The following is a 72,089-nucleotide window of genomic DNA, read 5'->3' on the forward strand; positions in this document are numbered from 1 at the left end:
GTAGTAGGAGTAGGAGTAGAATGAGAGACACACCAACATTAGTTGAGTGAATAACTTCTGCAGGATCAGAAGTTGGCGTGATGACATGAATAGAAGTTGTATCATTAGGCATATCTTTTATCATACTATCAGTAGTAGGAAATTCATCTAGAAAGGATCCCAAGGATGGGTGTATTGAAGGATACATGTTAAGTTGTAATGGAAATACAGTCTCTGTGAAAATCACATCGTCTCTATTGACCAAAAATTTGTGCCTTTCCAAATCATACGTCACATAACCTTTGGTGATACTAGAATATCCCATGAAAACAGCGTTTACTGCCCTGCTTGCAAACTTGTCAGTTCTTAGCATAACAAAGGCATCTAATTGTCCTTAAATAAGTGGCAGATGGTTTCTTCCCAAATAGCAACTCATAAGGTGACTTTCCAGCAAGTGTTTGTGATGGCAATCTGTTGATCATATATGTTGTAGCTAAAACACAATGTCCTCAGAAATGTAGTAGAATATGGCCTTGAAAACTAATTGCCCTTGCAACCTCTAGAAGGTGTATGTGCTTTCTCTCAGCTACACCATTTTGCTGAGGTGTATAAGCATATATTCTTTGATGAACTATACCTTATGACGTAAACAAATCTTATATTGATAAGATGACAAACTCAGCATAATTTTTAGATTTAATAGTCTGTACTAATCCATTAAATTGAGTTTGTATCAACTTGAAGAAAGATTTAAGACTAGTTATCACATCATCTTTTAGTTTTAAAAAGAATATCCAGGTCACACGAGAAAAGTCATCCACAATTGTAAGAAAAAATTTATTTCCATCAAATATTGGTGTGTTATAAGGTCTCCATACATCTAGGTGTAACAACTGAAAGGCTATAATAGACTTTCTACTGCTCATAGAAAATATTACATGTCTAGCTAGTGGACAAACATTATAATTTTATATAATGAATTTACAATCCTCTAACTTGTACCCAAGTAATTTTTTCATAGACCCTTCAGATGCATGTGCCAAGCTTTTATCCTGAAGTAGTAGATCCTCCTTGGTTGCTTGCACACTGAGTCCTTGTGCAGCTAGTTGCTCATTATGTCCAGAACTAGTAGAAGCTTTAGGAACTAGTAGGTAAAGGCCATCCTTTTCTCTACAAATCCCCTTCACTGTCCCAGGACATCTCCTGTAACAGGCAAAAATCATGGTAGAAAGAAACAAAACAGTGGAGATCCCTGGTTACCTTAGAAACAGATAACAAGTTATACTCAAAATCAGGGACATATAATACATCTTGCACTTCCTCCGCTTCTGTGAGTTTGCAGCTACCAATATGTATCACAATTGTGACATCTCCACTAGGTAGATGTGCTTTTCTACCTTTCATTGAACTAACTATCTTAATGTTAGTTAACATGTCTAAGCTGGCTACCATATGATTGGTTGCTCATGTGTCAATTATCCACTTTTCCTTTTCTATCCTAGTCATGAAAGAGTGAGATGTACATGCCATGTTGGCCATAGTCTCCTTAGGTAGATCTTTGTTGAGCATCTTCATGATGTGATCATATTGATCAGCAGTAACTTAAGGTTCCCTTGGCAGATCCCCTGCAGTCATCTTATTTGGAATCTCATTCCTGTCAGTACCACCAGCTGGTATGTTTGGGTTACAATTCTCAACATGAACATTATAGGCTGTATTGGCATTCCCTTTCTTCTTGTGTTTAAAATGTGCAGGATAACTAATTAGTTTGTAGCAACCTTTCATTGTGTGGCCTTTCATCTTGCAGTAATCACATTGCAAATTCCAATTTCTTTTAGGCTTCTAGTAATTCCCTCCTCTTCCAGCCAATAAGGCTGTTAAATCAGTTCTTTCTCCAATCATTAAAGCATTAGCTACTAATCTCTGGCTCTCCCTCTCAACGAGCGTAGAGTAAGCTTTGTTTTGGTGTTGGCCTAGTTATGAGAATCTCGCTTTGCGCTTGTTCATAACTCTCATTATGTACCATTAGAAACTGTGAAATGAATTCAACAAATGTCTTAGATCTAGAACAACCACATGGTGGAGGAACCATACTATCAAATTCATCCCACAGATTTCTATGTTTCGGAAAATAGACTGACACACTGTTAGTTCCTTGGGTAATAGTTGCAATTGCCATGTATAATTGATACACACGCGAAGTATTAACTATATCAAGTCGTTCCCTCAAATCTTCCCAGATTGTTCTTGCATCTTTCGCATAAAAAATCCCCGTGATTAACTCCATTTACACAAAGCTCATTATCCACGCTAGGACTATAGCATTGCACTGATCCCGCTGATGGCCTACCTCTTTGTCAAAATTCTCATTTTTAGAGTTCCGTCAACTAGCCCTAGCTAGTTCCGCCCTAGAAGCTGGATTTGCATTGGTCAACTCCAGGTAGAGTAATTTTTGAGTTTATTCACTGAATTGATATGATCAGAGCTTCGGTCATGTCTGATGGGTGAAGAAATATGGCGCGATTATGATCTAGGTCAGTTTTTGTCACCATTGTAGAATCATTTACATCAACAGATTATCAACCTCTGAAATGTAGTGAATTCAACACAAATCGACTTCGATCGATGAATCGGACTCGCAATTGCAGTCAAAGCTCTGATACCATGATGATTTCTACAGATTAGAGGCAATGCCAAGCCCTAACTCTATCGTGTAGCTCATGCAAAGAAGTAGATAACATAAATGTAGAGAGAGAATCTTTGTATTGAGAATGAATTATAGGTTACACTATAAAATGAGAACACAACTATATAAAGAAAGATATGATACACTTCTAACCGCCTAACTAACTATACACATGTGAATTAATTAAGTAGCCACTAATTGTCTACATTTATGTTTACAACTATAGCCCCTTCGTGTATTGATAATAGGTGAATTTAACTATATTCTGGCCCTAAATAACCGCCTTCTTGCATAGTTTTGATAATAAAAGTGATAACAAAATGCTCTTATTAGTGCTTTTCATGACTTGCAGGTTATATATGACTAGGAAAGGCTAGGGAGTACTTTTGGAGTCAAAAATTGAAGAAAGAGAGGCCATCCGTGAAATATCCCAAGTGAACCATGCAAAAACAGGCTGAAGAATCAGAGAAATGATTCTGCCGCGGTTCCACCGCGACCGCGGCAGAACCGTGGTGAAGACTGCTCGCGGACAGAAGGAGATTCAAAGGAGCTGTTTGGCCGCGGTTCCACCGCGACCGCGGCAGAACCGCGGCAGGCGCGAGAAAGTACAGGGACTAAAGTGCAAAAGACGGAATTTTTAGCCCAAAACCCTATTTTAAACATTAGACTTCGCCAAAAGGAGGCATGTATTGATTTTTAGAGTTTCTTAGGAAGGAAAACCATTGTGAGAGATCACCCAAAACATCTTTCTTCTTTTCTTTGATTTTTATTGCTAGTTTATGATGAATCTTATCTTAGTTTGTTTACCCATAGTTATGAGTAGCTAAATCCTTTGTCTAAGGTTTTGATGGAACCTATTGGGGGATGAACTTCTTGTTTATGTGAATACAAATTGCTAGTTTCAATCTTTATTTGTTCAACTATGTTCTTGCTGTAGTTAATTGACAGGATCCTCAATTAGCTGTGCCTATTTAGTGTGCATAACTCGGGAGAGAGTGCATATTTAGGTTATTGTTGAACAACACTACTCCCAAAGTATAAGAGGGATCTATAACTGCGGGTTTAAAGGCAGGATTAGGGATAACGAAGCCTTGAGTGCAATCTGAAGTGAACTGTGTTAATTAAAGTTAGCTAGTGTATCTCGGGAGAGTGCATTGAGTATATTACTGTGATTACTCGGGAGAGATTTGCGGTAAGATGAGCGTTCATGATTGATAGAGGTGTGTTGGTAAATTTATATGAAGCATAAACAGAAGGGATTCCATTATTAGGGGAAGTCATTACTTTAGCGTTTTCTCATTATTGTTTACAACCTTAGCATCCTTAAATTGCAGTTGTTTATTTACTTGCAATTTTGGTTATTAAAGACACCATCAACTGTGATTCAACGTTTGAGAAATTGGTTCTCAAGAGTTTAGTGGGTTTAAAGATAGTGATTGATAGGTTAACTCTCTGTGGATTCGACCCTGGGCGTAATACTCGGGTTATATTTGCAACGTCCGCAGAGTCTTTTTTAGAGGGCATAGTTGGGCGTGATCAAATTTTCGCGCCGTTGCTGGGGACTTAACAGAATTATCAATTACCATCGATAGAAATACAAAAATTCTTAGGGAAGTCAGTTTACTTTACACCAAATTTTTGATTGAAATTTTTGACGGTTGTTGACGGGGTTGCTCAGGTGTATGCCGAGAAACTCTACGAGGACTGGAGAACTACTTGAAGGACTCTCAGACTCCGAGAAAACATTCCGGATATTGAACCGTACCAATAAAAGACTTCAACAACCTCATCAAACACACAAACTCGAAATTGACATGGGTGACGCAGACAACGCCAACGGAAACGTCATAGATATGGCACCTCCTGTGCCTGAGGCTGCACTATATGACTGGGCACAACCCACAACTAACAATCTGGCCACTGCCATTATTGTGCCCGCGATACAAGCTTAATCTTTCCAGATCACGAACAACATGCTGCACTTGTTGCAAAACAAGGGACTATTTTCTGGGACACCAGCCGAAGATCCTCAGCAGCACTTGAAGAACTTCCTGTCGATTTGCAAAACTCAAAGGTAACCCAACGTAACTCCGGAAGCAATCAGGTTGCTATTATTTCCATTCTCGGTGACAGGAGCTGCTCAAGTCTGGCTAAACTCACTCCCCATAAACTTTATAGAAACTTGGGATGAGTTAGTCAAGCAATTTCACATCAAGTTCCACCCGTCCAACAAAACAGCTCAACAAATTGATGAGATCGTGAGTTTTAAACAGAAACCAATGGAGACACTGCATGAGACATGGAGCCAATTTAAAGGAATGTTGGTTATATGTCCACACCATGGTATTCCAGATCAGATGTTGGGACAACGGTTTTACATGGGACTGTCAGATAGCATGAAGAATATTGTAGATGCCTCAGCTGATGGGGAATTTTTGAGCAAAACTTGGAGAGAAGGTCAGAGTCTGCTTGACAAAATGGCTCAAAATTCGGGGTGGATGACGAGGAATGCACCCATCACTCCAGTAGTGCACTCAGTGCCTTTTGACCCATCAAATTCTATGGCTGAAAATGTGGCGACGCTCTTGACACAGATGAGCATACTCACCAAAAAGGTGGAGGAATCAGGGCAGAAACAGCAAGTGCACATTGTAGATACTACCAATGGGGGCTTGTGCACATCTTGCATCAGTCAGCCAATGGGTAATCCTTGGAATGCAGAACATGATCATCATCAGCAGCACCCTGAAGACATGAACTATGTGTCAAACTATGGAGGCCATAGACAGGGCAATCAGAACTGGGGTCAGCAAACTCAGCAGCCATACAGACCACCTCAGCCACAGTACAATGCTGGAAACATGGGAGGTATGAAACCCCCCAACAATATGGCACCTTATCCAAGGTTACAGGGGTACAACAATCAACAGTAAGGGTACCCCCCACCTCAGCAACAGCAGGGTGGAAGGCAAGAAGAAGGGTTCACTAGACTTGAAGCAATGATGCAGCAGGTTATTGGATCCAATGCAAAAGTAAATGAAAGAGCATATGCACATGACGCATCGATTAAAAATATTGAAGTGCAATTGGGCCAAATTTCAATGTCTCTGAACATTCATCCTCAGGGGACGCTACCTGCAGATACCCAAATTAATCCTAAAGATTAGGGCCTGAAGCAGCTGATGGCGGTGAGTCTCCATAATGGCAGGGATCTTGATGTAGAGCAGGAGAGAGCTCGTGACAATATACAGGCTGAGACACTCATTCAGGTACTCATTGAGCTATATGATTCCACAAGGCTGACAGATGTGACAATCCATCCTGCTCAGGAAGAAAATAATACTCAGCAGGAGACCGAGAAAGTTGCTGAAGCAGTTGAAGAGCCGGTAGTAGAGATAGTAGCTGAAAAAGAAAAGTCCCAAGTGATTGGGAAGAAAAGACCTCCTGCTCCATTTCCATAGAGGTTGGCCAAGCATCAAAAGGAGAAGCAGTACAAAAAGTTCTTTGAGATGCTCAAGCAAATTCAGGTTAATATTCCATTGATTGAAGCTTTAAAGGAGATGCCTGGATACGCAAAAATGATGAAAGACTTAATGTCCCGGAAATTTGACTTCCAAGACTTGGCCACAGGGAGAGCTCTTATTGATTGTGAGACCGGGGAACTTAAGATGAGGCTCAATGACGAAGAGATTATATTCAATATGCAGAAATCTATGAGGCGATCAAGTGAGTTCGCCAATTACTCTCTCATTGATGTCGTGGATGTAATCGTACAGTCTGATGATGAAGTGTTGACGGTTGAGGATCCCCTCGTTGCATGTTTGACGAATTTAGAGGAAGTGAATGGTGAGGACTTGGCGGAATGGGTGTTGGCACTGGAAGGTAGAGGGTCTTGGGAAAGAAATCTAGAGTTTGAGCCCCTACACTTGGAAAAGAGGGAGACTCCTCCAGCTAAGCCATCCATTGAAGAACCACCGAAGTTGGAACTAAAGCCATTGCCAGCCCACCTCAGGTATGAATTTCTGGGACCTGACTCCACTCTACCTGTTATTATCTCATCTGGTTTGTTAGATGTGCAGGTCCAACAGCTTCTACAGGTATTGAAGGAGTGCAAAACTGTCATTGGGTGGACCATGGCAGACATCAAGGGGATCAGCCCCGCTTACTGCATGCATAAGATTTTGCTGGAAGAGGGGCACAAACCTTCCAGGGAACATCAGAGGAGGCTGAACCCAAATATGAAGGAAGTGGTGAAGAAGGAGGTGATAAAGTGGTTACATGCGGGAATTATTTTCCCAATCTCTGACAGCAGTTGGGTTAGCCCAGTTCAATGTGTGCCTAAGAAGGGTCGCATGACGGTTGTGAAGAATGACAACAATGAACTAATCTCAACGAGAACCGTCATAGGCTGGAGAATTTGCATGGATTATCGAAAGTTGAATCTAGCCACCCGGAAAGACCACTTCCCACTTCCCTTCATCGATCAAATGCTAGATAGATTGGCAGGGAGGTCACACTTTTGTTTTCTGGATGGGTACTCAGGGTACAATCAGATTTCCATTGCACCTGAGGACCGAGAGAAGACCTCCTTCACATGCCCTTATGGCATTTATGCCTTTAGGAGGATGCCCTTTGGCCTATGCAATGCACCCGCCACATTCCAACGGTGCATGATGGCCATATTCACTGACATGGTTTAGGATATAATGGAGGTGTTCATGGATGACTTCTCAGTGGTGGGAAGTTCATTTGATGAGTGCCTGGTGAATCTGACGCATGTGCTGAAACGGTGCATCGAGACTAATCTAGTGCTGAACTGGGAGAAGTGCCATTTCATGGTACAAGAAGGCATAGTCTTGGGGCACCGGGTGTCAAGCAAGGGATAAAAGTAGATCGAGCAAAGGTTGATGTAATAGCAAAGCTGCCTCCACCAACTTCAGTCAAAACAATCAGAAATTTTCTTGGACATACCAGTTTCTACCGGCGGTTCATAAAAGACTTCTCCAAAATCACCAAACCTCTCTGTAAGTTATTAGAGAAAGATCACCCGTTTGTATTTTTTGATGATTGCAGGGTAGTGTTTGAGGAGTTGAAGCAGAGGCTGGTCACAACACCCATCATTGTTGCCCCCAACTGGGAGCAACCATTCGAACTAATGTGTGACGCTAGTGACTACGCAGTGGGGGCAGTACTAAACCAGCGGAAGGACAAATTGATGCACCCAATCTACTGTGCTAGCAGAATACTGAGTTGAGCCCAGTTGAACTATACGGTGTCTGAAAAGGAGATGCTAGCTGTGGTGTTCACATTCGTCAAGTTCCGATCCTACCTGATAAGATCAAAGGTAATCGTCTACACTGACCATGCTGCTCTCAGGTACTTAATAGAAAAGAAAGACTCTAAGCCACGCCTGATTCGTTGGGTGTTGCTGCTGCAAGAGTTCGATCTTGAAATACATGACTGCAAAGGCACTGAGAATCAAGTCGTTAATCACCTATCACGACTTGAGGGAGCTGAAAATGCAATTGAATTTAAGGAAATTCTGGAAACTTTTCCGGACGAGCAACTGCTCACCACCACTCATCAGGAAGCGCCATGGTATGCAGACTTGGCCAATTACCTGGCCAGTGGTATAGTTCATCACGACCTTTCATCGGTCCAGAGGAAACGATTTTTTCGTGAAAGCCGCTTGTACTATTTGGATGAGCCCTATCTCTTTCGAATATGCCTGGATAACATGATCCGGAGATGCGTCTCCGAGATAGAACAATCTTCTATTTTGCAGGCTTGTCATGCATCGACTTATGGTGGACACTTTGGAGGGATCAGGACAGCATCAAAGGTGCTAGAAGCCGGATTTTTCTGGCCGATTGTGTTTAAAGATGCTCACTCATGGGTGAAGGGTTGTAATGAACGTCAACGTACCGGGAACATTTCCCGGCGCCACAAGATGCCCATGAACCCAATTCAGGAGATAGAAGTGTTCGACGTCTGGGGGATTGATTTCATGGGTCCCTTCGTCAGCTCCTATGGCAATAAGTACATCCTTGTTGCTGTAGACTATGTGTCCAAGTAGGTGGAACCTGTAGCGTTGCCCACCAATGATGCGAAAGTGGTGGTGGGGTTTCTAAAGAAGAACATATTCACCCGCTTTGGGACACCACGTGCGATTATCAGTGACGGAGGCACTCACTTCTGCAATAGAGCCTTCGAGAAGTTGCTTATAAAATACGATGTGCGCCACAAGGTGGCTACTCCATACCACCCGCAGACTAGTGGACAGGTTGAGGTATCCAACAGGGAAATCAAGAGTGTGTTAACGAAAACTGTGAACGCCACAAGAACTGATTGGGTAAGGAAGCTAGATGATGCACTCTGGGCCTACAGAACAGCTTTCAAGACACCAATTGGTATGTCACCATACAAGTTAGTGTTTGGGAAGGCCTGTCACCTACCTGTAGAACTTGAGCATAAAGCATGGTGGGCACTGAAATAACTAAACTTAGACATGGAAGCTGCGGGCACGTCAAGAGTCACAGAATCTCATGAGCTCGAGGAGTTCAGGTATCTTGCTTTTGAGAGCACAAGGTTGTACAAAGAGAGAATGAAGAGGCTACACGATCAGAACATTGTTGAGCGAAATTTCAAACCTGGGGACATGGTATTGCTATACAACTCAAGACTGAGGTTGTTCCCGGGTAAGCTGAAGTCACGATGGTCTGGACCATTTCAAGTAGTTGAAGTTTTCCAGTCAGGAGCGGTTGACGTTGCCACTGAGAATGACTCTCGTACATTTAGAGTCAATGGTCAGAGATTGAAGTTGTATGTGGGTATGAGCGAGCCCAAGGAAGGGTCTGAACTGTAGTTGACTGAACCACGGAGGTCGAGCGAGCCTTAACTGCACTCATCTGGGTCGTGCCGCGACGTTAAATCAGGCGCTGCATGGGAGGCAACCCATGAAATTGTTGTAAGTGTAACTCTTCTTAAAAAAAAAGGGCGTCAGAATCAGAGATGGGCTCAGACCGCGGTTCCACCGCGGTCAAACCGCGGTCCTGACCTTTATCTGAACCCAGGCCATCGCGGTTGCACCGCGACCGCGGTAAAACCGCGGTCAAGAGGGCCATCTGAACTTGGTCTACCGCGGTCCTACCGCGACCGCGGCAAAACCGCGGCAGACGCAGACGGGGTCCAGGTAAGTTTGTTTTAATTTTTTTTTCCTTTTCCCCTTTACCCAAAATACCCCCCACCTACCATTAAACCCTCCCCCACCTGCCCAAAACCACCAAAACCCCCCACTCCTTTCTCTCTAATTTCTCTCTAACCTCTCTCTATCTTCTCTCTTCTCCTCTCATCTTTATAAAACTTCATTATCATCCTTCCCTACTTTCCACCTTCACCACCCACTTTCCCTCAACCAAACAAGTAAGTTTCTCTTTCTCTCTCTCTATTTCATCTTCTAACTTAGTGTAAATTTGGTCTAAACTTATTTAGTTAAACCCTAGGTAGGAATAGTATAGATTTCCTTTCAATTTTTGCTTCTTCTCTTTTTTTTATTGTTGTATTTGCTTCTTGTGGATTTATTTGGTGCTAAAATGGTTGGGTCTTTCTTCTACTTCGATTGTGGGGGTTGTTTAGATGCTTTGGAGGCCTAGAAATAATTTTTGCGGTGTAGTTTGGTGGTGGGACCTTTTTGGCCGGAAATTTGGGGCTTGTGGTGCTATTTTGAAGCATTTTGTGCCTACCCTAGGTTGTGGTGGTATTGTATTTGGTGAATGGTGGTGTTATTTTTAACATGACCCACTTGAAGGAGTAAGTGTGGGGTGTTGTATGCTTGTGGGGCCATTGTGGAGATTGTAACTTTGAACACATCACGAGTTGAGGGTTTGGCATAGTGTCTAAATGGAATAAATGGGAGATATTATTTGGTGCCATCGGGTAGTGAAGTCTGAGTAACCATTCGGCTGGCACATGTAGGATATATTTGATGGTTCTTCTGTATTCTTTGCAGGTCATATGGCTCGTAAGAAGCAAAAAAGATCGGCAGGCACGTCCCAACAACCTACTTATGATGCCTCTAGGTTCGAATCCGTAGTGGCAGAGGACGACTTTCATGCCAAGGCCTCAAAGAGCTTCATCCCTGAAATACCGATTGACAGGGCAGCCCTCCGTGTAGAAAAGGAGGAGATGTATGAGGAAATCCGGCGGAGGGAAATGGAGTTCTTATTTGATGAACCTGAAACGGTGAACAAGATTCTTGTACGGGAGTTCTACGCGAACTACCCAGCTCATATGCAGCGGGAGGTGACTGTGTGAGGCACATGGGTAGATGCCTCAGTTGAAACTATTCGACAGGTATTGCGGCTGCCCCGGTTTACTGGTGATGTCGACTATTACCAGGACGCCCCAGGTGTCACTTGGGATACTATGACTGATGTACTCTGCGCAGGGGGGCAACCAATATGGATACGTGACCACATCACCCTGAACTCCAATTCGTTCACCCATTTGGCTAAGTATTGGCTCACTGTCATTTGCAGCCGGTTCTTGCCCTCAGGCAATACGACTGATGTGAACTTCCAAAGAGCCCTTTTGCCGCTGTGCTTCGTCACAAAGAAAGATTTTGATGTGGCAAGGCTTATTGGTGACGAAATGATCATACGGTCCCCGCTGAGGTCAAAAGGATTCTACTTTCCCTCCCTGGTGACTACATTGTGCCTACGGAAGAATGTCCCCGCAAATCCTACTGATGGAGAGTTGCTCCCTAAAGCAACATTCAATGTTTCGAGCATTAGAGTGGGCAGGGGTGCACGCACCACTATTGAGATCGATGATGATGATGATGACCCGGTTCCCATGGCACCATCCAGGAGATCCTATGACTGTGCCGGACACTCTCGGCACCCCCATGCTGGGGCTGGCTTATCCAGATCACAGTCCACCCATCCTATGTTGCGTTCTATGGAGGAAGAGGTCGCCGATCTTCGCACCTCGGTGGAGGGCCTACACACGCGTATGGATGCCATGTCTCAGCGTCAGGCCAGGTCTGAGAGCCGATTCATGTCCTGGTTCCGTGCTTTGGGGAGAGCTTGCCATGTGGACCCCAGCACAGTCTCCGACTCTGATTGAGTCTCAGGGAAGTCTTCTTACCCTTCTGCTCTACACCCTCTTGATATGACATGGGGACATGCCATAACTTTAAGTGTGGGGTGGGAGACTTGCTTTAGTGATATGTGTACTGTACATAGACATTGTGTGTGTTGTAGCATGAAATTGATGTTGTTGTATACAATTGACTGTACTTATATGAGGAGTCTGACTTGGCCCAACGACGGACACTTGTCGACGGGTCTCTTGAGGGTCCAAATTGGATATATAAAAAAACAAAGGTAGAGGACTCTTCCTGAGGACGGACCACTTGGACAAGTACTTTTGAGGGAAGTAGTCCATGAAGATTTTTTTTCTTTTTATTTATTTATTTTTTCCTTTTTAGGTAGTGTAGTAAGTCCCCCTTGGTTTTTCTTTTGGCCACGGTTCTTTTCCAAGGGTTTTTCTTGAACCGGGTTAGGTAGATTTTCCTTTTGTAGTTAGGACTAAGATGGGTAAAGGCTAGAATGCTACCCTGGATGTACATACCTGCAAACAACTAAAATGAACTTGAGAGTGTGACGTCTAGGCTCAGTTGTGGACTTGTAAATCTATGCCTTAATTTTACACAACTTGCTTTGCTTGAACGCTCATATGAGTGTGTTGATAAACTGATTCAGAACGAGTTACATGCTAAGTGTGTGTGAGATTTTACTTGCATTCTGTGCTTGCATGCGATACCTAGAACTTGCCCTGTGTGTTTGCAAAGCGAAATAAAAGTTGTTTGGTTTTAGAGATGATTGAGGCATTTCTTTGTGTAAGCCTATATATAATGGTGAATCCACCTGTCTATATTGTCATAGTTAACCCTTTTGATCCTGAAACCTGTTCTTTGATAACCCTATAATGACCTATATCCCTGTGTTTGAATAGCTGATTGTTTGAACCTATACCTCCGAGAAGCACTTGAATCACTAAGGAACATACAAAAGTCAAAGTGTGGGGTGGTAGGGAGTTAGCGAAAAAAGGGGAATCGGGAATGAATCATTTGAATAGTGCACTGGCATTTAAAAAAAAAACAAGAAGCCAGTTGCACCTAAAGAAAAGTAGGGGTCACCTGTGAAACAAAAATGTGGAGGAATGATTAGGCTGAGCAGGGAAATTGAGATAAAATGAAGTGTGTATTAAAAGTGCTTAAGGAGGTTAGTCACTACATCCAAATGTATCCTACCCGGCTCTTAGCCTACATTACAACCAAATAAAGACCTCTTGATCTTTGACTAAAACAGCTCGATTAGTAGAGTACTACACTATGGGCAAGCTTATGGTGTGTCTGTGTGGCATGTGAATGTTCTTTGCTGAAAGTGAGGGAATTCTTTCTATCTTCGGTTCCTTGTGTTTGAATTTTATGCATGTGAAACTTCTCTCAGACTTTTGATGTGAGGGAATGTGACTCAGGAAGGAAAAGTAAATCTTCACCTCTGTTAGAGTAACTAGAGTGAGCGCAAGTGTGTCATGACAGTAGAGTCTGCATCTGGGGTATGACCGGCACATTGCTTAGGTTGTTCCGTCAAAATGGCGGGTGTGACATACTTGGGGTAATGCATCAAACGGTTAGGCTTAGAAGTGTGGTTTAGCTTGCTCGAGGACGAGCAAAGGTTTAAGTGTGGGGTGTTGATAATAGGTGAATTTAACTATATTCAGGCCCTAAATAACCGCCTTCTTGCATAGTTTTGATAATAAAAGTGATAACAAAATGCTCTTATTAGTGCTTTTCATGACTTGCAGGTTATATATGACTAGGGAAGGCTAGGGAGTACTTTTGGAGTCAAAAATTGAAGAAAGAGAGGCCATCCGTGAAATATCCCAAGTGAACCACGCAAAAATAGGCTGAAGAAGCAGAGAAATGATTCTGCCGCGGTTCCACCGCGACCGCGGCAGAACCGCGGTGAAGACTGCTCGCGGACATAAGGAGATTCAGAGGAGCTGTTTGGCCGTGGTCCCACCGCGACCGCGGCAGAACCGCGGCAGGCGCGAGAAAGTACATGGACTAAAGTGCAAAACACGGGATTTTTAGCTCAAAACTCTATTTTAAACATTAGACTTCGCCAAAAGGAGGCATGTATTGATTTTTAGAGTTTCTTAGGAAGGAAAACCATTGTGAGAGATCACCCAAAACATCTTTCTTCTTTTCTTTGATTTTTATTGCTAGTTTATGATGAATCTTATCTTAGTTTGTTTACCCATAGTTATGAGTAGCTAAATCCTTTGTCTAAGGTTTTGATGGAACCCATTGGAGGATGAACTTCTTGTTTATGTGAACACAAATTGCTAGTTTCAATCTTTATTTGTTCAACTATGTTCTTGTTGTAGTTAATTTACAGGATCCTCAATTAGCTGTGCCTATTTAGTGTGTATAACTCGGGAGAGAGTGCATATTTAGGTTATTGTTGAACAACACTACTCCCAAAGTATAAGAGGGATCTATAACTGCGGATTTAAAGGCGGGATTAGGGATAACGAAGCCTTGAGTGCAATCTGAAGTGAACTGTGTTAATTAAAGCTAGCTAGTGTATCTCGGGAGAGTGCATTGAGTATATTACTGTGATTACTCAGGAGAGATTTGCAGTAAGATGAGCGTTCATGATTGATAGAAGTGTGTTGGTAAATTTGTATGAAGCATAAACAGAAGGGATTCCATCATTAGGGGAAGTCATTACCTTAGCGTTTTCTCATTATTGTTTACAACCTTAGCATCCTTAAATTGCAGTTGTTTATTTACTTGCAATTTTGGTTATTAAAGACACCATCAACTGTGATTCAACGTTGGGAAATTGGTTCTCAAGAGTTTAGTGGGTTTAAAGATAGTGATTGATAGGTTAACTCTCTGTGGATTCGACCCTGGGCGTAATACTCGGGTTATATTTGCAACGTCCGCAGAGTCCTTTTTAGAGGGCATAGTTGGGCGTGATCATGTATGCATTTCAAGTTATTCCGATTTCATTAGATTAAGGGCTGCACCCCAAAGGGTATAGTGTAGACAGTCTACCCTAATACAAATATTAGTTGCGGTTTCCATGACTCGACCCCTGACCTATAAATATATTCTAAGAGTTGCATACTAAGCACTTGAATTAGTCGAAAGTTGCTTCAAAGATAAGTATTATCAAAAAAGAAAAAAGGAACATGCCCACTTATACGAGTGGATTTATCATCTAGCGTAGTGATTTTGGATAATTCACATAATTAACAGTTTAACACTAATAACTAATTTGGAATCGAGGTAGTGATCACTGGCCGACCGATAATCAGTTTAATTAGTATGAATAAGTCAATAAAGACTAAGATCTTAAATTGGAGTGTCATTGTGCTGCTTCACTTTTACAGATGCAATTCATATGTATTTAAAATTCAATTATAAACTTTAAATAATTACATCTTTAAAATAATATGATTAGCCCCAGAGGGGAGTTAGGTGATTAGAGAATGCGGAGTTTTTGAATAAAGTAATTACAATAAAAATTAAAGGTTTTCGCCCCATTTTTGTAGTTTAGAAGCTAAGATAAAACTATGGAAGAAAAATACATAAAGAGTCACCAACATTAATTATTCATAATTTGTATCTCAATTACATTTACACAATATGAGCAATACATCATTAACTTTGATGCAAATTGTTTAATTAAACACATATTTTCCTACCAATAAAGGTAATGGTATATCAACCTTGCTGATATATAGCCGTTCCATGTACTCTCAGCGAACTAATCTAGCAATGGCATGCTGGAAATAGGTGAAAAAATAAGAGTAAACTTCAAGATATAAAAATAAATGAAATTTAACAAGGAAAATTAAGACTAAGGTGAAAGCAATCAAAGAAAAAAAATGATATAAACTTAAGGGTGTGTTTTGGCAGGACGAAAGTCATTTTTCAGGAAAATGATTTATTATCCAGATGTATTTTTGTTGAATAATAAAAATATTTTCTGAAAAAAAACTATGTACTTATTAAATATTGGTAAAAATATTAGCAAACCCGATAGTGTTTGATAAAATTTTGATATTTAATTTTACGTGATTCTAACCTAGATAATCTCTGTTACTGTATTTTTTATATTTTTCTTTTTGGTTCTTGACAATTAGTATCAATTTATCATAATTAGCATGAGAAGGGGACACCCAATTTCCTAATGAAATTCAAACTCGTGGTAATTCAATTAATATATATATATATATATATATATATATATAGCTTCTCTGTTAATGGGCCATACGACCTCAGAAGCCCTATGTATCCAGACCCAAGCAGGTACGAGATACTGGGTGAGAAGCTAAAAAACAGTAATGATTTTAGTGTCCGAATTGAGATTACAAATTAAATAAATTTTGTATATTCTAATGAATTTTAATTATAAAAAATGGAATAAAATTTATTATACTAGTACTATTTATGCAATTTTTAATTATCTAAATTTCATGTTAAAATGTTTAAGAAATTAATGTCTGTATTCACGAGATAAAAAGTTTAAAAAAAATTAACTTTCTTATTCTGAACTCATATATTTTTTTTGAAACAGACTAAATAAGTACGTACCTCAAGAACAAAGCGGGGATCGTCTCGTTGTCCTGCTGTAGTACCCGGGTTCTCGCCCGATTTCCCAGTTTCGGATTTTTTAGTTTCATCATCTAATATTGGGAAGGGATCATAGCGTTGTTTGGCAGGAACTCCGGTCCAATCTACTAAAATTTTAACGAATTCCTCTGTAATATCTCCTCCTTTTGTTTCTTCTTTGAGAAAATAATAAAGATCTGCATCTCTTTCCTTTTCGTTAATGCCATAAATATGTTTATGTTTATCATTCAATTTAACCTGTTAATTCAAGTAGAACATCACATTAGTGTTCAGACAAAAAACAATCCACTTTTAGTCCCAGTAATATCGACAAAGTATCATTTTTGGTCCTTGTGATGTCTAGTAAATTAAGCATATCTAACATTTAATTAATTGAATTGTGCACTGTTGATCCGTATGCTTGTGAATCTTCACAAACTTAACGAATTATTAACTTTGAAATCAATTCATTATAAATGTGTTATGTTAAATTTATATTGCTAATTCATATTTAATAATTGGAGGGTAATATAGTCCTAAAAGTAATCTAAATATAACAATTTTTTTTTAATGTAAAACGGACTAAAAGCACACATTTTAACTAATCAAAGATTAAATGTGTTAAATCATATATCAAATGACCAAAACGAAATTACAACTAAGGGGGCAAAAGTGCTATTATCCATATATTATACTTCACGGATGGCAAGAGATCCAAACTTACAAATTAGAGATAATAACACTTTTGGTCCCTTGGTTATTCGTAAATTTTGATTTTGGTCGGGTCACATATGAGTCAACATATTTAACTTTTAATTAGTTAAAATATATATTTGTTAACCTTTATATAGGAAATATGTTATATGTAAATTATTTTTAAAATTGTATTACCCTCAAGTATGAAGTAATGTATGATTACACGAGTTCCAGACTTACAAATTAATCAAAACCAAGACATATTCAAGCTAATCCTGTCATTGTTAATTTTTGTAATGGAGGCAATATAAGATTTTGATATGGTGTCCATCTCATTCAAATGATTTGGTAGCCAATTTTGTTGACTTGGTTTGTTTTGATAGCCAACCTTGTTGAATTAGTATAATTTGGTAGCCAATTTTATTGACTTGGTTTAGTTTGGTAACGTAGCCAACCTTGTTGAAATTGTGAAAAGGATGTGCAAATTGTCAAATATTGTAGGCTTTAGAGAGTGAGGTTTTGGCTATAAAAGGAGAGTTTTAACTCTCATTTCTACACACCAAAATCTCAGACAATACATTTGAGTGAGAGAGAGAGCAAGGTATTCCACAGACTATAAGAAAATAGTCTGTGAAGAAAAATAGAGTGTGAGAGATATTGTAGTGAGGTGGAAAAAACAAAAGAGTGTTCTTTCTTTTGAGGGTGTAGTGGTCTTAGGAGTATTTGTACTCGTTACTGTACAGTGTAAAATTCCTCGCTATAGTGATATCAATTGCTCTTCTTGGTCGTGGGTTTTTCCCTTATTCAGAAGAGTTTTCACGTAAAATCTTGGTGTCATTATTGCTGCATTTCTATTCTTGTTGATTTAACTATAACTTAGTGTTCTGTGTTTATCACTAATACCGTGAATATTATTTTTACGAGGTTTATTCCCAACAAGTGGTATAAGAGCCAAGGTTCTGTCTGAGTATGCTCTGTGGTTGCAGCACAGTCTGAACTTCCACATCAGAAAAGAATTACTTTGGTCTCATAATAAATTGTATTTGTATTTGTGATAAACGATGGAAGCCAACACTAGTAGAATAGTTACTTTGAATGACACAAACTATGCCATTTTGGAAGGGCAAAATGGAAGATTTGCTCTATGTCAAAAAATTTCATCAACTTGTCTTCGCCACTATAAAGCTTGATAATAAATCAGATGAAGGGTGAAAGCTTGATAATAATCTCATATTGTTTTGAACCATATTTTTGGGGAGACACATGCTCGGACCCTATGGGAGCACCTTGAAAGTTTGTATGCTCGGAAAACTGAAAACAACAAGATGTTTCTAATAAAACAGATGTTGGGTTTAAAATACCATGATGGTTCTGCGATAACAGATCATCTGAATAATTTATAGGGGATCATGAACCAGTTATCTGCTATGAGCATTAAATTTGATGAAGAAATTCAAGGCTTGTTTCTACTTGGTTCCCTACCAGATTCTTGGGAAATTCTTAGAACTTCATTATCAAATTCTTCTCCGGATGGTGTGATCTCTATGGATCTTGCCAAGAGCAGCCTTTTAAATGAAGAGATGAGAAGAAAATCTCAAGGTTCCTCCTCATCAGATGTCTTGGTGATTGATTCTAGGGGGAGAAGTAAGAATCAGGGTTCTCAAAATAGAGAACATAATAGAAGCAAATCCAGAAGCAGACTCAAAGATATTGAATGCTATCATTGCGGGAAGAAAGAGCACACAAAGAAGTTCTACCGGATTTTGAAAAAGGATAATAAAGACAAGGAAGAACAGAAAGAAGATGACAATCGTGTGGCCACCGTCACTATAGAAGATCTTGTTACCGTCCTTGATATGGATCTGATAAATATTGCTTGTGATGAGTCAAGCTGGGTTGTAGACAGTGGTGCCGCATCTCATGTAACATCAAGGAAGGAATTTTTTCCATCCTATACTCAGGGTGACTTTGGAACTTTGAGTATGGATAATGAGACTGTATCTAGGGTGGCTGGTGTTGGAACGATTTGTTTAGAAACTAGTATTGGAACTAAACTAGTTTTAAACAATGTAAAGCATGCACCTGATGTTTGTTTGCACTTAATCTCTGTTGGTATTTTGGATGATGAGGGATATGTCAGTACCAATGGTGCTGGAAAGTGGAAGCTCATTAAAGGTTCCATGATTGTGGCTCGTGGGGAAAAGCGTCATGGTCTATACTGGACTACGGTCTCTACCTATGTTGATATGGTGAATGTCGTTGAGAGCAATAACTCTTCAAAGTTATGGCATAAGAGGCTTAACCACATTAGCGAGAAATGACTAAATGTTCTGGCCGAGAAGAAATTGTTGTCAAATTTTGAAAGTGCAAAATTAGAAAAATGTGAGCACTGCTTGGCTGGAAAACAAAAGAGAGTTTCTTTTTAGTCTCATCCTCCTTCAAGAAAGACAGAGCTGCTTGAGTTGGTGCATTCAGATTTATGTGGTCCAATGAAGACAAAGACTTTAGATGGTGCACTTTATTTTGCTACCTTTATTGATAATTGCTCAAGGAAACTTTGGGTCTACATCTTGAAGACTAAAGACCAAGTGTTGGGTGTCTTTAAGCATTTTCAGGCTTTAGTTGAAAGAGAAACTGGAAAGAAGCTGAAGTGTATTCGTACTGATAACGGTGGTAAATATTGTGGACCGTTTGATGAATACTGCAAGCAACAGGGTATCAGACACCAGAAGACTCCTCCTAAGACTCCTCAGCTTAATGGTTTAGCAGAAATGATGAACAGGACCTTGATGGAAAAAGTCAGATGTTTGCTTTCTGAAGCAAAGTTGCCTAATTCCTTTTGGGGTGAGGCTTTGTTGACCGCTGCACATGTTATTAATCTATCCTCTGCAGTTGCTTTGTAAAGCGATGTTCCAAATAGAGTTTGGTATGGCAAGGATTTTTCTTATGACCACTTGAAAGTGTTTGGTTGCAAAGCTGTTGTACATGTGCCTAAAGATGAGAGGTCAAAATTAACTGCTAAGATAAGGCAGTGCATCTTCATTGGTTATGGCCTTGATGAGTTCGGTTACAAGCTATATGATCCAATTGAGAAGAAGGTCGTGAGAAGTCGTGATGTTATTTTTGTGGAGGATCAAACCATTGAAGATATTAACAAAGTGGAGAAGCTAAAATCTCCAAGTTCTGAAGGTTTAGGCAATCTTGATCAACTTCCTCATACAAATGCGGATGACGTTGGTGGGCTCAATGATGATGGTGATGCCCAGAACCATAATCCAGATCAGCATATTGATGGTGATGGTGATAACAATGCTAATGTTGATGAGGTAAATGTTCCTACTCACGAAGTTGTGGACGAGCTAGATATTCCACTCAGGAGGTCCTCTAGACCTCGTACTCCTTCCTCCCGTTATTTATCTAGTGAGTATGTATTACTCACTGATGAGGGAGAACCTGAATGTTATGCAGAGGCTATAGAAGATGAGCACAAGGATCAATAAATTGAAGCCATGCAAGATGAGATGAAATCTCTGCATGAGAACCATACTTATGAGTTGGTGAAATTGCCTAAGGGCATGAGGGCTTTGAAGAACAAGTGGGTGTTCAAAGTTAAAGCTGAAGAACATAGTTTGAAGCCCAGATACAAAGATAGATTGGTTGTCAAGGGATTTGGTCAAAGGAAACCTATTGACTTTGACGAAATATTTTCTCCTATCGTGAAAATGTCCTCCATTCGGACAGTTCTTGGTTTGACTGCCAGTTTTGATTTGGAGATTGAGCGGATTCTTCACGGTGACTTAGAAAAGGAGATTTATATGGAACAACCTGAAGGCTTCAAGGCAAAAGGTAAAGAAAATCTTGTATGCAAACTTAAGAAGAGTCTATATGGATTGAAGTAAGCTCCCAGACAGTGGTACAAGATGTTTGAGTCTGTTATGGGGGAGCCAGGCTACAAGAAGACTTCTTCAGATCATTGTGTGTCTGTACAAAGATTTTCTGATGATGATTTTATCATCCTCTTGCTATATGTGGATGATATGTTGATTGTGGGCAGGAATGCTTCCAAGATTGACGAGTTGAAGAAACAGTTGAATAAGTCTTTTGTAATGAAAGACTTGGGTCATACTAAGCAGATTTTGGGCATGAGAATTACTCATTCGAGAAAAGAAAGAAAGCTTTACTTGTCACATGAGAAGTACATAGAACGTGTACTGGAGCGCTTCAATATGAAAAGTGCTAAGTTGGTTCGCACACCCCTTCCTGATCACCTGAAGTTGAGCAAGAAGATGTGTCCTACAACAATGGAGGAAAAAGAGAGAATGGCCAAGATTCCTTATTCCTCTGCCGTCGGAAGTTTGATGTATGCAATGGTATGCACTCGACCAGATATTGCTCATGCAGTTGGTGTTGTTAGCAGATTCCTTGAAAATCTTAGAAAGGAACATTGGGAAGCATTCAAGTGGATACTCAGGTACCTAAGAGGTACTGTAGGAGATTGCTTGTGTTTTGGAGGATCTGATTCAATCTTGAAGGGCTACACGGATGCTGATATGGCAGGTGATCTTAATAATCGTAAATCTACTATGGGATACATGTTCACATTTTTAGGGGGAGCTATCTCATGGCAGTCGAAGTTGCAGAAGTGTGTCGTACTGTCTACAACTAAAGCGGAGTATATTGCGGCTACTGAAGCAGGCAAAGAGATGCTATGGCTCAAGAGATTTCTTCAAGAACTTGGATTGCAACAGATGAAGTATGTTGTCTATTGCGGTAGTCATAGTGCAATAGACCTAAGGAAAAACTCCATGTACCATGCGAGAACAAAACACATCGACGTCAAATATCATTGGATTCGTGAGCAAGTGGAGAACGAATCACTTCAGGTCAAAAATATTCACGCAAGTGAAAATCCTACTGATATGTTGACCAAGGTGGTACCAAGAGACAAGTTCGAGCTATGCAAAGAACTTGTCGGCATGCACTCAGACTAGAAGACAGTGCTACCTCCTCTAGATGAATGAGACTGGAGGGGAGATTGATATGGTGTCCATCTCATTCAAATGATTTGGTAGCCAATTTTGTTGACTTGGTTTGGTTTGGTAGCCAACCTTGTTGAATTAGTATAATTTGGTAGCCAATTTTATTAACTTGGTTTGGTTTGGTAGCCAACCTTGTTGAAATTGTAAAAAGGGTGTGCAAATTGTCAAATATTGTAGGCATTAGAAAGCGAAGTTTTGGCTATAAAAGGAGAGTTTTAACTCTCATTTCTACACACGAAAATCTCAGACAATACATCTGAGTGAGAGAGAGCAAGATATTCCATAGACTATAAGAAAATAGTCTGTGAAGAAAAACAGAGTGTGAGAGATATTGTAGTGAGGTGGAAAAAGCAAAAGAGTGTTCTTTCTTTTGAGGGTGTAGTGGTCTTAGGAGTATTTGTACTCGTTACTACACAGTGTAAATCCTCGCTATAGTGATATCAGTTGCTCTTCTTGGCCGTGGTTTTTTCCTTTATTCAGAAGAGTTTCCATGTAAAATCTTGGTGTCATTATTGCTGCATTTCTATTCTTGCTGATTTAACTATAATTTAGTGTTCCGCGTTTATCACTAATACCGTGAATATTATTTTTACGGGATTTATTCCCAACAGATTTTTCATTATTCAAACTACATGAAACACGTAGTAGTTTGTGTTAAGTTATATACATAGTCAGTGTAACCAAAGGATATTTACAAGTAAACTTCTTTGAAGTGTAAAATTTATAATCTTGAAAATAAGATAGATTACTTGTTATAACATGTAAATATAACCCGATAATGTAATTTTCTTTACACTAACATTGTGTATAACCTAAACTCAATTAATTTTAAATAGACCTTTGTATTTAACGTCATTTAAACCTTCAACAAAAGTCAAGAAATTAACAAAAGCGTCCTTCGAATTAAATAACTTCATGAATATGAAAGTAGAGTTTACCTTGTCGAAAAGTGGAAATTCAGCAGTATTAAGAATTTCTTGTTTTCCCCCTCCATATCCTGATTTGCCTGTTTCTTTCTTATCATAAAGAAACCCTAGAACCGCAAAACCTACAAAAAGGATGACAAACATATTTCAGACCACAATAGAAATAGAAAATTATTAGGAAAAATTTTCAAAAAGGTATTTCTTGCAGTAGAATATAGTTGTGTTTTGTATTGAAAGTTAGTTTAGCTTTTTGGAGCTTTTTAAGAAAAGGATAGGTTTTTCATTGGAAAAAATTTTCTTACATGGTATGGTCGTCATTGAAAAATCAAAATCAAAATCAAAATAAATTTAAGCAAATAATAATTATAATTACGTCTCAATCTCAAACTAGCCCGTGAAAACATCCTCTTGCAGAAATGCAGGGTAAGACTACGTACGGTAGACCTTTGTGGTCCGGTCCTTCCCCGGACCCCACGCATAACGGGAGCTTAGTGCACCCGGCTGCCCTTTTCATTCCAATACTTAATAACTTGTTATTCTTTGATATTAAAGGTTCCTTTCTAAAATAAAACTTCTAAGAATACTAAAAAGATTCTTCATAAATAATGAACTTAATATAAGTGTCCGCTGTGATCAAATCTTAATCCTAATTAGTTGGTATCATTAAATAATTTTCTGCACCCAAATTACACCAAATAATATGAATTTATCATTGTTTAAGTGGTCTAATAGGCTGAGAATATGTACTAATTAATTATGACTAAGTTTTAAAAGTATATGTGCAATCACATATCATGAATCTATTGATTTGATGTAAACATTGAACACAAGCAAAAATTTTACCAGACGACCTACATAAAAATTTTGCTTTCATCAACTGTGTTAAAGACAACTTTACTTCGTTCCTTTTAAAAAATTCAATCATCAAGATTCTGTTATGTTGAGGAAGAGGAAACCCCGAAAATAAAGAAGATAAAGAACATCAAATTTTAACGTGGAAACCCTTCAAATCGAAGATAAAAATCACGGGATCACAAAGATCCAAAAAGCTCCACTATAACAATAACAGGGTTACAAAAGTTCTATGAATTGGCTAAACAACAAGTGCCAAACACGGAGCAACAATAGCAACAATTAATCAATTGAAGAAAGAGGAGAATCCACAAAAATGAAGTTGTTGTTCGAGGCTTGAAATTAGATGCTACGGGCCTCATATCCAATCTTCACCGTTCAAATCAAAGACAAAGATGTTACGAATACCCAGTCAAAATATAAACTTGATCCAACGACTAACGAATTAGAAAAAGTAATTTGAAGTTGGCTGGTCGGAATAAAAATCTTCAGCAAAACAAGCACTTTTCTTCTGTCCTCTCTTGATGAAAGTTCTCTCAAAAACCACTCTTATGTGCTTAAATATTTCAGAGACTTGTACCGATGAGCATGAAATGATTCTCCAAGGTTGTCCTATTCATAGATCATGAGTGGTGCTTTCTCTTAAAGCCAAAACCCACTCAAAATAGGAATAAACATTGGATCCAATTCCGAATAGGCATGGAAACCAAAAGAGAACATGATTAGGCCATTGGGTGTCTGGACAATACGGGCATGTGCCCAATAAACTCCCCCTTCTGCCAAGAGGCCAAATATGTCTTCAAGTAGAGGAACTATTGACATGCTTCATGCCTGCCAATTTTCTGAAAAATTCATGTTTATCTGCAAGCTTAACGACGAAGTCCTCAGGCTGCTCCATATAAATCTCCTCATCTAAATTACCATGAAGAAAAGCAGTCTTGACATCCATCTACTCAACCTCTAAATCTAGACTTGCGACTACGTCTAGAACCATAAGAATAGAAAATATCTCCACAACAAGGGAGAAAATTTCATCAAAGTCAACTCATTTCTTCTGGCCAAAACCTTTAACAACTAACCTCGCCTTGTATCTAGGTGCAGAGGTATGGTTATTTTGCTTTATTCTGAATATCCATTTGTTAAATAAAGCTCTCTTACTTTTCGGCAATTTCACTAACTCATATGTGTTATTCTCATGGAGTGACTTCATCTCATCTTTCATGGCTTCGATCTACTGATATTTGTGAGTATCTTGCATGGCTTCATCATAGCTCTCAGGTTCTCCCATGTCAGTCAAAAGTAGATACTCATCAGGAGGATAACACATGGATTTTTGTTTCTCCCTTGTATATCTTCTAAGAGAGGATTCAGGAGCATTTGAAGTAGTTACCTGAGCAGGAATTGGTTGTTGATCAACCACAACTTCATCAACTGGAGCATCTATAATATCTACACCATGATGATCATTTTGATCTCGATCACTATCTTCATTATTGTCTTGGGTTTCTTCATGTGCAATAGGCGCCTTAGCAATAGAAACTAGATCAATATCAACTAAGCTCTCATTACTCTGAGAATCTATCTTCTCAGCTTTGTCAATATCTTTAATAGTCTGGTTTTCAAAGAATATTGCATCACGATTTCTAATACGTTTATTGTCAACTAGATCGTGAAAACGATATCCAAACTCATCTTGACCATAACCGATAAAGATGCACTGCTTAGTTTGACATCCAGTTTTGATCTCTCATCTTTAGGAACATGCACACAAGCTTTATACCCAAAAACTTTCAGGTGATCATAAGAAACATCTTTGGCAAACCAAACTCTGTCTGGGATATCATCATCCAAAGAAACAACAGGAGATAAATTGATAACATAGGCAACGTTTTGACTTTACTTTAAAAGGACCACACAAATCAGAGTGTACTAGCTTTAATAAATCAAACTTTCTTGAGGGAGATGGCTATGAAAGAAAACCCTTTTCTATATGCCAGCTAAACAATGGATACACCTTTTCAGCTTTGCTTGTTTCAATCCAGAAAGCAAACTTTTCTTAGCCAAACACATAATTCCCCTCTCGTTCATATGACTCAATCTTCTGTGCCACACTTCTGATAAAGTTTCACTTTCCACCAGATTTATGGAGTCATTAAGAATAGAGCCCTGTGTCACATATAAATGACCAGACTTGACTCCTCGAGCCACTACTAACGAGCCCTTGGTGAGCTTCCATTGGCCATTAAAGAGGGCATTATGGTAACCTTCATCGTCTAATCTTCCTGTCGAGATCAAATTGAAAGGAAAGTCTGGAGCATGCTTGGCATCTTGAAGAACTAACATTGAACCATTATTAGTTTTCAAACAAATTGTGCTAACATCAAACACCTTAACTTCACTGGCATTGCCCATCTTTAACACTCCAGAATCAACAGAAGTATAAGATGAGAAAAAGTCTTTTCTTGGTGTGACACGTGAGGTAGATGCATAATCTACTATCCAGCTTGTCTCATAGGATACCAAATTGATGATGTTTTATCATAAGAAAAAAGAAGATCATCTCGAACAATAGCAGCAACATTGTTCTCGCTATTTTCAACTTTATTTCCTTCTCCAATATCTTGCAACCACTTGTGGCAAAACCTTTTGATGTGTCTTTTCTTGACACAATGGTTGCATGTAATATTATGGTATTTGGACCTTGACTTACTTCTACTATTAAATCTATTCTTCGAGCCTCTTGTTCTATTTCTCCCCCGGTCGTTTGTAACCATGATATCTGCTTGTGAGGACGAACCCTGAGATTTTCTCTTTACTTCCTCGTTCAACACACCAGTTTTGGCATATTCCATGGTCACCTTACCTCCAGGAGATGAATTTTTCAAAGAAACAGGAAGAGTTTCCCAAGAGTCTGGCAGAGTATTAAGAAGCCAAAGTCCTTGTATCTCATCATCAAAATTAACTTCCATTCTAGAAAGTTGATCAAGGACGCCCTGAAAATCATTTATGTGATCAAGGATTGGGTTGCCTTCCTTGTATTTAAAGGTCATCAATTGCTTTAGAAGGAACAACTTGTTGTTCCCAGTTTTTGAAGCATAAAGAGTCTCTAGCTTTTCCCACAATGATCTCGCATATGTCTCGTTCACAATATGGTTGCGAACATTATCTTCAACCCATTGTCATATATATCCACATACTTGTTAGTGCTCGAACTCCCAATCTTCATCAGATATACTCTCGGGTTTATGAGTTGCAAAAATGGGAGATGCATCTTCTTCACGAATAACAAATCTTTCATCTTGATTCTCCAAACATTATAATTTATCACATTTAAACATTCCATCTTGCTCATAATCACCTCCATTCCGTAACAACCCAGATAAATAACCAAGGTTGTGATACCACTGTTATGTCGAGGAAGAGGAAAATCCGAAAATAAATAAGATAAAGAATACCAAATTTTAACGTGGAAATCCCTTCAACCACGGGATCACAAAGATCCAAAAAGATCCACTATAGCAATAAGAGGGTTACAAAAGTTTTTCAAATTGGCTATACAACAAGTGTCAAACGCAGAGCAATAATAGCAATAAGAGCAACAACTAATCAATTGAAGAAAGAGGAGAATTCACAAAAATGAAGCTTCTGTTCGAGGCTCGAAATCAGATGCTACAAACACCCAAATCTGATCTCCACCATTCAAATCAAAGAACAAGATGTTACAAATATTTATTCAAAATATCAGCCCGATCCAACGGCTAACAAATTAGAAAATGTGATTTAAAGTTGGTTGGTCGGAATAAAAATCTGCAACAAAACAAACACTTTTCTTATCTCTTCTCTCTTGATGAAAACTCTCTCAAAAACCACTCTTATGTGCTTAAGTCTTTCAGAGACTTGTACCAATGAGCATGGAATAATTCTCCAAGGTTGTCTTATTTATAGATCATGAGTGGTGTTTTCTCTTAAAGCCAAAACTCACTCAAAATAGGAATAAATACCGAATCCAATTCCGAATAGGAATGAAAACCAAAAGAGAATAGGATTAGGCCATTGGGCCTTTGGCTGGACAACATGGGCATGTGCCCCACAGATTCTACATGCAGGGGTGGATCTACAGTGTAAATTGGGGTTCACGTGAACCCATGGTCTTCCCAGCAAATCAGTTTTTCCATGTATATAATTTAAAGAAAGGGTCTAATATTAACTTTGGGAACCCATGCTCTATAAAGCTAAGTGGTTCACTGGTTGTCCGGTTGTTTTACTTTCCCAACAACAAGGGATCGAATCCCTCTTGGGATTTTCTCATCCTGCTGTTCTCTATTTGTTTTTTTGTTTGTTTTTTTCATTTGTTTCCCCCCCCTAAAATCTATTAGTCTTCCTACTCCCAGTTTATGCTAACCTCGATCTTAATTGTAATCTCTCAATTAATTTTCTCTTTACCCTTTTTGCTTTTTACTGAATATTAAATTACACAATAACTTGTTTGAATATTTTTGTTTCAATAAAATTATTGGACTTTTGTCTATAATATTTTATTACAACATATAGTTTATTTTGTAAGTAGTTCACATATATAGAATTAGTCATATGTTAAGATTTTTTTGTGTTTCTTTTTGCACTTAAATTTGCACAAGTTTTAAATTTTACGGTATTAAATTGTTATTAGCATTTTGTTTTGAATTTTTATAGTAAGAACTGAATGGTTTAAGAAGTGTATAAGTTATCTTTTTAAATAATATTTTAAATTGACAATAAGTCATAAAACACTAAATGTTCCGATATCAATTGACATTGTTGACCAAAAAGAAAAAGGAAAAAAAAATTAACACTATTTACAAGTATCAAATTTGGTTAATGCCGGTAGTGCACCCACGAACTTAAAAATCTGGATCCCCTCTGTCCACATGTCTATGTTTTGTGATTCCATCTATTCTCAGAAACGATTTTACTCTTCTTTGGCGAGCTCAATTTGCATGCATATATTCTGTCTTACTTTTACTTATACTAAAACTTTTTATTTTCTAGAGTGTTTTCATATAATTTATGTTTTTGGATGACACCTTCACTAGTTTCATTAATCGACACCATATCATCTCAAATAAGCATATATACACCACGAGACCTCATTACACATATACTATTGATTAACACATTCATAACTAACGTAAACAAATACCAACACTCAATGCAGATCCTTGGTGTAACTCTTCTATGTCTCCTATCGTCGTTTTCACACTTGCGAAACTCCTATGTGCATATCTTTTCTGATATTTATATTAATCGTTGATTTAATACACTTTTAATATAGTATAGTTGGTTTTGAATCAACACAAATATTAGATGTGTTAGGTTGAAGTTCTAACGATGACAATAAAAAGGTTATATGAATTGACTAACCTCTAAATCTGCTTTATGACAGGAATAAGAAAATGCATCCTCAAAGATTGATAAAGCATGGAGTCAGATATGGGTGGCAATTTAAGTCCAAACCGATTAACCCGCCCAATGTTGAACTTAGTCCATTCTGACCCAGCACATCTCGACTCATTCAAAATTGGGCTGATTTTGTAACCCAAATTGATACATGAGTAACTTTTCTAATTAAAATATCTTTAAAATAATTCTTTTTGTTTGATATGTTATATATGACCATAAAAAAAGAAAAAGAAGTCTTATTTAATAATTAAATAATTCATAAGAAAACAACACACATTAAGTAAAGCTTGGTAAGAGTTGCACGAGTTGGGTATGAGATAAATTTTAACCATCTTGACCCAGCATATCTCTGTCAAAATAACTTTTGGACGGGTGATAGACCGGTCCATTTATTGATTCAACCCTTTTTGATCCGACCAAAATCAGCCCAACTCACCCATTTGACACCCCTAGAGTTAGCCACTAAAAGGAACAAAAACCAATGGAAATATGAAGAGCATATACCAAAACTATGAAGGAAGCAAGCCAAATATTATAGAATTTTCTCATTATTTCCAGAGCTTTATATAGAGAAGAGGAAGATACGGAGTACATATAAAAGTAATAGTAAGAATAACATTGTAAAGGGTCGATTAGTTAATTTGTAAGTAATTGAGAAAAGTACAAATTTGACAAAGAATATAAGTTTGTAAATTAAAATAAAATAGACGACTAACCTTTAGGTTTGTTGTCTTTGTACCGGTTATGTAGATTATTGAGAAGCTTGATCTCCGACTTTGCATCATCAGAACTGAAATCAGTATATACAAAATATCAATTAAAAGGAATAATGGGAGCATAACACATGAATGCATCAATATTACACACACACCCTTATTATTGTTAATATTAACTTAAGGCCTAAGAAAATAGAATAGATAGGCTTTTTTCGCTTGTTCGTCAAGCTTTCGAGCAGCTCTTTCAACTGCCGCCTAATCCCCCAACATGCTCAAGTACCGAGAGCCGTCCAGGGACTGGACGGCCGGAGGGAGCTTGCTTATAGAAAGAAGATAGGCCGGTCAAAGAAAAACAAGGTACTGTAGGACCCCATAAACTTTAAATTCTGGATCTATCTCGCTATGCATAAAATAAATAATGAGAGAACAAATATATGCACTGTTTTACTTCTTATTTATTTTGAAAATTGAAGATCGGTGATTTAATTTCCGGGACTATGATAAAAACTAGACAGATATCCATTATGGTTCAAAAAGGGTTAATTTCACTCGGTTTTTATATTTTTGCACCAAAGTCACTAAATAATTTTTTGTAATAAAAATATCACTCAACTTTACCTAAATATCATAGAAAATCACAAGGAAGAAACAAAGGAGAATATCCTATATGTTAATTGGGCAAAGTTGAGTGAATTATTGGTTACAAGAAAAATTAGTTCAATGACTTTCCTGATTTCTAATCCTCAAACACCATTTTAGAGAATTTATTTTTCATTTAAAGGCCAATGAAAGCTCGTGAAATAGACAAAAACCTGAGAAAATAGAAAATATTTTGCAGTGGTCAGTTATTTTAAGGAATTTACAAAAAGAATAGTTACAGGGGCCAAAATGTACTGTTACTTACTTCAAGGGTGAAATTCACATAATGCAGAAAATTATACATAGTTATTTGATAGAGAAGAAGAAGATATACCCTTGCTCAGGAATATTAACAATTAGCAGAACCTTCCCACTGTATTTGCGGAGGGAGATATATTTCTTTTCTCTCTGAAAAAGATTACAAACAATAAATCACTTGTTTACTCAAAAGGTACAAAAGGGAGAGGATATTTGTTAGATTATTACAATATAAATATAATTCTGAAATAATTTCAACTATTTTGGCTCAAAATTTACAGCTTGTTTGGATGTTTGTTATGTATCATTTCATAATGTATCATATAGTGTTGTATTGTACTGTATCGTTTTGATGTATACAATGTTTACATGATGTCACATACCAACAATATAAAAAATAAACTTGTAATATTATAAAGAAAAAAATAAGGTACAAGGTAGAATTATTATATGAAAAGGTAGGTACATAGGGTAAAGGATATAATAACATTGTTTAATAATAAGGAAGAGCAAGATGAGAAAAAAAATAAGGTAACAATGCGACCACACCAAATCAGTCATTCCTCAAAACAAATATTGTATTTAAAATAACAATACGATACAATACAATTGGTAACAACCATCCAAACAAGCTGTTAGCGGATATGCAAATCTTGAATTTATTTGAAATAACAAAAGGATTTAAGAGAATAAAGAGATAACTAATGTATTAAAAAGAAGAAAAAAAAGAAGGAGATCAAGAAAGCAAAGAGAGTAAAACAGAAAATATTACAACAATAATAATTGTGTCCCGATCGTAAACAAGTTATGTTCGGCTATATGAATCATCACTAATCATATTTCTCCATCAAAAATAATTTCAGGACAAAATTATTAGAAGATTATAGCACAAAAAATTCGGATAAAGAACTCTTAAAAAGCATAGGACCTAAAGTAAACATACTAACATGATTAAAACATATGTCCAATTAATTGGTATCGCCTGTATAAATAAAAAATGTTAGAACTGGAAAATAAAATACGATATAAAATTTGATAAAGAGGATAATGTTAAATGAGGGGTATAGTATGACATTGATTTAGTTTAGGTTGAAAGAGAAAACATATAAGAAGAACAAATGAGAAAGAAACAAGAATTATATTGTAAATTCAAATTCATTAACAACAATGAAAGAAATTCAAGTTCTTACGATGTCATGTGCTTCGAAACGATATACATTTTTTTCTCCACCAGCTTGAGCCTTAATTGTATTCAAAGATGGAGAAAATGAATTAGCAACTCTTGAAAATTTTGGTAATGAAAAATTAGAGAAACCATCACCCTGAAAATATGAAGATTTGGAAAACTTAACATGAGAAATATTGTATGATAAATGTAAATAAGAATCCCTAGAGGATGAAGAAACAATCAGTGAAGAAGGAGAGTATTTTGAGTTTGTTCTTAGTTTGACAAATGATTTAGTACTCAAAGGTGTTGATGCAAAAACCATAGAAGCCATTTTTATTTTGTTTTTGAGAGGGGTTTTGGTTGGATGAAGGGAGGGGAAGAAAGGGGTTTCTAGATCTCTAGATATATGGATTTCAACAATGAGTTTTATACGTACATACATGCATAGGGTGCTAAAGCCTTCGTGGACAGCGTTATACGGTACTTATGTCGACCAGGGACGGAGCTAGCTAGCCCTTCGAATACGGGTTCGGTTGAACCCGATAACTCTTGTCCAAATTCCATATTTGTCTTAAAAAATTATTGAATTATGCACAAATTATTAATTTAGAACTCAGTAACTTAAAAGAATTAGAATACTGAACCCATAAGTTTTAAATTCTGATTTTCCCTCTGATATTGACGAGAGATAACATATACTCGATTAAATATTCGAGTTGTAGGAGAGCTGGTTTGGACACTACCGTTTTAAAATAGTAAAGTTACATGAATACGTAGGATGCCCAAATCGTGATAGGCAGAGCCTGGGGCGAAGCTATGTGTGATCAAGAGTAGTCAACTGAATACTCTTTGCCAAAAAATTATATTATATATTGGATAAAATATTACTTGTTATTAATAAAAAAAATAAACTTTAAATACCCTTGCATAGCCCGCGATTAAATTTGAACATCCTTATTGAATTTTTTGGCTTCGCCGCTAGACGGAATCATCGGTACTCGAATTGATAAAAGGTAACAAATACTCAATTGAATAATTAAGGTGCGACCTAAGCTGATCTAGACACCACTTTAATATATACAAAAAGTTAAAAAAAAAAAAAAAAAAAAAAAAAAAACTACATGAATATGTAGGGTACAAGTGATTCTCATTGATTGTGAGCTGGCTTTATTTATTCTTGACTTGGTATAAACAAGAATTTTTCTGATGTAAGGGACCGAGGAGCAATGTGTTTCTTGTGATCCAAAAGTCTAATTTACGTACAGAATTGTAAAAGTTTGACAAAAAGAAATACTTAAATAATTGCTATACAAGGAAACATTAAGCTCCCAGGTTCGAGGGCACAATCCTTTTTATTTAATTAAAACAACATTCTTTTTTTCCTCAATCTAATAGTAGAAGCCATTAGAAGTGAAAGGAAATATGAGAAAGGTGCTGTAGTATGTGGGGTAATTCTGAATAAATATTCCTCTTTTAGAAAAGACATACCTTCGTCTTTTAATAAATTGGAGGCTAACTTTAGACTGAAGAACCCAAAAACGTTAATTGTGTCTTCAACCTTTTCTCCCTTTTTTGTTCTATATTAATAGCTGGCTAAATTTATGATTTACTTTTTCTAAGTTCTAACTACTATATATCGGTTGTGTATTACTTATACATAATTATACATATTATATAAATAAATTATACATATATTATATATCTATATACTTTTTTTTAGGTTAATTCTTTTTTTCTTTTTTTTCCACCTTTAGAAAGTAGGTTAAAGGATTTTTTTTAGTTGTGTTCCAGGATTTACTGATGCTTTTATGCCTTACGTGTTGTAAGGGTGGGTTTCACATTCTGTGGAAAATGAAGAGTCAAAATCAGTGTAGAGGCCCACTTGTAGGAGAAAAAAGGGGCATTTGCATCTATAATTATTTTTTGGGTCACGTTTTAACGTGTGCCCGTTTTGTAAAAAGAAATTGTAAGCGTACCCATTTTTTCGCGTAATTTCAGCATACGGGGCTGAAGTAGCAAAGGCAATCACGCAAAACTTCAGCATTCTAGTAGACGGCTTGAAGTAGCAAGTGTGCTGAAGTTTTTGTTTTAATTGCTGAACTTAAGCATAGTAGCTGAAGTTTTGTTCTCTATTTGCTGAAAGTTTTGTTTGTAATTGCAGAACTTAAACATAGTAGCTGAAGTTTTATTCTCTATTTGCTGAAGTTTTTGTTTGTAATTGCTGAACTTAAGTATAGTAGCTGAAGTTTTGTTCTCTATTTGCTGAAGTTTTTATTTGTAATTGCTGAACTTAAGCATAGTAGCTGAAGTTTTGTTCTCTATTTGCTGAAGTTTTTGTTTGTAATTGCTGAACTTAAGCATAGTAGCTGAAGTTTTGTTCTCTATTTGCTGAAGTTTTTATTTGTAATTGTTGAACTTAAGCATAATAGCTGAAGTTTTGTTCTCTATTTGCTAAAGTTTTTGTTTGTAATTGCACTAAATAAGGTGAAGTTTTTTTGTCCTGGATTCATTAGTTTTGTCATAAAGCTTGTTCAAAAATTTCAGCAAAAGATGTTGAAGTTTTTTTCTCCTGGATTCATTAGTTTTGTTATAATCAGACTACTATAAAATAATCAGATTGCCAACAGTATCTAAATCATAAAATTTTGGAAACAATAAACGTAAAAAGAACAGAATTATCATGAGAAGAATCACTAAGTGTGACCTAAAACTTCCCGTACGTAGAAATATTCACAAATTATTGTCTACTAACTTACGTAATTATTTATAATTTATTTTTAAATAATCTGATAAACATACTTATGGCAATCATCCCATGAACTGAAGTTTCATAGCAGCACCAATAGCAGCAGAAGGAAGAAGAAGAAGAGGAAGAAGAAGAAGAAGAAGAAGGAGAAGGAGGAGGAGGAGGATAAAGGGAGCTGAAGCTGTTTAAAAAGTGGGTACAAATTAAAACTTTTTTAAAAAATGGGTATAGGTTAAATGGGGGCGACCAAATAGGGCGCCCCATGCAATTTTTATCATTTTAGTTAAATGAAATTAAAAAATTTAATCAATGTTTCTCATAATAAATATTTCACATTATTTATAATTTCAATCAATGATGATTGTAAAGTAATCTTCACATGTCCTTTTTTTTTATTGGTGCTAAAAAGCACTTTCCGGAAAGCATGGTCATAATTTATTTTTTCTACTAATGCAGAAGTATTTTTTTTTTAAGAAATTTCATATGACATAAAATACTTTTCAAAGTAAACAGACTTAAGATATTGGCCAAACATGACCTACACTGAACTGAAAAATAGAGCCAGCATTGAGGCACAAGGATAATCCTTTTTTACCTATCCTGGGATGAAGGCATATGTTCTCCAGTAAGCTCCAAAAATTATTAGTATATAATTAGAGACTTGAAAAATGGAAAAATGATTTTTCTTTTCTTTTTTTGCATAAAATACATAAAATTGAAGAATGTTATTTTTATCTTCTGTCTTTTTATTCATCTTTTAAAAGAAAAATTAACAGCAAATTAAAATGGATTATAATGTGACTGCTCTAACAAGACTCAAATTAGAAAAAGCAAATAAATCTTAGTGAAATAAAGCGACTCTTAATTAAAAATCTAAAGATATTTTAAAAAAATATATAAGTAGTTACTATCTGTTAAGTACAGTTATACACAAATAGCAGGCCCATAACCAAAAATAAACTCTAATCATTTGTTTTTGGGGTATTATTATTTTTAACCTACGCCAAAAATTATTTACATTTCAAAGTCAAAAAAGTATATAAGATTTGTATAATTTTTGTATATAACGTATAGAATGTATATATATATAAAAGATATATATTATTTTGAGAGTGGCTATACAGTATCATTTTCTGTCATTTTTTACAAAATTTATCCAATATAATCTTTGTATAATCAATGCATATATTAACACACTAGTACGGTTATGCCCGGGCTAAGGCGGAGCCCAACAACTATGTGAGCAATAATGTGTAAATGTATACCTTGGCTTAACTTTTTCTCTGAGGATTCTTAATGTAACACTATATTAATACTATATTCTTAGTGCGGTTAATACTTTTTCTCTGGCTATATTCACCAATCACCAAATAGAATGAGGCGAACATTTTTAGTTCAGATTGACTGTCCTCTATATTATTTACTTTTCAAAATTTATGTGCTAAGACTTGTACCATGCATTATATTAAATATTGTTTGGTTGTATATTGGTCCACTTTTCTTGTAATAGACAAATTAGTTAATGTACACCTTTAAAAATTTAGCCAATTTTTTTTTTCCTGCCTATTATCGTAAATGATCTATTATATGTAGTGCAAAAAATGTTCTCAGCCTTGCGGCCATTATTGTTGTTAAGCAAATGGTTGCATCTTTGGTGGTTCTTTTAAGAATTCACTTGTTTTCCTTTTGATTTTTTAAGTAAGGTTATGGAGTTAGCGACATGATCTGATAAACGAATTAGAACTGACGAAAGATATTTTCTAATAATTAAGTGTAACCAACTTCCTTCTGTAAATATTTATTGAATTCTTTTTTATATTAATTTAGATTAAACGTAATGTGTTATAGTTTGTTCAATTCTCTTTTACTACTATTTGCCTCTCTAAGTTGCACCTCTATAAATAGACATTAATAAATGAAGATAGCTTTTAAGAGTAAAGATGTTACATTCTCTGTTTGGTAAACTGCAGACCTTTTCCAAAAAAATAAATAAATTAACTTTACACTTGGAATTAAGCAACAACATTAATCTGGTGCAAATATCGTATGAAGGTAAACGAATTTCTAAATCTACTCATAGTTGCTACTAACCCAACTGAAATTCCAAATGCAAAAGGTGAAAATCAGTTTTTGATGGTGATGAATATTGAGCTAAGAGTGAATCACATGGCGACTCATCTCATTCATTATTAGTCTTAATTAATTTGTTGCATCTCATCTTTCCAACTCCAGTGTAATGTGTGACATATTCAAAACCCGAATTTGATGCATTTAATTAATTTGAAGTAATTACTTATAGCATATATTTTTATATTAGTCATGTAATAAAGATATGTTTTATCAACATAACACGAAGTTGCCATCATATAGTGTCTTCTAGAAAAATCTACGCCTTATCAACTTGTTTTTCAAGTTTACCATAGTAAAGACAACTGAATTTATTCTTACCAGGTAACAAATTAAATACGATTGTAGAGATTAAGTAAAAGAATAAAAAAGACAATTTAAGTTCTACAAAAAGTATTTGAACTAAATCCTGAGGAAAAAGTTATTTCCCTTCAAAATAATTTAATGCAATTCTCAATTTATAAGAGTTTAAACTTTCATGCAATCTAATATAGCCCTAAAAAAGATGTCTTTTTATATTTAAAATAATTTAATTATAGAATTTTTCTTTACTCTTATTGAGATGATTTATAACCACAAAAATAGCTTAGGGTTGTTTTAGACCATAAATTTTAAAAGTCTTCTTTTCTTTCTGGGTGAAAATAATTTACATCCTGCTAACTCTGTTTTAAAATTCAAATTCCCCCCCCCCCCAACATTGAGCAATTGTCATTCTCCTCCTCATTTTCTAATTAATTTTTTAAATGCCTATTTTAAACTATATATAATCAATTTTTATATTTCTTTTAAAATTTTCTTAATATCATTATATTTTTTAACATTTTTCTAATATCTATATTATGAACTTGCCTATATAATAACTAAATTGCATTTTTAAAATAAAAAAATGTAAACAATCATACGATTTAATGATATTGAATAATAAAATGATGAGCTGAATAAAACAAATTACTCATATGAATAATTTAATTAATAGTACTTAAATTTCCCAAGCGCAAGATGGAGACTTTCATTAAAAGCATGTGCCTAAACTAACTTAGTAAAATTTGACAATGGCAATACTGACCGAAAGAGTATTTACTTTTATATCGAGCTATTCTAAATGACATTCAAGAGAAAAATAGTATGTTTAAGCATGTACCGAGTTAATTTGATTCATTTGATAAAAAATTTATGCGTCCTTTGAAGTTATTGCAATAGTCTAATCAATAATCATGTATGTCATTTAGAATTGTTATTTCCTAAACGAAAAATTATTTTTATGCCTTCTTGAATAATATACTAACCTAGTATGTAGGATTTAGTTTTATTGTTTAAGTGAGCATATCTCTCCTTTTGAATTTAAATTATAATCTTGGCGACATTTGAAAAATATCATAGAAGTAATGGGTTTGTTTAGCATCTCAATTTGGGGCATGCACCACTTTACTCTTGTATAGACAGTTAGACATTTAGAAGAACATAACTATTCAATCATATAATCAATTGGAACTCTCAAAAGACTTTTCGTTTTTCCCCTTAAAATTATTGACTTCCATAACCACAAATATATACACATGGATGTTTAAATCAAGCTAAGTGGTATCATGGTGTTTCTACCGATGTTATATTGGGAACTAACTAATAATGAAATGAACACTGAGGATAAATAGGGACTTTATATATTATAACTCCAAACATTGAAACATATATATTTTCCTATTCATACGTTATTTTAGAACATATGATGAATTTTAATGAAAAATGTACTATTTTTTGTTGCAATTATGAGCGGATACACAAAAGTTGCTTATTTTAACCATAAGGTTCGCAAGTCGTAATGTTCAAATTATCACTATTTTAAAGTTATTATATTAAGTATTTTATTTTGTGTAATATTATTCCCCTTTTGTTAATATCATTAATTATATTACTTACAGTATATTGGGAGGAAGAAAGCCTATCAACAATCTAAAGATAAAAAAAGGTTATTTCTCCAAAGTGAAACTTCAATGAGTATCTACCTCATTCTTGTGGGGCCACAGTAATGAGATAACTTGGCAGGCAAAATGACACGTTAATGAGATATCAAAGATGAGCAAATTGGTCTTCACAACTAAAAATAAAAAAAGGGCTACAATAGTAATACACACTGGTCCAATCAAAATAAACACAGAAGAAGGTGAAAATTCAATTTTGTCCCTGTTGGACAACAAACACACAGCACGACCCGAAGCTCCTTAACTGTCCCTTATATATAATGTTCACTTATACACACAGCACGTAGTATATTAATGTTCACAGTGAACCCTATTATACATGAAGTATTATTAAGCCAAAACTCATTTCTTGTTAATTTAAGTTCAAACACAAAACCACAACTTAATCAGCAAAACCATCCTTGAGATATATCAACTTTTCATATCATTTTAAAGCAAAAGTTGAGAGTGGATACATATAATTGTGAACATCTAAGAGGTGGCATTATACCATTTTCCTCCCTCATATGTACATAAAGCAGGAATCAGTCTCCATACAAGTTATGCCGCCAAAAGTTTCTGAATATCCTTCTGCAACAGATTAAAACACATTACTCCACTTTGCAACAACAAAACCAGCAGAATCTATGAATGCAGTTGATTAAAAAAATAGAAACAGCCATGTGATGTCCGAGCCAAGTAGCGCGAACCTCAGATTATTTTACTAGGTACCTGCTACTTCTCACCAGCACAAATATCGAATAACTCTGCTCAACATGGCTTTTATAGATGGAAACTTTCCTAATATTTTCTGCCCATCTAAACATCTAAGGGGTCATTTGGTTGGGAAACAAGTTATCCCAGGATTAATTATCCTAGAATTGTTATCCAATCCCACCCCTTCAATAGGGATAAAAATAACACTACAATCCCGGGATTAGTTATACCGCGATTTTATCCCAATTAAACGTAGGATAAATTCATCTCAAATTTAATCCCGGGATTAATTATCCCTTATTGCTTGTACCAACGACCCCTAAAAGTGCAATCAACAAGTGTCTTGTGTTTAATGACAAACTCTGAAAGCAGTTTCATGTCAGTATTCCTTTGTGAATCAGGGATTCCCAGAAGCTAGGTAGTTACTGCAACTTCATTCAGTCAAGTTGTAAGTGCACTCATACTGGAGTATTTAGATACAAACTCACACGCCATGGCTTATGATCATTTACCGGGCTACTTACAGGTGAGATTAGTTTCTAGTTAAGATTCTGGGGCAGAGTTCTACCGCGCACTAGGTTAAGTACAAATACTTTTTTTTTTTTTTTGATGAAGTAATAATAGATTTCATTGTTGGCATCACGAAGATGCATAATAATACAAAAGTTATGGAAGCAAAAAAGACATTGTTAACTCAATTACAAAAAGACTATTCTAGTACCAGGGAGCTAACGAAGTTCAACAAGTTGTCAGGAGAATCTAAGGGGGAAAGATAATGCCAACTATAAAGATACAAAAGACATCTAGCCTTGAGGGAATGATTTGGAGTTGATAAACCTTCAAAACATCTGTTGTAGGTCGAAAGTCCATTTTGTTTACGAAGTTAAAAAACATGAATTTATTCGATACTAAAATATTCTATCTCGCTTTCCCTTTCTTGTATTATTTTCTCCCGCTCCCTTGCTCTTCTCTCACCTCCTTTCTCTTTTTCAGTTTTCTCTCATCTTGGTGCTATATCAATTTCGTACCAAGTATGGGATCCGATTTTTATGCTGATTTGCTATGATGGTCGCCCATCGACGAAAATGACGACACCCCCTCCCCCTTTCTTTTTTTAAGGCTTTGCACAAGTAATTCTCCAACGGCAGGTTAACTACGGCATTATGTTAATTTGTTAGAAATGAGTTTTTTTTACCAGAGAAGATTGACGTAGAACATGAAGATATTATACACTATCCTGTTTAATATATTACTTTCATCTATATTTATCTTTCACCTTGAAATGAAGTTTTATCCATTAGTTAGAGATGATCTCATCTATTAATTGGGAATAAGGTTATAAATTGTCTTATCTTCTTTAAGTTGATAGTAGATTCTCAGTGTTATCAAAGGCGAAAAGCACAAAAAAACTCTAAAGTCTATTAGGCCTTTAAGCGCAAATAAAGCATGGGCTTTAACGAAGAAAGACGCAAATGGAGAAAGACTACAAATATGTATGTGTAGTCCAAGGCTAATATCAATACGCATGAATACCAAATATAAGGACAAAGAAATTGAAGAAAATTTAAGATAAAGCAAAATATCAATGGCTTAGTGTCACCTCTTTAGGATTACGCTCATTGACAAGAAAAGTATGCCTTCTTGATGACAACACTGAAGCGCTCAACATATTTTGAGCCTCGCTTTAGGGCTTAAGCGCATTTTAAGAGCGCCTTTGATAACACTTCATTCTCTTAATCTTTTTGCTAGGGATAAAGTTCCAATTGGTCCTAGAGCTTTGAGTTGTTCTACACTCCCTATCCTGTAACAGAGCTCCAGCGAATTTTGTTGGAGAAACTTTAATAACAGTTAATATTAATAAATTGATTTGACATCACAAGGGGTCTTTATCTCCTTTCTCATGAGTTCTCTTTCTCCTAGCTTCCTCTGCCAAATTCTCTTCCTCAGTTTTTTATTTTTTTGCTAAAAGTAAAATCAAGTTCTCTCTTAGTCTTCTCCCTTCCTCTAATTCTCTCTATATTTAAGTCTCTTTTTCTTCTCTATCTCATTCTCCTCTGTTCTTCTCCTACTCTCCTCTTCGTCATTTCTTTCTGTGCATCGTCTATTCTCCCTTTCTTTATGTTACCTCAATTTGGTATCAGAGCTAATGCTTGAATACATTACAACGCTTCTAGCACCCAATTAATTATAAAATACTCACCAACACACCTGCTGCAAGGAACCCAATCTACGGCATTCAACAAATGTTTCTTCATTATTCAAGTCGAAGACGCAATAAGACAGCTATATCTCTTAGTTTTATTATCTTTGAAAGTTGGAAACTGTAATTATGGTTTTGTGGAACACCACTGCAAGTGAAAACTCGATCTACCCCAAGTCAATGGCCAACAACAAATCTCATCAGTGAAGAGATTGTCACATGCTACTATGGGATCAACAAGACGAGTTATGTTCCATAAGTCCACATTTTCTTATGCTACACCAACAGTCTCATTTGTTGAGGTTGAAATTTCACAAGGAGAAAGTTCTAGATAAAAGGTTGCAGTATCATTATTTTTCTTAGATAAATGCAAACGATTGAAGATGTTACACATATACCTAGGCTGGATGCTTTCGGAGAATGATATGATAGATGAAGATGGTAACGTCGAATCAAAATAGGATGGTTGAAACGGAGAAGTGCTAAGGTGGTATTATGTGATACAAGATACCTATGAAAGTGAAAGGCAAGTTGTACAAAACGGCTGTAAGACCATCAATGATATAGAGTTAATGTTGGGCATTTTTCTCAACATATCCACAAGATAGTGTTGCAGAAATGCAAATGTAAGATGGATATCCAGTCATATGAGATTAGATAATATTAAAAAGGACCACATTTGACAGAAGGTGCAAGTAGCACACACAGAGAACAAAAGAGGGAGATTGCTTGGTATGGTTTGGTCATGTCCTACGGGTGTTTATCAGATGCATCGGTCAGTAGGTGTGGAACGATGCTAAGTGAATGTGTTAAAAAGAGATGAGATAGACCTAAAAATCACACGGAATGAAGTTTTCTCGAAAACTCCACTTGGAATCCATGTAGACCTAGACCTAGCGAGAAATAGGGCACAATGGAAGATCTATATAGGAGATACCAATTACTTAGGATTAAGTTTTAGCAAGGTAGTACGTTTACTATAAGTCTAACGTTTGCTTAGGAGTCTACTATTCTTGTTTGAGATTTATATGCCGATAGAAAATGTAGAGACTCTTAGGCCTCATTTCTTTTTTTTTAAGATTAAAACGTTTGAATCTGAATATATATCTGAATAATAAGATGTGTATTAAGATTAAGACATCTGAATATCATGATGTGTATTAAGATCTGAATACTAAATGATTAAGACTGTTTGTTTTTTTAACATCTGAATATATAAATTTATCTTTATTTAAAAATTGATAAACATAAAATTCAAATAAAATACTAATTAATCTAATATTCTATATATATATATATATATGGTAATTGATGGTGGTGATAGCTAATGGAGGTGCCTGTGAGTGCCGACTAGAGGCAGTGGTTGGTGGTGATTTTGGTTGAAGGTGGTGGTTTCAGGTAGTAGCTAGTGGTGAATGGTAGCGATAGGGTGAGGATAATGGGGGGTGATGATAGTTAATAAATGATTTGGGGGGGGGGGTTGGTGGCGATTGAGGAAGATGATGATGGGTGGTGGTAGTTTATAATGGTGGGCGATGTCGGCTATGGTTATTGATGGTGATGGGGTGGTAGGTTGTGGTAATTGAGCTGTGTGAGTGTGTGGTTATGATTGAGAATGATGGTGGTGGGGGTGGTGGGTGGTGGTAGTGGTGGCGGCTATGGTTGAGGATAGTGGTGGTGGTAGCTGATAATGGTAGGCGGTGGCGGCAGTTAGTAATAATTGTGGATGATAGCATCTTAATAAAACTAAGTCTTTGTTATAGATCTTCATCATACAGACCTGTTCAGACCCATTAAGTGGTTGTGAAGTAAAAAAAAAACACTTAATGATTAAGATATTATTAAGATTCAGACTTTAAAATCAAACGCACTTAATGTTTGAGATCTGAATGATTAAGATTTAGACCTCCATTAAGTGCAAACAAATGAGGCCTTAGTGTAGGAAAAACTAATCTATAAATGTAGAGACTCTTAGTGTAGGAAAAACTAATCTATCTATCTATTTATATATAATTCTGGTCTTAGAAGATTTGATGTGGCAGGTAAAAATGTCCTAAATCAGCACAAGGTAGTGCAATCCATTTTACTTACCCATTCGATGGGTTGAGGGAAATTTTGCATATCCATAACATATAAAAGATATTACTTTCTATTCAGTGAGGATTCATATAGTCGACCCCTACTTGTTTGCGACTGAAGAATAGTAGTAGTTATTATTATAATAACATATAAAAAATGGTAAAGTTTTCTCATTGAAAATGCTTACTAAGCAAACGTATTAGAATATTAAATAACTTAGACTGTAATACAGTACTCCTTGCCTCGCCTCGCCTCATTGCTAGTCCTATTTTCAGTTTTATTTCACTCTTATATATATATTTTACACTTATATCAATTGGGAAGAGAATGTTTTGGATCTCTATTCAAAACTGTCCAAAATGGGCAATGACCAAATTGTTTGAGATACAAAAACAAAAATTTCTTCAAACTACTGAATAAATCCCAAATACACGCAAACCTTTACCTTATCAAAAAAAAAAAAAATCCCAAATACATGTAATGTGGTTATAATAATTCGCGCATTGCTCCTAAGGTAAGACTTGAAGCACATTTAGTGCTTGCATCGTAGCTAAGCCAATCATGACCATCCTTAACCATCAATATCAGACTAGGTGCTTAACATATAGTTCCCAAATCTCAAAGAGGATGAATTATATACGAGAATTTCGGTTTACCACTAGGAAGAAGACTAACCATCAATGTCAGACTAGGTGCTTAACATACAGTTCCCAAATCTCAAAGAGGATGAATTATATAGGAGAATTTCGGTTTACCACTAGGAAGAAGACTGACCTCTTTTCTCTCTTGTGATCCTAATTCCTAAAAAATTTCATTTCCAAATAAGATCCTATGAAAAAGGGAAGTAAGAGAGATCCACCACTTAGCATGATAAAGTTATTATCATTAGCACAAGCCTATGATCACTAGACCAGGGAATGCAATCTTTTGACTTAGAAGCTCTTAATGGGGATCAGTAGCGTCTTCCTCGGTTGGTAGGGTGGCATGAATGGAGCTTCCAGGAGTTAGTGCATTGGATTCCTTGGAAACTGCATCTAGTAGAGTTGACTGAAGACCAAAGCAATCTCCTTTCTAGTCTAGTCTAGGCTACACCAAAAAAACCGGGCCGAACTTCTAAACCGCCTGCTTCCATAGAACAATATCGTGGCAACATAGACCAAAGTGATCATACTGGATGCAAGCTGATCATTGGATTCCTGGGCAACTGCATCTAGTAGAGCTGACTGAAGACCAAAGCAATCTCCTTTCTAGTCTAGTCTGGGCTACACCAAAAAAACCTGGCCGAACTTCTAGACCGCCCGTTTCCATAGAACAATATCATGGCAACATAGACCAAAGTGGTCATACTGGATGCAAGCTGAGGTTGCTGAATCATGTGGCTCGTTTACACAAAATTACCAGATTTATCAAAGTCTATTCTAATTCTTCTTTTTCCTTTTAATATCCATCTATTCTTTCCCTCGAGTTATAAAATGAACTATGAGTTAGTGCGAGACAAATTCTATCACACCGCTGTGTGAAATAGCTAATAATTAGCAAACTTTAAACCAATTAATATGAAGCTTTCATGATTCCAAACACTGTATATATACATCAGACAATGTAAAAGGATGAGTACCTCTATTTGGATAGGTGACGTTGTTGGTGGGTACCTCTCAACAACTTTACCATTTTTGTCCACAAGAAACTTCTCAAAATTCCACTTAACCAGATCACCTAAAAATCCTCCTGCACTTGATTTTAGGAACTGGTAAACTGGTGCCGTGTTAGGACCGTTCACATCGACCTGTTTCATATCATTTTTAGTCCTTTGTTTATACCAGTATGGCACCCCATAAACTTTATGTGCAGGGAAAGTTAACGCAAACCTTGTCAAATATTGGGAATTCAGCTTTAAACCGAGTGCAGGCAAACTGTTTAATCTCTGGATTAGATCCTGGCTCTTGAGCCCCAAATTGATTACATGGAAAAGCAAGAATCTCAAGTCCTGCAAGGAATGTGATCAACTAAGTTGGAAAGATCTGAACAGGTTTAAACTATATGCTTTTAACAAGACACTGAACAGTGAAAAATAAAACGTTGACATTGAAATTGTTAAAACAGTACATATTCAATAGCTATGCAATAAAAGAAATAGTGATAAAAAATTTAATATGTATTTTAAGCCTGTGGTGCAATGAAAATATAACATGGATGTGGTAATAGCATGCCTCATTAATCATTAGGCAGGGGACTAGAGAGGCATCAGATGTCTTTTTGGTTGAACTAAGTAAACAAATTTGCATGACCTATGAGATAGCAGTGAATAGGAGTTCTTGCAGTTTCTGCTCTCGGGAAATGGAAAACTACAGAATTTTTCGAAGAAGATTAGACTGTTGCCGCACAATACTACCTCACAGTATAGCCATTGTAAAACGTACAGTTTCATGACTTCTATTGACTTGCTCATACACCTGAAAATGTAGATACTATAGCTCAATGAAGATATGCACCTCTTATTCCATAAATGTTTACACCCGGATTAGTAATTATTTGTTTCAAAGTAATTATGAAACATCACTGTTGCTCAAGCAGACTAAGGGGCATAGACCATCAACTCAAGAGAGCATCTTAAATAAGAGAAGCTGACATGATAAGACTCCTTTTGTCCCCTAATATATCACCGCGACGAACTCTATGATCATGCCATTCAGGTTTCATTTAGTTGTCGTGCAAATGTTAGTACGGTTAGCTTAGACCTTTAATATGAGTAAACTATAACATTACTTTTTTCCCTTGTACTGTATCTGTTATACATTAAGGCACTTCATGGGCAATGGTGGAACCAGAATTTTTACTAAGCATGTCAACATATAAAAAATTGGGCACATGAAGAAGCCAAGGGTTTTCAACATTGAGTATATATACATAATTTTTTTTTATCTAACTACACAGTGTAATTTTCCGGCGAATTGAAAAACCTTTCTTAAAGGTGGCTCCGCAACTGTTCATGAGGAACTAAAAGCAGCACCACGAATTATACATGTTCAAGAGAAGTACTCTCATTTCTACAGAGATTCAACATAATTAATAGACACACAAAATTAAAAAAAATTAAAAAAAAAAGGTTAACCGGAAAAGGGGTGGGAGAGAGAAAAGAAGGGAAACCAATTTCAATCCTAAAGCATGTAGGTTACCTTTAGTTTTATACTTCTCATACACCTGAGAGAGCTCTGTGTAATTTGATGTCGTCAAGCCACTGAATCAAAAATCAGTTCTCCAGTCAGATCACTTATATTGCTGTAAAATTATCCTGAATCTTAAACATTCAGGTACAAATTGAGGAGAGAGAGTACCATCTGGAAGCAACATTGACAATTAGAAGAACCTTTCCCTTAAATTTGCTAAGTGGGACATCTTTCCCATCAATATCCTGCATCAAAACATAAACATCAACAAGGAACATACTTATCAATATTCGGCATAGCAAAATCCAAAATAAAGCATCAGGTACAATCTTATCTCTTTAGCTGAGGACATATTTTTGCTAGCATCTCTTTCAGCACAAAAAAAAATTATTAAGTGATATCAAGATGTATTAAGGATGTTTCGTGATATTGTTATAGTAGGGATTCGAATGGATAAACGAAGAAACCGAGAAATCTTTGATTCCTTTCGTGATAATAACTTACGTCAAGAATTATGAGTTTATTTAGACAATCAACCATATCGATAATCAATCATGTCATATTTTTTATTGAAGATCAATCTAGTTATAGTAGAATCCATAACCGCAGGGTAACAATTTACGGGATTATTAATTTTTGAAAGCTAAAAGTGTGTCATTAGTACACCAAGTTGGTGTTTATTTTACACAGAGCATACTGTGGAAAAATACATCATGCTTCTGATATTGCCATTAGGTAATTAGAACAAGCGAAGGAAATCATCCATCAGACTTCAGAGTATTAGTATTGCACCATACACTCGCCCAAAATCATATTTTACTTCCATTTAACAGTGCACTTGATGAATGTTACCTCCTTTGTGTACCAACCATACTATTTGATACCACAACCTTCCTCCACATGGCACCCTTTACTCTAGCATATATACATGGCATTTTTTCTTGGTTAAAGAACTTCAGTCCGAATGACCAAGCTGCTAGCCTCAAGTGAGGCAGTAACTCTTTCCTAATGCATGTGGTGGAAATCTTTAACTCAATTTGCTCCATCCGACAGAAAGACCCTCATTAAATGCTTCAGTTTTTTGCAAAATTGCTGTTGGGATAGAAAACAAGGGCATAAATACATGGGATACTTGACAGGCTGCGGTATTCAAGTGGTCACCCTCCTTTAGAAAAATATTATCTAGTCCAACCTTTTTTCAAATTTATAGTGTAACATATGGGTTCAAGGGAATCCAATAGCTTTTGCCTAGACCCGGTATATGTATTAAAAGTCCACTATGATCCCACTTATTATTGTATATTAACATGAAGTTGTTGTAGAAACCCATAAACTTCAAATCCTGAATCACCTCGTACTAAGCATATGCCCTCTGTACATGAGTATATGTAAAGCTTATCATTTACTAATTACAGAATGAGTAGGCACTAGACAAGGTTTATTTTTCTCAACTATGAAAATTCACACTATCAAGTAAACATAACCACCAATATAATCACCTTAAATTGGACAAAATGCAATCTTCTAAACCGCATTGGAACAGTATACATACTTGAAATATCATGGTCATCAAAGATAAATTCTAATAACAACTGAAACTCTATAATAAATACTACATGTTTCTGAGTCTTAAGAGAAAAAAATTACTCCTTCTAAGATGATTTATAGCTACGGGAACGTTAATGACTTATTTTAGACCAGGAGTTTCAAACAATTTTTCTCTCTTAAATTTCGTACTCAGTCAAACAACATCACACAAAATGGGAACGGAGGGAGTACATGTTTCTTACTCTAAGGGGTCGTTTGGTTGGGAAACAAGTTATTCCACTATTAATTATCCCGGTATTAGTTATCTCTGGATTGTTATTCCATCCTAATCCCGGGATTAGTTATACCACAATTTTATCCCAACCAAAGTAGAATAAACTCATCTCAAATTTAATCCGGGATTAATTATCCTTATTCCTTGTACCAAACGAGCTTAGAAAAAAAAAAGAAATTACTCCCTCTGTTCTAATTTATATGGCATAATTTCCGTTTTAATCTATTTAAAAAGAAAGACATATTTCTATACTTTAAACAATTTAAGACATATTTCTATACTTTAAACAATTTAACTATAAAATATCTATTTACCTTAATGAGATTTTATAGCCACAAAAATATCTATGGCTTGTTTTACACCAAAAGTTTCAAAAGTTGATCTTACTTTGTTAAACTATGTAACGGTGGGTGGAGCTAGAATGTGTCTACAAGTTCGGCCAAACCCAATAGTTTTTGTTCAAACCTTGTATTTGTCTTAAAAATAACATTAAGTATGTACAAAATATTAATTTTGAACCCAGTAACTTAAAAGAATTAGAATCTTGAAACCAGAAGCTTAAAATTCTGGCTCCACCTGTGATGGGCCAGAGGGAGTAACATATTTTGTATAGTCTTAGCTAGCGTTTGGCCATAGATTCCAAATTTGTTTTGAAAAATCTGATTTGGGTGAAGTTTAGTTCAAAGATGAAAATGTATTTTGGACATCAGATTTCAAAACATATTTCAAAAAAAAATAAATGAAATGACTTATACCACAAGTTCTAAAAAGTATCACAAATACCCAACAGTAACTTCATCAATAACATTCATTATCATTATCACAAACCATAGTCCTGAACATAAATAAATTTGGTACAAAATTATCACTTTTATGATAAACAACGTAATAGACTATGAGATGATCAAGAATGCGGAGCAACATTGTTACAAAATAATAAATAGTGGGCTCTTTTATAAAAGACAAAAGCTTGGGGCAATTTCTAAAAAAATGTAATTGTAATCTTTTGGGGCAAAACTAACTTTTGAGCTGGTTTTGGTATTTGTATTTTGGTATTTGGGAATTTGCCAAAATATAAATAAAATTTATAAACAAATATGTATTTGCCACAAAAAAAAAAAAAAAATTGGCAAAATCTATGGCCAAGAAATTGAATTCACATGAGAGAATATAATACCTTAACAGTGAAGTCATGAATAGTTTTCTCAGTAGCAGCTCTAGCAGAGATTGTGCCCATAACCTTGGACTTTAATGAAGACCCAGAAAAATTAGAGATTGGTAAACTGAAACCATATTGTAAAAATGAAGATTTAGTAGAGCTTAAAGTCGGTTTATAAGAAGAAAAAAGAGAAGATTTATAGTTAAGGTTCAGTTTGGCTTGAGAAAAAACAGGGCATATTGGTGAAAATACTGCAAAAGAAGCCATTTGGGTGTGGATTTCAGATTTCCAAAAACCTCAAATGAAAGTGAGAAGTTTGAAGAATTTGTTATTTTGATTTTTTTAAAACTAATTTCTTAGGAGTGGAATGTAATTATCCACGTGGTTGTTTCATTGCCTTTTGGTTCGATTTTCTTTTTCTTTTTTTGCTTTTTCAGTTATTCAAACTATTTGACCAATTTTCTTTGAGAGTCTGATCAATTTTTGATATAAAATTAAACAAAATTAATCTATAATTTTATAATTTAAAATGACGGATCCAAGATTTGACCATTATGTGTTTGCGTTTGGAATTTTATCATAAATCATTTGATTTATTGAGCTTAAAATTTATTATATACACTTATTTAGTGAATTTTTAACATATATATAAAGTTCAAGGCGTGATTGAATTAAAGTGAACACATACATTATATACGGATCCACCATGATCGGAGGAGATTTGACTATTAGCCTGTTTTTGCTAAGTTGTAAAAATTAGCTTATTTTGAGAAGTATTTTTTCAAAAATATTTTTCAAAAACGTACTTACTTACAACAATAGTTGTATTTAGCTAATCAATTTGAAAAGTACATTTAAGCAACAGTTTGTGACTGACCAAGCTTTTCAAAAAGTATTTTAAATATCAAATTACGAATAAGGACAAAAAGAGATTTACTTAGCAGTTAATATTATATAAGTAGATCAATAAATTACAAATATTTATTATTAAGAATAATAATTATGTTTATTTATTTTATTTAAGTAAAATATGAAAATAAATTTGAAAAGTACTTTATTCATTCAAGATGATTTAAATATATAAAAAAATTATTCAACAAATATGAAAGTTCACTCCAAAAGTTATTATATATTTATATCTATATATTAACATAAAATAGGGCCTTAGAAAGTGATGTGGCATCTCTTATTGATGAGGAAATGTATTTATCTATTTTCTTAGAATTTTAGGGCTTTTTCTTCTATTTTTCACACAATAAACTCAATTAATAAATTTAAAAGATTAATTCCATGAAATGGTGCATTAGTTTTCTTAATTTACACCTATTATGTCTCATCTCTTTCGTCATTACTATGTGTTGTTATCTAGTGTAATTTTTTGGTAAGGGGATTCAGGTAAACCTCTTCCGCCCCCTAAGTCCTTCCTGATTTTTTTTTTGTGCTCAAATATTTCTAATTAGTTTGGTTATTTTCACATTCCCTTACCTAAATACCCCTATTCAAAGTCACTTATGAGAGGCTTTGAATCTGTAAATGCCGTTTGATATTTATCATCAACGAATTACACGGCTTTTGGGGATGCTTGCTTATACACCATGAGAAAATGCGTAGTGTTCTTTTATTGATCATGTAGGTTAGTGGCAGCAAAATGATTAAAAGAAAATAGTTAACGACTCATATTATCAATTAAAAAATAGGTTGGATAATGAGTTTTTAAAAACGGGTCAAATATGAATAAGAACCATATTATCCATTTAGAAAATGGATAACCAATGAGTTTAACTTTTACATTTGTAAAGCATCAAATTGGAGGTTCCTCAAGTTTGGGAGACTAGGAATCCTCCCAAAAGTGATCATATTCAAGAAGTCATGGATAATATGGTTACTCATATTATCTGCCGGTTAACCCGTTTTTTATCCGTATTAAATATGGGTCGGGTCGGATAATTTATCCGTTTTTCATTATCCATTTTCGACCCGAACTATATCCGACCCGACCGCTTGCCACTCGTGTTATAGGTAATAGTGCTTGACTTTGGGAAGTATACTCTTTCTAATAAAAAATGAAGTAGAAAGGGAGTGTTTTAGTTGATTTAGAAGCCAACTATAGTTGAAGATTTAATAATATGATATGATGAAGTGGAAATAAATAAAGAAAGAGGGTAAAGAAAAAGGTAAAGAAAATAATGATAGAAATTGTAACTTGATTCCATAATTGAAAATTAGAGGCTGAAACTGGTTTCATGCTCTCCCTCTCTGTGTTATCCGTTTGAATTTTTAATTACCTAATGAATTTAATACTGTATCAAATATAAACATAGAATAAGTCCAAGTAAACCACCTAGATATATTATAAATATAAGCGAAATGAACTTTCTTAAAAAGTTTTTTCTCTTCTTTCATTTTAAGAAAATCAAAGAAATGATAGAATTAGTTACACGGGTTCAGATTGACCTAAAGAGTTAACATAATTATTTAATTCAGTTTATAATTTCTAATCGAGGAAAAAATAAAATATATCTAAACTTGAGCAGGGGTAAAAAAATATGTCTAAAAGAGCTGTGTGACTGAAAAAGCATAGAGTTTTTCAAGAAAAAAAATAATAATAAAGACCATTACTTGAAAATGTCGATCCCCAGATTGCCTTAATATATCTTCTATTATTATTGGATTGTCTTTAAATCCTCGAATCACACACACATGCAGTAAAGAGTGAATAAAATATAATTTCCTTTTTCCCTTTTAGTGATGGAGAAGTAAAAGAAATTTTTTGTTGGAGAAGTATAATGACACAGTGAATATAGAAATTTCTATATTGGTTTAGAGATTACTTAATTTAGGGAAAAAAATCATAATTTTGCTGACTATATAATGACAACACCATTTTATTAAAGATGAATGACGAAAAAGTTAAACCATATGTGTTTTTATTACTAATTGTTGTTTCGTTTACCTCAAAAAGATTTGTTATCAAATGGTTGTATATGTGAAGTTATTAAACATATATCGTTGTAGTTTTAATATCATTCTTTTTTTGGCCTTCAAATTATTTTTTGTGAAACTGAACTAATTCACGTAGACCGCGGAAAATTCACTAGTTATTTATTGTTATGACCACGTAGACCGCGGAAAATTCACTAGTTAATTAATAGTTTAAACTGAGTAATGTTATTTTAGTATATTCACTATTTCGCTAAGGGTATCTTTGATAAAAAGAAAATTCAAAACTCTGTTTTTCAAAAATCGCTTCTGCTTCTATCTAGAAGCACTTTTTCTTCTCCGAAAAGTTTGGTCCAACATCTCAAGTGGAAAAAAAAATACTTTAATTTGGCCCAAAGAAAACTTGACCAAACAGGTTATATACTAATATGATCATGAATAACTTTAGATGTTGTCCTGTAATTCCGTTTGCATGCATACAACCCAAAACTAAAGTAGGATTGAGTTGAAAAAAATACTACAAGTAATAATTTTGCTAAAGTTTTAAGAAATATCTCGAGATCAGTCACCACAAAACATTCATTTTAGAGGCGAGGAAGATTGTTTACTAAGTTTAAGTAAAGGATATGTTATCGTAATGACATTAAATTTTTGAAATTATAGGTTTAAAATTATATCTTTTTGTAATTTTAATGATTTTCGTATATGTGTTTATACTCCATACCAAAAATAAAGTTGTCCGAAGCAGGATTTGAACCGATAATTTCATTTGTAAAAGTGCACTCGGAAATTATTGCACCATTAAAGTATTTGTGCATGAGTGCACACTTATAAATATTTAAGTAATTTGAAGAAATATGATATTATTATACATTGTCTAGAAAAAAAGCATAGGTTCACGTGAACCTATACCAAATTAAACTAGAGGTTGTAGTTAAATTAAGGAGAAATAAATATTTTTATTTGGATAATTTTATCCTGAAAAATTAACTTTTGCTTCTGCCGTCAAAAAGAATTTACAAATTTCTTCTTACTTATCACATTAGAAAAACTACTTCGTTACTAGTCAGAATCACTAATTCTTTTCCCAAAGTTCAGGCAAATACATTAAACATCCAAGAAAAACATTTTTCTGGATAAGTACTCCTAAATTCGGTGGACATTAGCCTAATATTCCTTCCTCCTAGCCTTCTCAATATTGCTTAATTGACTGTTAGAACTTTTATTTTGTTGGCAAGAGTTTTATTTTCAGCTTTTTTATAAATCGTTCCTCCATCTCCCCTTCTATTCAAAAAATGTAAATCCTAATTGATACATCAGCAACTCTAAATTAGTGGCGGATCCAAACTTTTATACAAATAGGTTCAAACATACACTGAAGTCCTAAAAAATAATCAACTTGTAAAAGTGATATTAAGTTAACAAACAAACAGGGTTTACCTAATGCTCTTTATTTTGGTTCTAACAAAACATTGAAATTTTTTTGCCCTATTTTATTTGCAAGCCATACTATTTTCAAACACACACACATATATATATATATATACCTTTACAATTGAACAAGTTATTGAACTTCAGAAAATTTTACAAATTTCACTGTAACAAACATAAGTTTGATCTATATTAAAATACTAAACTCTATTTATTTATTAATTCTAATTTATTTTGCACTTACTACTAACCCAAAAAAAAAAAGAGCTAAGATAAATTAATAATATCATATAGAAAGTTCCATGTAACAAATGCTATAATCTCAAAGTATATTGATAAGAACTAAAGATTTGTTACAATTACTAGTAGACGAACCAACACTCAAATTGCAGGCTAATACTGAAAATACTGAAATTAAGAATATATGAGAAGATACACAGATAGATGAAGAAAGATGGGAAGCTTAGACTCAGAAAGGAGAAGAGAGGAACATACTTTTCTTCAACAATTCGCATAATCTCTTCTCTTTAACTGCTAGTCATTTTTAACCATTTTCTAAATGGGCATGGATTCCAAAAACTCTCCAATATTTTAGTCAGCCCAATAATCCCTACTTACTCAGTCTCATTCACCACTTCTAGCCTATAGGCCCTCATTGAGTGAACCTGATTCACAACAATACTCCCGTCCTAAAAAAAAAACTTATCCTCAAGGTTCGACTCAAGAAATGAAAAAGAGTTATGAACATCAAGCCACAGAGTGAGACCAAACCAACAGGTGATGCCATGTATCCATAAGTTACCCATTTCCTCATGTTGCAACAACTCTTTATCAAGTAACTCAAGGAAAATGTCGCTCTGTAAAGCTCTATGTTCTTTGGTATGGATCTTTGACAATATGAAAATGAAAAGCTTGTGAGCATCGTGTTGCACGTAGACGATAAGTCCTAGATGAGGCCACCAATTGTATCGGAGCAAAACTTTGTAGTTATGGTCAACTTTTATGAACTGTTTCGTCAAAATGGAAGCATGAGGCAAAGGATTCATGAAGTAAGGATCCTTTGAATCAGTCAATCTTCCCAATATCAACAACCAAATTAATTTCCAATAAATAACAATAATCTTGGAGTCCCTCAAATTGCTAAAATTACCATCATACTGTAGAGTCAATGCCAGTGCTTCAATTTTGAGCTCCTGTAGAACTACATCCAGGCATGTGCTTGTGCTAACTCTCCTGGAACAACTCATTTGTAGATTAATGACTAATTGTAGACTAAAAATGCAACTACATTCTCCAAGTTTCAGATAGAAGAAAAATTCATAAACTGTTGCAGGTATATTTCTAATTCCAGCAGCTCTCTTAGATGCTTCATCTAAACAATCTGGAATACCACGTTTGAGAGGTATGCTGCAAATTATGATACCAATACGTACGTCGTATGTAATCTGAGTATTGATAGAATATCCATATAGCAGCTTCTCTAACTTGGAGCCAGACAACAATGAGCAAGCACTGACCTTCACGTCGATTACAGAATTGGTGAGAAACACACCAACTATCATCAGTTGGTGAAAGAGTCTAGTAGCATCCTCTTCTTGTGCTTTTGGATCAAAATCAAATATTAAGAATTTCAAACTAATAGGAATTCTTCTCGGCAAGTCATAGCAAACTGTTTGAGCGTGAGCCATAGCCTCAAGATTGGTGTACATATCAACTAGTAATACCATGAAGGACGTGACTTGAACCAATGTTAGATCCTTAATTATGGCAACACCATAATATTTCAATATCCCCTGTAAAGATATTGTTATCTTTTTGCCGATAAATTTACCACTATCTTTCTCTTCACTCGTCACAACAGGTGTAGAGTGTGGCAAAGCCCTTGAAAAAATTGTCCTTGACCTCGTTATCAGATCCAACAAAGTGACACTTTCAAGAGAAAAAGCCAGAATGTTGCATTTTCTGTAAGCACCTATAGCAGATTGTAGCACTGGTGCATTTAATTGCTCCACAATATGAGCAGTAACACCACCAAAATGCTACATCAATGAATTCTCTATAGACTCCCCTAGTAGCTTGTAAGTTGCACAAGAAGATTTGAGAGTAACACAGCTTGCAACACCTAGTTCAACTCCACCTAAATCATCATGCCCTTGACCAATAGGAAACTTCTGAGCTGGAAGTTCAATTCGTATGTTCACAGTGCCCTCCACACATTTTCCATCTTCAAAAGTAGATCCTACTACATAGGGTGCGACTTACTCAAGATAAGGACCAGGAGCAAAAGCAATATACTGCTTGGAGTAACTTTCAGCTAATGCCTGTAGCACTCCCTGTACTTTGTCCTCCCTAGCACGCTCTCTTGATGTAGACAACACGAATCCAGGAAGATTGCGCTCTTGCCCCGTATCAACCCAATTGCACTTGTGTACGCCAAAGACAAAGTAAAGCGACAGTCTACTTTGTTTACCCCTATGAATTCCTTCAAGAGAATTAAGCAAACATGAAATAGTGCAAGGCCATAAGGCACCATCAAATGGATATGCAATTTCAGCAACTCTTGCACTCGCATTTGAGATCACAATTCCTTGGCTAGCAAAAGAAACCAGAAAACCTGATAAATCCTTTGAGGAGAATTTTTAAACAAAGCTACATTATGTTGTGAATTTGCCTCCTCCTTAGTATTAGATCCCCTCGTATCATCTAACACCTCAGTAGGTACCATGGTTTGCATGCTCACATTAGTGTGTGAAATTTCGTCGAACACCTGATCTTCGATAATGGCAGAAGGTTACTGTGCCATATCTGCTACCTCTACTGATTTTGCATGCCTAACTTAAGGTGCCTCCATGTCTTCAATAGGTTGAATTATAGTATTACTTTTAGTAATCAATGCCAAGGAATATACATTTTCATACTTCTATGACAATTCATCGAACACATGATCTGCCTTTGAGTTTCCAAATACATCAGCAGATTCAAAGGCAAATGAAAAATGGCTCAGAGTAGGAAAGGGAGACACTAGAACTAATTGTGAAACTGTAGGGATATAAATGACGTAATTAAAACGAACCTGTGAGGAATAAGCTAGACTCCCTACAGGATGTATGGTGGGTTGTTGTAGAAAATACTGAGCAAATTTTGCCTTGAAATGTTTCCAATCGAAAATTTGGGTGTTCCGAAACAACCAATTGAACCAATTAAGAGATTCACCATCAAGGTAAAAGGAAGGAAGAGATAACCAATCCTTCTCGGCGAAGCCAAGGTAAGTGAAGTACCGCTCGGCCCGAAAGCCAACTCTCTAGGTTGCCGCTGCCACTGAATCGATTATCTCTATTGGAGTCCGATATGAAAGCACCAATGTAACAAATGCTATAATCTCAAAGTATATTGATAAGAACTAAAGATCTATTACAATTACTAGTAGCCGAACCAACACTTAAATTGCAGGCTAATACTGGAAATACTGAAATTAAGATTATAAGAGAAGATACACAGATAGATGAAGAGAGATGGGAAGCTTAGACTAAGAAAGGAGAAGAGAGGAACATACTTTTCTTTAACAATTCCATAATCCCTTCTCTGTAACTGCTAGTCCCTTTTAACCATTTCTAAATGGCTTGGATCCCAAATAAAACTATCCAATATGTTATTCAGCCCAATACTAAACTAAAATAAGCAATAAAAGAAAAAGAAGAAGTGCATGGTTATAACGTGGAGGGCCAGCTACTAAGCTGTCAGCATCTTGAATAACTGAATTAAACAAAATAATGCTCTTTCTGGTTCGAACACCCGACCAGTAGCACTAGTTGACCCCGCTTGGACCATCTACCAAGGCACAACTTTGGTTAAGTGGGTTCAATTGCTGATTCTTATACCAAGTTTTACTCTTCAAAAATTAATTTTCAAATAAATATAGTAAAAAATATTTACGAAGTGGGTTCAGTTGAACCCCCTTGAATCAATGTGGGTCCGCCCCTGCTCTAAATGATCCCACTAAAAAGACTTTCACCTCAAGGACTTCTTAATAAAATTTATGGCCTAAAGCTAAATTTTAGTAAGGAGCCTTTTTATTTCTTTCTTTTTATCTATTGTATAATTATTTTACAAAACACAATATTAATATTAACATTTGTTTCTTTTCTTTCTTTCTTTCTATCTGTAGTGTGGTTATCTTACAAAACATAATATGGAGTATTAATATTTACATTGGTAAGAAAATTCAAACTAATAAGATTTTTACCACGTATTTATAATGCGTTACTTTGGATCTTATTGTAAAAAATATTATGTACTAATGTGAAGATTTGAGTAGCTTAATTCAAAGTTTTAAAATATTTTTATTGTTAAAAAATAGATAATTTTTCTTTCTACTTTTATAAGGAGTTTGTACTTTTTTCTTTTTGGGCAAGTTACATATTTGGCCGGTCGGCAAAAAATAATTACATCCTCTGGATAAATATACGAAAAAGTGTATATTGATTATGTATAAAATATATAGATTTATACGTTAATATATAAAATATATATTTTTCCGACTATTATTTTGGGAGCGGCTATACATTGTTGTTTTCCCTTTCTATCTTTCTTTTTATAAACTTCAATATTGTCTAAGCAAAAATAAGATAGAAATCTACATAAAAATATACTGGGGCCCCAAATTTTGATAGCCGAAAGCAAAGGCTTTACTTGGCTCCCCTTGAGCCACCTCTATTTCCCCTACTATCACTTAAATATATTTTAACCATAGTGAACTATCGTTTTTTTTTTCATATGATGATCTTAAATAATATTAAAAAAATACTTAATAATCTTAGCACTGATCATTACGAGCAAGAAATTTTCCAGGCCATGTCACGACCCTAAAATTGACTAGGTCGTGATGGCGCCTAACGTGAAAGTAGGCCAGCAGACAGAAATCCCAAAACCAACTAGAAATTCATAATAAGCCATTTAAAGCCATTAATTATCTAAAATCCCATAATATATGTTAAATTAAACAGTGCGGAAATATAACACAAGCTCGATATCGGGGTGTCACCAGTCATGAGCAACTACAACTCGTCTAGGAATAAGAAAGGACAACATAGTCTGAAAACAAATGCTAATACAAAGTTGAATAAGATAGGAAGGAGAAGCACTGGGCTGCGAACGCCAAGCAGCTACCTAGTCAACTCCGGAGATCTGCTGGAAGACTAATCAGCACTCACTATCGCGCCCCGAGACTCCTGGATCTGCACACAAGGTGCAGGGAATAATGTGAGTACGCCAACTCAGTAAGTAATAAAAGTAAAAGCAGCTGAGCAGTTAGAAAAAGGAAAATTCCACGTCATAGCACTACAACAAAACAGTATATGTGCAGAACAATATAGTAAATCAGTAAAACTCACAAAAATAACTCAATTCAGTAAAAACCCTTTTCAAATCACTTTTCAATGGTTTCAAACGAGTGATGAAAATAGTGAGTAAAAGGATAGAAATGTAAACAACCTCTCGGGCAAAATATGTACCACAATCGCCTCGTGGGCAAATATCAACAGAACTAGCCCCTTGGGCTGCCTCACAATCACTCGTAATCAGCCCCTCGGGCAATATCACATCTCACACACTAGGTACCCGCGCTCACTGGGGGTGTTCAGACTCTGGAGGGGCTCCTACAGCCCAAGCGCTATCACAAGCCATCTCGTGGCATAACAAATCAGGCCCTCGGCCTCTCATATATCACAAATAAGTATACATGTTGCGGCGCATAGCCCGATCCCATAATATTCTCACAATACAGGCCCTCGGCCTCACTCAGTCAGAAATCTCTCAAGCCACGCAGGCAACAGTAAAACATGATGGTCAGCCCAAAATATCATTTAAAAATATCAAAACGAAGTAAATACGGCTGAGTTATGAAAACAGTAGAATATAACATGACTGAGTACAAATATTAAGTCAAAACAGTGATGAATAGCAGTAAAAAACCCCTAAGGGTCCAAAACAGTTGGCACGAGGCCCAAATATGGCATTTAGCCCAAACATAGTAATAATTTCCAAAACACAATGCTATCACCAATTTTCACCTCTAATCCCATAAATTTCATGCTTAAATAATTGAAAATCAACATAGAATCGAGTTATAGGTTTAAAAACCTTACCTCCACGAAGTTCCCTTGAATTCCCTCTTTAAAATCTCCCAAAAAGCTCTCAATCCGACTTAAAAATGGTGAAACAAAGCTGAAAATCGCGAAGGAAACCTTATATAGGTTCTGGCCTAGGGATTCCGCACCTGCTGCCTAAATCACGCTTCTGCGGACCGCACCTGCGATCTTGACAACCGCATCTACGATTCTTTATTGAATCCCCCAGTGCCGCATCTGCGTCCAGGAATTGCACATGCAGTCCCGCAGATGCACCCAAAGCACCGCATCTGTGACCAAGCTCCCGCTAATACAAATCCGCTTCTGCGGCCTCCTTAAGCATCTACGGCGCGGTCCCCAATCCGCAGGTATAGAAATTACAGAAGCAGAAAATCGGCATCACACTTCAAAAATCCAAACTCTCCGTCAACCATCCAAATCCATCTCGAGGTCCTCGGGACCTCAACCAAACACGCCAACAAGTCACATAACACTATTCAAACTTGTTCCAACCCTCGTAACACTCAAAATAACATCAAAACATCAAAACACCATCGGATTCAAGCCTAAGAATTTCAAAACTTCCAAATTCCGCTTTCAATCAAAAAGTCTATCAAACCTCGTTTGAATGACCTGAAATTTTGCACACACGTCCCAAATGAGACAATATACCTACTCCAATTTCCGGAATTCCATTCTGACCCGTATATCAAAATTTTCACTATCAACCGGAAAGCGCCAAAATTCCAATTTCGCCAATTCAAGCCTAAATCTACTTCGGACCTCCAAAATACATTCCGATCACGCTCTTAAGTCCCAAATCACCTCACGAAGCTATCCGAACCATAAAAACTAAGTTCCAAGATCATTTAATCACAAGTCAACTTTCGGTTGCCTTTTCCAACTAGAAGGCTAAATTAAGAGACTAAGTGTCTCCTTTCCCTACAAAACCACTCCGAAACCAAACTAACCGACACGTTGTGATGAAACACAGCTGAACAATACATAAAAAACAGAAATGGGGGAAATGGAGCGGTAACTCATGAAACGACCGGTTGGGTCGTTACAAGCCATCACTGATATTACGAGCAAGAAACTTTTCCTTTTACTGTTACTACCATACGAATTTCTTTTTACAAAATTATTCTTGGTCCTTTTGCATCTATACCCGGCTTTGGGGTCACAATTGAAACTATAATCACTTTGCCAAAAAGTTTGCAAGCGTACCTACTTTACGATCAACTTCAGACTTATCGGGTCTAAAGTTAAAAAAAATTAGTCTGAAATGAAAAAATTGTACTTCAAATGCCCTTAAGGTCAAATAGGTGTTGATACCCAATTTTTTTCTATATATTTTTATATGCAAAATACTTTCAAAATAGCAGGTATATGCATATATAAGTATGTCCCAAGGTTTTACTATTTTTCTCTTAATTTTTATAAATTTTTAAATCTATTTATTGTCCTATTTTATCAAGAAAAATCCAATAATTATTCCCAAAGTTATTATTTTGGGTGATTCACTTATTGGATTCTCATATTTTTATTAAAATATAGCTGGCATAATTTTTGCATATTTTTACAAATTTGTTTAGTATTTTTAAAGTTAAATTGTATATAATTGCAATTTTAGCCTATTTTAAGATTTAATTGTTTTCATAATTATAAAATTGACTCTGGCATTTTTAATTTGATAATTACGTATTATTAATCATTTTAATACCTTTAATTTATTTCCAAAAATTATTTTACTATGTTTATAAAATAAATAAGGAAAAAGTGGCTATTTAAATACTAGCCCTATTTCATTTCAATTGTAGCCCAAATCAACCCCCAATTGAACCCAATTGTAATTTCAAATTATTCGGCCCTATTTCTAAATTACCCGACCCCTGACCCGTTTAATTCAACCCGCCCGGCTCCCCTTTTGATCCAGGACGTTGATCATTTTTATCAACGGCCACAAACCCTCCTTTCCTTTTTTAATCTACCAACACCCCTTAACCCTAAATCAGTTCACCTAACCAGCCACCTCTGAACTCTCAAACTCTCTCGAACATTCCCAAACCCTAACCGCCTCTTACCACCACCTCCGCCTTGAAACCCACCGGAATCCATGGCTTCTCAGGCTATGGGAGTCTTATACTCACCTTCTCTTGCTCCCACGCGCCTGATACCTGAAGATTCAAGGCCTGACCTCGAAGGTTTGCACCCAGACCTCTGTCGATTCAAGGTTCCATGGCCATCTCCGGCTTTACTCTGGCGTACCATGGTGGTTTGCGCCTGATTCCGACCTCTCCGACTCAGATTGGTGACCTTTCAAAGCCTATCTCACTTCTAAGGTTCTTTTGAAACCCTAACCCTTCGAGGTTTTCTCCGATTTCCTTAGATCCATTGTGTATCTATGCTCTCCTTGAGTTTTCAAATGATTTCCCTAACTTTTCTTTCAAAAATTACTTTCAAAACCGCTTCGTTTCCGATCTAGGGTTTTCTGAAAATGCTTAAGTGTTTCTCTGACTTTCTTTTCCTTTTATTTTGTATGTATTTGCCTCTACTTTGTTCTATGTTTTACTTCTACCTTGTATGTTCTTCTACTAAGTTTTTACACCTCGTTCTTGTATGTGATTTTACTGAGTTTTATATACTCCATGCTTGTATGTTCTTCTACCATGTTTTCCATACTATGCTCTCATATGCTTTTCTACCGTGTTCTTATATTTTTTGTCTTTTACTATGTTCCCTCATGTTTCTCCTACTGTATTTTCTTGCTAAGTTCTTAAGTTTCCTTATTTTCCTTCTATTAAGCCCTGTTTATGTTTCTTCTCAAAAATCTCTTAAGCATGTTTCTTTTCCTGTTCCTATCAGTGTTTTTCTTTTGAGTGCTTCTACTGTGTTCCACATGTTACTTTGTTATCATGTTTTTCTCATGAGTTTCTGTTGATGAAAGAAGCATGAAAGAGGTTTCAACTCTGAAACCTCTAGGCCTGTTTCAACTACTTGCCTCCTCATCTCTGTACTTGATTCAAGGTGGAAACCCTAGAATTTGGGGTTCTGCCGAGGTTTAATTGAACTAGGGTTTTATTTTAGAACCCCTAACTCTTTCAGACTGACTTTGAGTCTCCGAACTGAGTTTGGACATCTTTGTTCTCATACAATGCTGAACTTTTTGCTAAACTCTTCTACACTGGATTTTTTCTACTGATTTACACGATAGTCTTCTTTCATGCTCACATGCTCCTTATATATGATGAATTTTCCTCTAAATGGTTTTCAAATTTGCAATTAGTGCAAACTTCATTTTGAATATAGCTTGATTGATTTCTTTCCATCTTTCACTGATTTCCTCTGTTACTCGACTTAAGTAAAACCCTTTTCATCTTTTCTGACTTGGTTCATTCATACCAAATCTCAGACCTTGTGATTTACTGGTTGTTAATTGATCCTCTTACCTTATTCGCACAAACCGTGTACTATCAAAATCCTGTCCTTACATAACCTTTCTGTATTTGCCCTCAATTGCATGTTTTACACAAAGTGTTTATTCAATTCCTTTCCTTAAATGGTTTTACTCATTTTGAATCTGAATCCCTTAATTAAGGGAAGCCTTGTGTAACTGATTGACAATCAGTTTTCAATCTAGTTTCTTACCTTATTTCTACCTGCTTTCTACACTATAAAAGGCACGACCTTTTTCACAAACACTTCAGACTTCACAACATCAGAATCTCTTCTGAATTCTCACTCTCACATAATAGAACTCTCCCTTCTTGTCTGCACTGAGATTTTTTACCAGACTACTCCATTTTTCTCTACTTGTTTCTTTGAAACTGGTATGTTCTAATTTCAAATTTTAGCATCCCCACAATGTGTTTACTTACAACTTTCTGCATCTATGTCTACTTTACTACTTCTGCAGAGTTAAATACTTAAACTAGCATGTTGATTCCCTTTTGCTTGTTTCTGCTATGAATCCCTATTCCTTATTTCCCTTTATGTGCTTTGAGTTACAGTTTAAAACATGGAAATATATAAGTTATTGTCTATGGATTGAACTTGATCTCTTAGGGGATCCTAACCTCTAAACAATGTGTTCCAGTAGGCTTATGGGTGTGCCAGCATCTCCCATTGTTGGGTTATGCCCACTAGCCTGCTTTTTACCTCTTGGAACTCCCCATTCCCTATATCTCTATGTGTGCTGTTTCCTTTTCCCTTTCCCCCTTTCAGAATTCTGCACTTGCACTCTCTCTTAGTTCCTAAGTTCTACCCCCCTCTTGTGAGCCTTGCCTTGGGACCTTGAGTTCCCTCTGAAATTGGACACCTGAGGGCTGGCCCTTCTACACTGCACTTTGGCTTAATATGGTGATACATTTGGGTGTAAACACTGCCCGGAGTTCTTATGAAACTCTTAGGGAACTCTGACACACCCAAGTGGGAGAAAGGCTTTGAAGCATGATCTTTGGAGTTGAATTACTTTATACTTCAGACAGAAAGTCTGAATCAAGCTCTTCTTAGTTGTAATTTTCAATTTCTGATGTGTTTTTCTTTATTTTATTTGGACTGTAATAATTTGTAATAACTTTTGGGGATGGTTAGTGAAAAGGGAAGTGTAACCATGTATGTAAAAGGGGTAGATATCCTTCTCATAGGGAATTTCTGATTCCTGCATTTTTCATATAGCTACCATGCCTATAAGATTTCTGCATTTTTCATATAGCTACCATGCCTATAAGATTTCTGCATTCTCATTTAGTCGCCATGTCTATAAGATTTTCTGCATTCTCATTTAGGAACTTCAGCATTCTCATTTAGATACCATGACTATAGGGACCCTGCACTTTCATGTAGATATCGTGACTTCTGCATATGCATGTAGAGAACACGTCTATAGGTTCTGAAAATCAACTACAATTAGTTGCCATGACTATAGAGTTTATGCATTCTTATTATGTCCAAAAGATTTTTTTTTAAAATCAGCAACACATAGAAAGCATGCCTATAGGAACTATCAACCAAGTCTGAAACGTTTTACTCGCTTATAAGTCTAAAACCAGTCACAACAATGTCTAATGTCTGCAAAATTTGTGATCTTTTGTCAAAACTCGTCTTTCCTGAATAACTTACAACCTTTTTCTAAAATCAGTATACTTCATCTTTTCTGAAATCAGTAGATATCATGCCTATAGGTTTTCGTCTAACATTTAGGTAAGCCATAGGACAGTTTATGAACTGAATCAGATTTTATTAACTACAACCAGCAGGCAGGCTTGATTCGGACTTTTTATCTGAAATATACAATAAATTAGTCTGCCCCAACTTTTAAGTTTAATTAGACCCTAATCAGTACGTGTATGACATGCTAAACTATATGGTTTTCTTTGATTTAAGGAGGTCTGTTTGAGCTTTTTTATTTGTTTATATGCTTCCCCAAACTTGTTATATATGTTTTTCTTGTCGCCTTAGTATTTTACCTTTTGAAACCACAAATAAGCCCAATACCTCCACCCTCTAGGATTAGTAGTCCCAAGTGCCTCCGGGGCTGATAGGATTGAGGCGAGTAATAGCATGCAATAAGTAAGCGAGACCATTCCGCATTTTAATACCTTAACGGAGTGGGAAAGGGTAAACATGAATATGATGCCCATGCGATAACATCACGTGTAGCCCCTCACTGAGGAGTGATTACCGGATGTTGTCTGAGGTGATCCATATTATTAATAAACCTAGGACCCCCTTTCCTTTGTCTTCTTTGTTTCTTTTAAATCTCTTTTTAAACCATTTTTAAAATCAACTCTTTTTAGTTCCTTTTTCTTACTTTTGTTTATTTGTAACCATTACATGAAAATACACTCTTATTTGAAGCCTTTATTTGCCTATGTGTTATTTACATTTAAGTCACAATAATAGCTTGGCTGGGAACCACACTTGTGGATCTCGAGGGGTGCCTAACACCTTCCCCTTGAGATAATTTCAAGCCCTTACCCAATCTCTGGTTACTCAAAACAAACCCCTCTTAGTGTCCTAATGTACTTAAATCATTAGGTGGCGACTCTTCAATTCAAACCCAATTCCCGAAAGGGAACGAAGTGTCCTCCTAAATGTCACAAACCTAATTTCGAGAGAAAAAGGGGGCGCAACAGCGTGGCGACTCTACTGGGGACTTTTAGGCTTTTACCATTTCAAGCTATTACTGTGACTTTACATTTCTTATGTGTTTTATTTGTTTAATACCTTTAAGCATTTAATTCCCTCTTCTACTGCAAAAAACTAACTTGTCCCTTGTTTCTTTCAGTGTTTTCCTTTACTACACTCCTTTATTACTATTTTAAATTATTGTAATTATTACTTTATGAACATGCAAATACGTGACAAATTATTTTAATTATTGCATATGCATATTTCCAACATCATATTCCACTCGTGCCAAACAAATACCATAGCAACGCTTATAATGAGTGGTTGCGCTCTTCCGATATTATTCCCCTTTAAATCCGGCAAAGGCGTATTTGCGGTAAAACCACTCGATCAACGGTGTAGTCGACGGTTTCGCGCCTTTCCCTTTTGAGTTGTCTGCTCAAGGGTACCAGTCTAAAACCCCATAGAAACCTTACTCTATTTAAACTGTGCATGCATCATGGTCAAACCTAGCCGAGTCAGTTATGTTGTTCGCATAATGACTCTTTAAGATGGCCATGTCTAAAGTCCACTGGGTTTCCCTAAAACCCAAACGGACACTATCATGTTCTGTGCATTTATTTGGAGAACTAAATGCTTTTATGCCAATTATTGGTATTTAATAGTCGAGCCTGGTGGGGGTAGGGTCCTAACCCTCTTGTTTTTTGCAGAAAATGAAGAACGAGGTCACCAACTTCGGTATGGTTAGCATATCCTCACTCTTGTTAGACTGGTGGAAGAGTCTTCCATCGAATGACCAAATCAACGAGTGGAAAGAGAGGGCCGCCAAAGCTAGCAAAAAGTTGGAGTATCTGGAGTACAGTCTGCTGGAATTGGAAGGGAAAGTGAGGAAGAGAGTCATCAACTGCCAGAATGCTGAGGGAAATGAAGGAGAACACCTGGCAAATGCATTTTTACTGACGAACCTACGCGAACTGGAGGATTTGATCAATGAGAGCATTCAACCTGAGGAAGGTCCTTCTGGGATCAAGTAGATGGGAATTTACTTTTTCGTTTTATGAATGTAATAAGGCCAATGGCCATTAGTGACTTTATTTCATGTTATTTAGTGTCGATTTGGGACTTGTCTACTTTTTATCGATAAAATGAGGCATTTAGCATTCTAAGTTCTCCAAATCAATTTGCCGCTAGGCCTACCTCGGGCACAGCGAGGCTCCCAAATTAGGACACAATTTACATTTTTGCACTATGTGTTTAAATATCGCAACATCATTTCCTTATAATCCTCACTAACTTGTTACCTTTTGTTTTATTTTTCATTTTTATTCCCCTCCCCAAAGGATAGTTCATGCACTCTGGCATTGTCATCATATTTCACAAGAACAAAGGGCCCTCTACCCACTCCTCCTCCTAGTCCTATCAGAAGCAGGAACAAAGGAAAGATGGAAGATTTGAACAACACCAGAAAGGAAAACTCAACTGAACGGGTAGAGGTCACTCATGGTACTCAGGTCTCCAAAGAAAGTGTGTCCCAATTTGAGCAAAAGTTGTTGAAACTTCAAAAGGAACTTGATCAAGTTCGAGATCTGGCAAACTTGTCATTTTCCCTCACCACTCCAGATATCAATTTTCCAAACGCTTAGAACCCCACACCTCCATAAAATACCCCAAAACCACCCTGCTCCTCACCACAACTGCAATACTTGCCACACATCCAACAATACTCCACTGCTCATCCCTGAACCTTTGAACTCCACAAATGACCATTTCCACACACCAGGCCACCATAACACTCCTATCTACGTGGGATATGAATACACATGGGAAGAATTCAACAACTGGTCACCACCATGGCGCGGTCCATACTACCCGCTGGAGCAGCCAATACCACATTTGGAGCAGACTTTCCAGCCGGCCGATGTTATCTATGGGTCGGAAGAAGAGGAAGCACTGGAAGTAGTGAGGAATTTGTTACTAGAAGATGATGACATAGATTGTTGTGTCATCTTCGAAGAGGAGGGGGAGGAAGGCCCTTCCATACAGGCTGTAAGCCGAGGAGCATGCCTCAATAATTGGACCATCAGAACCACCAGAGCCTGGAAATCCTTGAGGTAGCAAGGCTGGACAAAGCATCATGCACTATCTTTTATTTTTACTAGTTGATTTTCCTTTCGCATTTTTGAATTTTCACAATAAGATCTTTCAATGTTCAAAACAGTTATGAAATTTATCAAAGCATTTCGGTTTCCTTACAAATCTTACTCTTATTATTTCTTTCATTACTTTACTTATACAGCATTACTATTACATATCTTGATGAACCAATGGCTGTGACATGCAACGAGACAACGCAACAAACGGACATAGATTCAGAGAAAGATGATATACCGGAAGAGATTGTCAAAGAGGTTGAAAATTTTGACAACAAACCTATGTCCAACCTGGACGAGACCGAGATTGTTAACCTGGGAGATGCAAAAAATATCAAAGAAACTCGGATCAGCGTTCATTTGTCACCGTCAGAAAAGGAAGAATACACAGAATTTCTGAAGAAATATGAGGACATATTCACCCGGTCATATGATGACATGACTGGTTTGAGCACATCTATTGTGGCCCACAAACTGCCAACTGATCCGATATGTCCACCGATAAAATAGAGCTCAAAAAATTTAAACCCGACATGAGTCTGAAAATCAAAGAAGAAGTCACTAAGCAGGTCAAAGCTAAGTTCCTCAGGGTAGTAGAATATCTGACATGGTTAGCCAATATTCAGCCGGTGCTGAAGAAGGATGGGAAGCTTAGAGTCTGTGTCGACTATCGGGATCTCAATCGGGCCAGTCCAAAGGACGACTTCCCATTGCCGAACATACACATCCTGATTGACAATTGCGCCAAGCACGAGTTGCAATCATTTGTAGATTCTTCGCTGGATATCATCAGATCTGGATGGACGAAGAAGATGCTGAGAAAACGGCTTTCATTACGCCGTGGGGGATGTACTGCTACAAGATAATGCCATTCGGGTTAAAGAATGCAGGGGCCACCTACATGAGGGTCATGACTACAATCTTCCATGATATGATACACAAGGAGATTGAGGTGTATGTAGATGATGTCATCATAAAGTCCAAGAAAGCCACTGACCACATGGAAGATTTGAGGAAGTTCTTCAACAGACTGAGAAGATACAAACTGAAACTGAATCCCGCAAAATGTGCATTTGGGGTTCTTGCCGGAAAACTACTTGGGTTCATTGTGAGTCACCAAGGGATAAAACTGGATCCATCTAAGGTCAAAGCTATTCAAGAACTGCCACCACCAAAGAACAAGAAGGACGTAATGAGCTTCCTGGGAAGACTTAACTACATCAGCCGGTTCATAACAAAATCTACGGTCATCTGTGAGCCGATATTTAAGATGTTAAAGAAGGACGCCGCTACCACATGGACTGATGATTGCCAAAAAGCTTTCGACAGAATCAAGGAGTACCTATCAACACTACTAGTATTAGTTCCGCCTGAATCGGGTAGACATCTATTACTCTACCTTGTAGTATTGGATGGAGCGTTCGGTTGTGTTCTGGGCAGCATGATGAAACGGGGAGGAAGGAGCAGGCCATCTATTACCTCAATAAGAAGTTCACCCCGTACGAGGCTCGGTATTCTCTATTAGAGCGCACCTGTTGTGCTTTGACTTGGGTAGCTCAGAAGTTGAGGCACTACTTTTGTGCCTATACTACATATCTCATATCAAGAATGGATCCCTTGAAGTACATCTTTCAGAAGCCCATGCCCACTGGCAAGCTGGCCAAGTGAAAAATCCTATTGAGTGAATTTGACATTGTCTACGTGACTCAGAAAGCAGTCAAAGGACAGGCACTAGTAGATCACCTTGCTGAAAATCCCATGGATGGAGAGTACGAACCCCTAAAAACATATTTTCCTGATAAAGAGGTATCATTCATAGGAGAAGACATTGCAGAATCCTATGATGGTTGGAGAATATTTTTCGATGGAGCAGCAAATTTCAAAGGAGTTGGCATAGCAGCAGTCCTAGCATCAGAATCCAGTCAGCATTATTCGGTATCTGCCAAACTCAGGTTTCCCTGCACCAACAACATGGCCGAGTATGAAGCCTGCATCCTAGGGCTCAAAATGGCCATTGACATGAACATTCAAGAGTTGCTAGTGATCGGAGATTCAGACTTGCTTATACATCAGGTTCGAGAAGAATGGGCGACCAAGAACGCCAAGATACTCCCTTATCTGCATCATGTACAAGAGTTGAGAAAGAGGTTCACAAAGACAGAATTCCAGCATGTTCCTAGGGTCCAAAATGAATTCGCCGATACATTGGCTACCCTATCATCCATGATACAACATCCAGACAAGACTTTCATTGATCCCATTCCGGTAAAGATCCATGATCAGCCCACTTATTGTGCTCATGTCGAAGAAGAAACAGACGAAAAGCCTTGGTTTCACGATATCAAGGAATACTTGGCAAAAGGAGAATACCCAGAGCTCGCAAACGCTATTCAGAAGCGCATGCTTTGGAGGTTATCCAAAAATTTCTTTCACAGCACAGGAATCCTGTACAGGAGGACTCCTGATTTGGGATTATTAAGGTGTGTCAACGCAAAGGAAACATCCAGGCTATTAGAGGAAATTCATGCAGGGACCTGCGGTCTACATATGAATGGCTTTGTTTTAGCAAGGAAATTACTCCGAGCTGGTTACTTTTGGATGACTATGGAAACAGACTGCATCCAGTATGTCCGAAAGTGCCACCGCTGCCAGATACATGCAGACATGATAAAGGTGCCTCCAAATGAGCTTAATGCAACAAGCTCGCCGTGGCCATTTGCCGCCTGGGGAATGGATGTTATCGGACCAATCGAACCCACCACATCAAACGGGCACAAGTTTATCCTAGTAGAAATTGATTATTTCACCAAATGGGTTGAAGCAGCATCTTACAGGGCAGTGACTAAGAAAGTCGTGGCGGATTTCGTTCGCGACCGTATCATGTGTCGATTCAGAATTTTAGAGTCAATCATTACTGATAATGGCTCCAACCTCAACAGTGATTTGATGAAATCCATGTGTGAAACCTTCAAGATCAAACACAAGAATTCTACAGTTTACAGACCTCAGATGAATGGAGCCATAAAGGCTGTCAACAAGAATATCAAGAAGATACTAAGGAAAATGATAGAGAAGCATAAGCAGTTGCACGAGAAACTCTCATTTGCTTTATTGGGATACCGCACCACAGTCCACACATCGACAGGAGCAACCCCCTATATGTTGGTTTACGGCACAGAGGCAGTCATTCTCGCCGAGGTGGAAATTCCCTCATTAAGAATCATACAGGAAGCAAATCTAGA

At 36.3% G+C, this 72,089-nt stretch overlaps 2 protein-coding genes across 3 annotated transcripts; both read right to left on the reverse strand.

The window, feature by feature from the left end:
• Positions 1-15,331: 15,331 nt before the first annotated feature.
• Positions 15,332-32,488, reverse strand: LOC104248570 (probable glutathione peroxidase 2). 2 transcript variants are annotated; one of them, XM_009804854.2, is made up of 7 exons: positions 32,279-32,475; positions 32,117-32,167; positions 31,003-31,076; positions 30,030-30,103; positions 23,035-23,144; positions 16,344-16,619; positions 15,332-15,532 (listed from the first exon to the last, which is right to left on the reverse strand). In XM_009804854.2, the coding sequence occupies exons 1-7, from the start codon at positions 32,423-32,425 to the stop codon at positions 15,506-15,508; spliced, it is 759 nt and encodes a 252-aa protein (XP_009803156.1). In that variant the 5' UTR covers positions 32,426-32,475; the 3' UTR covers positions 15,332-15,505. The 2 variants fall into 2 exon arrangements, with proteins under 2 accessions (XP_009803156.1, XP_009803155.1); XM_009804853.2 differs by having other exon boundaries at positions 32,117-32,488.
• Positions 32,489-39,328: 6,840 nt separating this feature from the next.
• LOC104248571 (probable phospholipid hydroperoxide glutathione peroxidase) lies at positions 39,329-50,429 on the reverse strand. The gene is made up of 6 exons (XM_009804855.2): positions 50,088-50,429; positions 47,257-47,333; positions 47,098-47,159; positions 45,790-45,908; positions 45,540-45,707; positions 39,329-39,516 (listed from the first exon to the last, which is right to left on the reverse strand). The coding sequence occupies exons 1-6, from the start codon at positions 50,334-50,336 to the stop codon at positions 39,487-39,489; spliced, it is 705 nt and encodes a 234-aa protein (XP_009803157.1). The 5' UTR covers positions 50,337-50,429; the 3' UTR covers positions 39,329-39,486.
• Between the last annotated feature and the right edge of the window lie 21,660 nt (positions 50,430-72,089).

This window comes from Nicotiana sylvestris, chromosome 12, assembly GCF_000393655.2.
Source record: "Nicotiana sylvestris chromosome 12, ASM39365v2, whole genome shotgun sequence".
In the NCBI taxonomy this organism is placed as follows: Eukaryota; Viridiplantae; Streptophyta; class Magnoliopsida; order Solanales; family Solanaceae; genus Nicotiana; species Nicotiana sylvestris.

Bases quoted from the DNA above. Each gene is read 5' to 3' on its own strand.
- LOC104248570 (XM_009804853.2), bottom strand. From the start codon at position 32,425: ATGGCTTCTATGGTTTTTGCATCAACACCTTTGAGTACTAAATCATTT. The intron at 16,620-23,034 runs GTAAACTCTACT...TTGAATTAACAG, and splicing joins AATTTCCACTTTTCGACAAG to GTTAAATTGAATGATAAACA. The intron at 15,533-16,343 runs GTACGTACTTAT...ACCTATTTCCAG, and splicing joins ATCCCCGCTTTGTTCTTGAG to CATGCCATTGCTAGATTAGT.
- LOC104248571 (XM_009804855.2), bottom strand. From the start codon at position 50,336: ATGGCTTCTTTTGCAGTATTTTCACCAATATGCCCTGTTTTTTCTCAA. The intron at 47,160-47,256 runs GTACTCTCTCTC...TTTTTGATTCAG, and splicing joins GTCAATGTTGCTTCCAGATG to TGGCTTGACGACATCAAATT. The intron at 45,708-45,789 runs GTTTGCGTTAAC...GATATGAAACAG, and splicing joins AATTCCCAATATTTGACAAG to GTCGATGTGAACGGTCCTAA.